General features: G+C 29.7%; 4 protein-coding genes and 2 pseudogenes across 4 annotated transcripts; 2 read left to right on the top strand and 4 right to left on the bottom strand.

Annotated features, from left to right (window-relative positions):
* Nucleotides 1–8,180: 8,180 nt before the first annotated feature.
* On the top strand, nt 8,181–8,957 carry LOC124935986 (secoisolariciresinol dehydrogenase-like; the record flags this gene model as incomplete). The annotated part of the gene is made up of 1 exon (XM_047476436.1): nt 8,181–8,957. A coding segment is annotated over one exon (777 nt), but the record flags the coding sequence as incomplete, so codon positions are not given.
* Nucleotides 8,958–13,443: 4,486 nt separating this feature from the next.
* Nucleotides 13,444–14,425, bottom strand: LOC124935976 (annotated as a pseudogene).
* Nucleotides 14,426–24,853: 10,428 nt separating this feature from the next.
* LOC124935967 (secoisolariciresinol dehydrogenase-like) lies at nt 24,854–25,778 on the bottom strand. The gene is made up of 2 exons (XM_047476415.1): nt 25,750–25,778; nt 24,854–25,697 (listed from the first exon to the last, which is right to left on the bottom strand). The coding sequence occupies exons 1-2, from the start codon at nt 25,776–25,778 to the stop codon at nt 24,869–24,871; spliced, it is 858 nt and encodes a 285-aa protein (XP_047332371.1). The 3' UTR covers nt 24,854–24,868.
* Nucleotides 25,779–41,095: 15,317 nt separating this feature from the next.
* On the top strand, nt 41,096–41,872 carry LOC124935957 (secoisolariciresinol dehydrogenase-like; the record flags this gene model as incomplete). Its single annotated transcript, XM_047476404.1, has 1 exon — nt 41,096–41,872. A coding segment is annotated over one exon (777 nt), but the record flags the coding sequence as incomplete, so codon positions are not given.
* A 4,543-nt stretch (nt 41,873–46,415) lies between these two features.
* Nucleotides 46,416–47,398, bottom strand: LOC124935947 (annotated as a pseudogene).
* Nucleotides 47,399–57,752: 10,354 nt separating this feature from the next.
* Nucleotides 57,753–58,677, bottom strand: LOC124935936 (secoisolariciresinol dehydrogenase-like). The gene is made up of 2 exons (XM_047476383.1): nt 58,649–58,677; nt 57,753–58,596 (listed from the first exon to the last, which is right to left on the bottom strand). Exons 1-2 carry the CDS (start codon nt 58,675–58,677, stop codon nt 57,768–57,770), a joined length of 858 nt encoding a protein of 285 aa, XP_047332339.1. The 3' UTR covers nt 57,753–57,767.
* Between the last annotated feature and the right edge of the window lie 13,412 nt (nt 58,678–72,089).

Genomic DNA, 72,089 nt, shown 5'->3' with positions numbered 1-72,089 from the left:
TAAACCCACCATTCTTTTTCTCTGATTCACTTAATCAATCAGATAATTCACATTTCTAAAATTGAGATAAGTAAATGATATCCTGATAATGCATTCTTGTTGATAATATAAACCCTAATCAATCAGATAGATTCATCTTTTTAAAACAGAACAATAATCTAGAAATATAGGAAGAGAAAAGAGAACAAACTCTAAAGAGATAAGGAAACATATAAGAAGAGAACAAGAACAATAATCCTTTGAAGAACAATAATCCTTTGAAGAACAATAATCGGAGAAAAAGAATGGTGGGTTTAGTTAATTAGGGCAAGAGAAGGAAATTATTAATGATTTTGTAATTTTTTTATTATTTAGAATTTTAAATAAATAAAGATATATATATATATATAATATTAATTAAAAAAAACTATGACATGTCAATGTATTAATTAAAAAAGATGACATGTTAATTTAACTTGTCGTCTCATTTAACAGAAACTTAACGGGGTTAAAAGTTTGGTGGAGTAGTGACATAAATGAATATTAATCTCAACTTCAGTGGTATGAGCGAACAAAAATTAGTTCAGTGATATAAGTGAATATTTCATTACAATTCAGTGATAAAATTGACATTCTTCCCTATATTTTAAACTATTATTTATCATTTTATCATTACGTATCAATACCTTTTAAATAATTTTATAAAAACATATTCTCACCTTCTTAAAATCATAATCAATCATTATTCATTTTCTCTTTTTAGGTTATTATAAAAATTTCAATCCAAACAAAGCATAATATATTATTTAATTAAAATATTAAGATATTTAATAATAAAAATAATAACTCTAATTTTATTAATAATATAAAACTGAATAAAGTTTCATATTTTATCTTGTCATGTCCTATTTGCCTCTAGTTACTTAGTAGGTGTACAAGTAAGAGTAGTTACCTAGTAACTCGAGATAATTACACATTTACACTGGGTAGTTGAATCGTGCTTTGCTTTAGTTGTTCAATAATGTCCGTCCAATAGGTCATAAAAAGCATACATCTGAGCCAGCACCTCCGCCATTCCCTCCCTCCCTCCTCGACGCAGATCTAGACGTCCGTGGCCTCCGATAATGAATCCTCCCCCCCTACTGCAGAAGAGTTAGCTCAATTGGAGCGAGAGAGAGTACGTAGAGCGTTCAGGCATCCGTCCATGATTGCTGCACTGAAAGCGGATGCCAACTATACCGCTCGTATGGCGACCCGAGCACATGAGTTCGAGACTCGAGACGTCGTCGTCATGCAGGAGGAGCTAGATACGAACGCATTCACAATGTCGGATGCATATTCGCTGATGAATTTGGGGATCAACGGCAACCGCGTGATGCCTGAAACAAGCATACAGGTTGAATATTTGCGCAGTGATCAGAGGCTTCTGATTCCCGCCGCTCTCGGGATGTCTACTCTAACTACAGAAGTGGGTTTTGTAGCCGCCAATCGCACTTTACTCTCTCGGTACTGGAAGCTGACCTCCTTCAGCTATACCGAACTACGCGATATGGTGGAACCTGCGCTGCAGCATGATGACGTGATTGTAGATCTAATAGAGGCGTCTCCAGCAGTTCAGGGAGCGGTTAAGCATACTGGTTGGGATGACCCAATCTTCTACGCTGGATTTCCTGCAGACCAACCTAACTTCTCCGACGCTGTGTTCGGACATATCAGCTCTGCACTTCAGTTCAACTGTGATGTACGAGACATGGGCTTTCTGCTGCAACCGTATGGAACAACTGCTGATGATGCCTGGAAGACTTTCGAAGCCACTGAGCTAGATCGTATGAAGAATCACCTTCGGCCAAATACCATCCAAACTTTGGCTGCTCTCAATCTGGCTATGGTAAAACAGGAGGCTTTAGCGGCGTTTGTGCGTGCGTATGGAGTCGGATATGGCATACTTCCTAATCGAGAGTCAGTATCGAAACGAGAGTATGATTTCACAATGCGCTTTCCACTGGAAGCTCACATGACAATCGTGAGGGATTATGCAAAGACAATCAAGACACCGCTATCACCGATATGCGCTCACTTAATCTCAATGTTCGGCTTGATGAATCTTGCAAAGGATCATACTTTCCGCACGAACGACGCTAATATGAGCAGGATAGGAAAATCATATCTGAAGACTCTACGTACCAACAGGGTACTGAATAAACTTGTTGATGGTATGGTTTATAATCTAGAGATTTATGTGCGAACTGCCCAGCATCCTTTTGGCTTAGGTCAGACTTATTGGTTCGCTCGTGCAATGGGATATCATTGGAGGGTTCCAGAAGAGCTGAGATGTAAGCTCACAGTCACTCCACCACCAGTACAAAGGCTTATGATCGTTAATGCTGCACGTCTTGAATGGTCGTCTTTATCTGCAGGTCTGCACGTGAATAAGCTCTTTGGACATCACTACCCAGCTCTAGAAGCTGCAATAGCGGAGGTTACGACACGAGCTCCAGAGTATTCATCCCTACACCTGCAGTATGGTGTGCCTACGCAGAAGAAGCTACCTGTAGAGGTTGAACATATAGTGACTATGATGGCGCCAGCAACTTATGGATTTGCACAAGCGTACCATCGCTTTGATGGTATAGGACTAGCGCAGAGTCTGAGAAATATTGCTAAGGAGAATCGCTTGACCTCATCCAACTGGACCATCGTATGGAAGAAGACTGTAGAGGATGAAAAGAAGGCGGGTGTATCCCGACGTTTGGAGGGTCGATCTCGGAAGTAGAGATTCGACGGTTGTATGATTAGATGTTGTCTGTGATCACAACGTTCTTGAATTAATCATACGATTCTGGTCCCCGTAACGTGTGTTTTGAATTTAACTAGGTATTGGTTACTAACTAGTCATGCTTTTGGTTTTAAGTAGTTCTTTTGTGTAGATTCCGAGGGCTTTATTGACCTGATGGGAGGTGCCTTGTGTCGCTAGGAGAACCCTAGTGTAGATAGTTCGTTGCATCGAAGGAATCTACTAGTAAGGTATATGGAGTAGTTGACTGTCTATGCCATTCACTCTATAATGGAATAGCGAGATTTCAAGTCAATGTCTGTAGGAGGAAGCAAATCTATGTACTCACTAGACTTCATTTGATTTTTTTGTTGTTAACTTAACTAGTACTTACTCCCTGCATTTGCACGAGTAAACCGTGAAAAAAATTACGGATAACATTTTTAATTTTATTTTTAACCGTTTTAAGTTTATAGGTGGGTCAACACATAATCCGACCCAAGTATCCATTTACTCAACATCATTATATATTAGTTAGTTAAAAAGTTGAACTTATATTAATGTTAAAACGTCTCGCGTTTATCAAATTTGGTTTTAAATTTAAAATATAAAGTCTTTGTAGCATAGTTGGTTAAAGAGTTGTACTTGTTTTGTTAGGTTGCAAGTCAAAACATACCTCTAGCATTTTTTATTTTATTTTTAACCGTTTTAAATTTAAAAACGGGTAAACCCACAATCCGACCCAAGTATCCAAATTAACCACAACTCTCGACCCGGCAATCCGGACATTTTAAAAATTAAGCATCATTATATATATATATATAGATTAATTAGTTAAAAAGTTGAACTTATATTAATGTTAAAACATCCCGCGTTTATCAAATTTGGTGTTGAATTTAAAATATAAAGTCTTTGTAGCCTAGTTGGTTAAAGAGTTGTACTTGTTTTGTTAGGTTGCAAGTTCGAAACATACCTCTAGCATTTTTAATTTTATTTTTAACCATTTTAAATTTAAAAACGGGTCAACCCACAATCCGACCCATGTATCCAAATTAACCACAGCTCTCGACCCGGCAATCCGGACACTTTAAAAATTAAGCATCATTATATATATAGAGCCGTTTTAAATTTAAAAACGGGTAAACCCACAATCCGACCCAAGTATCCAAATTAACCACAGCTCTCGACCCGGCAATCCGGACATTTTAAAAATTAAGCATCATTATATATATATATATATTAATTAGTTAAAAAGTTGAACTTATATTAATGTTAAAACATCCCGCGTTTATCAAATTTGGTGTTGAATTTAAAATATAAAGTCTTTGTAGCCTAGTTGGTTAAAGAGTTGTACTTGTTTTGTTAGGTTGCAAGTTCGAAACATACCTCTAGCATTTTTAATTTTATTTTTAACCGTTTTAAATTTAAAAACGGGTCAACCCACAATCCGACCCAAGTATCCAAATTAACCACAGCTCTCGACCCGGCAATCCGGACACTTTAAAAATTAAGCATCATTATATATATAGAGATTAGTTAGTTAAAAAGTTGAACTTATATTAATGTTAAAACATCCCGCGTTTATCAAATTTGGTGTTGAATTTAAAATATAAAGTCTTTGTAGCCTAGTTGGTTAAAGAGTTGTACTTGTTTTGTTAGGTTGCAAGTTCGAAACATACCTCTAGCATTTTTAATTTTATTTTTAACCGTTTTAAATTTAAAAGCGGGTAAACCCACAATCCGACCCAAGTATCCAAATTAACCACAGCTCTCGACCCGGCAATCCGGACACTTTAAAAATTAAGCATCATTATATATATATATATAGATTTTTATCTCAAAACTCAATGTCACAAATCTAATCTAATGATCATTTTATTAATTAAAATATTAAAATTATTATTTACTTAAATATTTTATTTTTACAAAAATTAATATTAATATATATAATAATTTATTAGGTCAAATTATTTTAATTAAAATAAACTACAGAATAAACTTATTTTATGATGATTTTATTTAAAGCTAAGTTGTCTATTTGTTTTGTACAATTGCATATATAAGACTATGCTATTTTAGACGTGGTCTAAAACAGACTATCTTGGACGTCAAACGTAGTTAGACGAGGTAGTCTAACTCCTTTACACACTATCTAAAAGGAAACATAGTTAGATGAGGTAGTCTAACTCATTTAAATGCTGTCTAAAAGAAAACGTAGTTAGACGATGTCTAAAGGGAAACGTAGTTAGACGAGGTCGTCTAACTCCTTTAGACGTTGTCTAAAGGGAAACATAATTAGACGAGGTCGTCTAACACCTTTAAACGTTGTCTAAAGGGAAACATAGTTAGACGAGGTCGTCTAACTCCTTTAGACGTTGTCTAGAGGGATGCATAGTTAGACGAGGTCGTCTAACTCCTTTAAATGAGGTCGTCTAACTCCTTTAGACGTTGTCTAAAGGGATGCGTAGTTAGACGAGGTCGTCTAACTCTTTTAGACTCTGTCTAAAGGGATGCGTAGTTAGACGAGGTAGGGAAACTTAGTTAGACGAGGTAGTATAACTCCTTTAGACGCTATCTAAAGGGATGCGTAGTTAGACGAGGTAGTCTAACTCCTTTAGACGCGGTCTATAGGGAAGCGTAGTTAGACGAGGATGTCTAACTTTTTTAGACGAGGTCTAAAGGAGCAAGTCTAATGTCTTGTTTTAGCAGCCGTCTGAAGAAAGCATACGTCTAACCACGATCAACTAGTTGTCTGTTACTTTTGCTTCACTCACTTCTGTGCAGTATGACAAGCCAGCTAATTGTATCAAATGAACGAACGTCACGTACACAAATATCCTTCCAATTGCATGTCCAGTATAAGATAATATCAGAGGATATTCGGCGCACTACTAATTCGGTACGACCACGATCAATTTGCTTAGAGTTTGTTGTATCTAGAACTATGGACGGCCCTCCAACGGACACATGCCACGTGTCCACAAAGAAGTTTCGACCGTTGGTGTTCTTCTACTACAAATAGATGTTTAAGGACAACAGACGAATTTCTTGGTTACCTAATTCACAATCTTGCTCTTGCTCTTACTGACTTCTTACATTCTTCAAGATCAAGAGAGAAATTCAATTACTGTCTAGCTGTGAGAATATTGTAAGTTGAACAGAGACTGTCCTGTTCAACAGAGAATTAACTAGCTCAGTAAGTTGTACTCGATTCAAAATATTTAGTGGATATCCTTCCGATTGTAGAAGAAGGGGTGACGTAGGAGTTTTATCTCCGAACATCAATAAAACTTACTGTGTTCTTTTACTTTCTGCCATTACCTTCGTTTGTTCAAAGCTTTAAATCCGACGAACATTTCTGCACTTGAATCTGTTTCAAGAGTTTGGAGGATTTTTGAAAAATATAAACAGATACTAATCTCTCACAGGATTACTATTAAAGAATTTATCGTTAGTTGCTAATAATAATCCGACCATAGTCTCTGTTGGTAGCACTGATCCAAACATATTTATTTTATTACATTATAAATTAAATTTATAAGAAATTATTCCATTTAAAAAAATTATATTAAATAAAAATAAATTTCAATATAAATAAAACTATAACTTATTATATTATCTCGTATTCAAATTAATTTGTATTTCTTTATTAATAAAAGTTGATAATAGTATAGGTATAGTTTTTGAATATTTATTTTATTGTATTTTAAAATTTATTTTAGTATAAATTAAATTATTTTTTTAAAAAAAATATTGTTAATTATATATATAGAGAGGGTATACTAGTAATAAAAATTAAAAAATCTGTTTTTTTTTTTTTAAATTATGTCAAACAAAGAATTTTTGGAAAACCCAAGATAAATTCAAAATAACATTTTCTTCAAATGAGCTATAAGAGACAATAGATTGCGATCACGCTCCAAGATAATAAAATTAATTTCATATTTTAATTTATTATATCTATGACGTCTTATTATTTTTACTTTCCTATATTGATAATATGACGTAATTTTATCAAAATAATTTGATTTATAATAATCAACACTAAACATGATTATATGAAAATAATTAATTAGTAATTAACCCTGTATGCCTAAATGTTCATAAAATAGTCCTAGGATTTGGAAGTAGATCATGCTTAACCAATATTCCAATTATAATTAAAAATTAAAAAATATGTATAATTTAGTTACAACATATGGTTATACTTAATAAATTAATATTTTTTTAAAAATAATAGTAAATTTTTTTCGATTAAACTAATATTTTCATCAGCTAAACCGAAAAGAATAAATTAACCGAAATCGACCTTTTAAAATTAACGATTAAATTGTAAAATTTGAGCAGAAATGTTATAGCAACACACATTTAGTACTATTGTATCTTCACAATTGTTTACATTTTTTTTTGACGAGATAATTATTTAATTTATTAACAATATATTTATATATATTGTTAATAACTTAAGATAATTTCTTCACTAAAATTGTTTTGGATTGAAATAGGTTATTTTAATAATTTAGAGGATGAAAAATAATGACGGTTAATAATTTTGAGAAGGTTATAATTATTTTTGGTAAAAGACGTAATATATATAATAAATAATAATATTTTAAAATAAAGAATATTTTAGTATTTTGATTAATAAATTAAGTAAGATAATTAATGAGAAATAAGTAAAATAATATTTAATTTTGTTTGTTTATTATAATAGTAAATTTTTTTCGATTAAACTAATATTTTCATCAGCTAAACCGAAAAGAATAAATTAACCGAAATCGACCCTTTAAAATTAACGATTAAATTGTAAAATTTGAACAGAAATGTTATAGCAACACACATTTAGTACTATTGTATCTTCACAATTGTTTACATTTTTTTTGACGAGATAATTATTTAATTTATTAACAATATATTTATATATATTGTTAATAACTTAAGATAATTTCTTCACTAAAATTGTTTTGGATTGAAATAGGTTATTTTAATAATTTAGAGGGAAAAATAATGACGGTTAATAATTTTGAGAAGGTTATAATTATTTTTGATAAAAGTCGTAATATATATAATAAATAATAATATTTTAAAATAAAGAATATTTTAGTATTTTGATTAATAAATTAAGTAAGATAATTAATGAGAAATAAGTAAAATAATATTTAATTTTGTTTGTTTATTATAATCACCCAACCCAACCCAACCCAATCCAGGCTAATATTAGGCACTTGCCTAACAGGTTTGGACAGGGTGCCCTTAACTTTAAGAATCTATATATTTGATCACCCAACTTTCATATTCATATCTCTATCCTAAACAAACCGCAAATGACAACATCATTACTCTCTGGATTTGGGAGAAGGTAATAATTATCATGTTTTCTTAAATTCTAATAATAACATCTTAACTAATACAAATTTTATCTATAAAAAATGTTTTCTTCAGACTTGAAGGAAAGGTGGCTCTAATAACTGGAGGAGCTAGTGGTATCGGTGAATACACGGCAAAGCTCTTCGCCGAACACGGGGCGAAAATTGTCATTGCAGACATACAAGACGATTTGGGACAATCATTGCGTGAGAAAATAGGCGCAAAAGATTGCACCTATGTTCATTGCAACGTGACGAACGAGGACCATATTAAAACCGCAGTGGATAAGACAGTTGAGACCTTTGGAAAACTCGACATAATGTTCAACAACGCTGGCATAATCGATCCAATCAAACAAGGGATCATTGAAAACGAGAAGTCATATTTTGAGAAAGTTCTAGCCGTCAACGTGACGGGTGTTTTCCTAGGCATGAAACATGCAGCTCGTGTCATGGTCCCGGCTAAGTCAGGCTCCATCATTTCAAGTGCAAGTATAGCCTCGATATTAGGTGGAACAGGTACTCATGCCTATTGTTGTTCGAAACATGCGGTATTGGGGCTAACTAGGAATTTGGCGGTCGAGTTAGGCCAGTTTGGAATAAGGGTCAACTGCATTTCGCCCTACACTGCGGCAACGCCCTTGGCTAGGGATTACCTTGAATTGGATAGGGAAGGGCTTGAATTAATATCGAATGCCAAAGCTAATCTAAAAGGAGTGACATTGAAAGAAGATGATATTGCTAAGGCTGCCCTTTATTTGGCTAGTGATGATGCTAAGTATGTGAGTGGGCTCAATTTGGTGGTTGATGGGGGATTTAGCATACACAATGCAAATTAAAATTTTTTTTATTACTGATTAAATTCTTAGTTACAAGTTTGACACTGATTTGTAATAAGAAGGTGTGTAACAAGACTCAATGTATTGCACTAGCAAATAAATGTACACAAAATAAATAAAAGCATAAATATTTGATTTGAAGAATAAGAAATTATTGAAGATAACAAAGATAATAATATATAACTTTCTTAATAATTTATTTAAATGCACAAACTAATAGCAAAAATTATTCTAATTTTTTAAAACTAGGTGTGTAATAGTTAGGAAGATGTTGTCCTCTAAAGCCCAATAACCTAATTTCAATTATCAATCATATCATTTATATATTATTATTATTACTATATATTTTTTATATTCATGGTAAAAAGTCGGTTTAATCGGTGGGAGCTTATTACCCTCAAGATATATGTTTTTTCCAATAATTTGACAGTTAACATGTTATTTTCTTTTAATTTTCATATTTTGCAGCATTATTATTTTATTTTAGTGTTATATTTTTGTTTTTGTGTTTAAATGTCATTAATAATTTTTAACTATTTCTTTAAGTAAATAATATTAAATTATTCTTATTTCATGTTTTATATTAAATTTTAATATTAAATATTAAATGTGATTTACTCCATTGTTACTTAATTTATTATTATTATTTTTAAGGATGTTAAGTTTTTATTTTTCCTTTAAAGTACGACTATTCCCCGCGGGTTTAACATTTAGCCCGCAAACACATTTAACTATATATATATAATAATGCTTAATTTTTAAAGTTTTCGGATTACCGGTTCGAGAACTGTAGTTAATTTGGATATATGTGAGAGTAAATAGATACTTGGGTCGGATTGTAGGTTAACCCGCCCATAAACTTAAAACGGTTAAAAATAAAATTAAAAATGCTATAGGTATGGTTCAAACTTGTAACATAACAAAACAAATACAACCTTTTAACCAACTAGGCTAATAACACTTTATATTTTAAATTCAACTTAAACTTTTTAACTAACTAATCTATATATATATATATATATAATGATGCTTAATTTTTAAAAATTTGATAAACGCGTGACATTTTAACAATATAAGTTGAACTTTTTAACTAACTAATATATATATAATGATGCTTAATTTTTAAAGTGTTCGGATTGCCGGGTCGAAAGCTTTGGTTAATTTGGATATATGTGATTGTAAATGGATACTTGATTCGGATTAAGGGTTGACCCGCCCATAAAAATTTTACCATAATATTTTTTTCACGGTTTTTTATATTATTAGTGCAAATGGAATACATGCTAGTAGAATAAATTTTAGTTCATTTGGTAAAAAAACATGTATTGAAATTGAGATGGTGTGTTTGTACTAAATATTTGTTTAAGATTTGAAATGGAGTTGACCAATTAAGGAGGCAATTATTAATTAGGTCTACCAAATCAATTATTAGCCTATTGACCATCCATATGATTGATATTCAAATCATAACAAAAGAGGGATTATACACTTTACCATTCACATTAAAAAAAAATTACTAGTTTAATTAAGGCAATATTTGACCAGCTCGAATTCAGGTCGAATTCAGGACCTAAGAGAAGAGAAGTTGAATATATATTTTCTTTTTAATAAAATTTAAATTTGTCCTATAAGATTGATTTATCAACCTATGTTAATTGGTAACATTCTTTACAACTCTTATATATATATATATATATATATATTAGAATAATATTTCCTAATTACTATAATATTAATATGATATATTTAAAAATAATAATATTTAATTAAGATATTACTAAATTAAGTTAAGATCATTATATCCTATAAATAAACACACTATGCATTCGGAAAAACGCATAAAAAATAAATCTATATTTTTGCAAAGATCGCCAAATTGTGATAGAAAGGAACTCAACAAAACAATGACATTCTAAGAAAAACCTGTTTTATCATGAGTTTCAATTAAGAAAAAACTCAAAAAACAGCCAACTATGCCAAATCAATTCAACATATATATGACATTCAAGCATAAGTGCTTATTAAAGACTACTCCAGTGGAAACAACTATCAGTCCTATTCTCACGACCATCATCACGCATTGACCGATTCAGACGCAAAAGGGATCTGGATGGTGCGGCAACAACACCTCAAGCATCAAAACGAATGTCTTCAGGCTTTGTCAACGACCAACGGTCTGGGGTTGGTCTGGGAATCCGATGACAATGCAATTTCACCGAATCAAATTAATTACACTTTTAATCTAAAAAAGCATATATGATCTAAAAAAGAATCCCTCCACGACAATCTCAAAAGACAAATAAAAAATAATAAATCTACTAAACTTTTGTGCCGTGAAGAGACAGATCTTGACAAGAGGACAAGTTGTCTCTCCGACGAACATCATAAAAATCCATTAATTTATTATAAGTTGTGACATACTTTATCATAATTATTAAGATAAAACAAGGTTAAAATTTCACAAACATTTATAATCATAGTCTATTTAGTATCTATATATATATATAATGATGCGTAATTTTTAAAGTGTACGGATTGCCAAGTCGAGAGTTGTGATTAATTTGGATATATATGTGAGAGTAAATTGATACTTGGGTCGGATTGTGGGTTGCCCGTCCATATATACTTAAAACGGTTAAAAATAAAATTTAAAATGCTATATATGTGTTTCGAACTTGTAACATAACAAAACAAGTACAACTTTATAACCAATTCGACTAATAACACTTTATATTTTAAATTTAACACCAAATTTGATGAATGTGAGACATTTTAACAATATAAGTTCAACTTTTTAACTAACTAATTTATATATATATATATATATATATAATGATGCTTAATTTTTAAAGTGTCCGGATTGTCGGGTCGAGAGTTTTGGTTAATTTAGATATATATGTGAGAGTAAATTATTACTTGAGTCGAATTGTGGATTGACCCGCCCATATATACTTAAAACGATTAAAAATAAATTTTAAAATGTTATATGTGTGTTTTTGGTTAATTTGGATATATATGTGAGAATAAATTGATACTTGAGTCGGATTGTGGGTTGACCCGTTCATATATACTTAAAACGGTTAAAAATAAAATTTAAAATGCTATATATGTGTTTCGAACTTGCAACATAACAAAACAAGTATAACCTTTTAATCAACTAGACTAACAACATTTTATATTTTAAATTCAACACCAAATTTGATAAACGCGGGACATTTTAACAATATAAGTTAACTTTTTAACTAAATAATATATATATATATATATATATATATATATATATATATTGATGCTTAATTTTTAAAGTGTTCGGATTGCCGGGTCGAGAGCTGTGATTAATTTAGATATATATGTGAGAGTAAATTGATACTTGGTCGGACTGTGGGTTGACCCGTCTATATATATTTAAAACGGTTAAAAATAAAATTCAAAATGTTATATGTGTGTTTCGAACTTACAACCTAACAAAACAAGTACTATCTTTTAACTAACTAAGCTAATAACACTTTATATTTTAAATTCAACACCAAATTTGATGAATGCAGGACATTTTAACAATATAAGTTCAACTTTTTAACTAATTAATATATAATATTAATCCAATATTTGATTGACTAAAGTGAAAATGTAAGGTTAAGAGATAAGAGGTCCATTAAAAAAAATATGTGATAAGATATGTGAGAAGATAAGTTGTTTTACCGATATAAATAAAATGTAGAATGGAAGTGTCCTATTTTTATTCGTGATTTATTATAAATTTTTAACATTAAATATATATTATTATTATTTATTATTAAATTTATTTTTATTATATTTTTATTCGTATCCATAACACGAAATTTTTTCTAATTTTTTTAACAACAGTTAGAAAATTTGTATCTCTATTTTCATTCTTTTCAATTTTTCAATGATTTTAATTAGTTACTTGAAATGTTTTTTTCAAAAGTAATTTTATTTTGAATAAGAAAGACATAAAATTGTCCATAACAAATAAAAAACATCAAAATCTACATAAATATCTAAATGTACTTGATATTTCTGTTGTAATATCATGATTTAAACAAGATGAGATGAAAAAGGGAAAGACAAGAGTGTAGAACCTATTTTATTTTTTATATTAGGTTTCAAATCAAATCCACTCATCTTTTACATGAGTAAGTAATCATAATATAATATATTTCAGGACTAAATTCATTTAAGATCAACTAGTTTAGAAAAGTATTAATCTTAAAATTAATTTATCTTTACCAATTAATCAAATAAAAACAATTTCAATGAGAATCACCAAACTCAATATTGATAGATCCCCTCAATTTCTAAACCCTCGTGCTTATATTTCAAATCATCATTTTTCACTCTTCCATGAAAGCATATTATTGATCAAATATATTAAATTATAGCAACAATTTTTTTCTCTTATTAAACAGACAACTTACAACATTCAAATAATTATTCTTTTAATAATGTTTTCATAACAACCTTAATTCTAATTAGTTGTATCATTAGACATAATCTTCTTAAAAGCATCACCTAATGTTGGATTAGTTGTGCTATAGCCTCCATCCACTACAAGGTTCAACCCGTTAACATACCTAGACAAGTCGCTCCCCAAAAAAGTGCCGATTCTGCCACATCCTTGTCTTCCAAAATCACACCATTAAGGTTTCTTGTCTCCGAAATTCATTTCTCCGCCTTTTCCTTCGACAATTGCATTGACAAGGCAACCAACGGAGTTTTACACTCCGTGAGGAGAAATGCAATTCACTCTGATCCCGTTTCCACCAAGTTCGACGCACAACCCTTTCGTCAGACCCACCAAAGCATGCTTCGACGCCTTATAAGCATGGCTACCAAAGGCAGTCACAACCGATACGGAACTAGCCATGAAAATAATGCTCCCGCTCTTCGCTGGAACCATTGCTCTAGCCGCATGTTTGGCGCACATGAATGCGCCAAACACGTTCACATCAAACAGACTCTTTATACCTTGGAGATCCGTGTCCATGATGGTGGGACCGACATCCCCTAAGATCCCAGCATTGCTAAACATTATGTCGAGCTTTCCGTACTTGTCCATGACGGAATCTACCGCATTTTTCACTTGAGCTTCATTTGTTACGTCGCAGTGCACAAATGATATGGTCTCGTTTGGGCTGGTTTGATCGGAAAGGGAAGGGAAGTGTTTGTCTTGGATATCGGCCACGACAACTCTAGCACCGTGGTTTGCGAAAAGTTGTGCCGTTGCCCTCCCTATGCCGCTTGTACCACCGGTGATTAGGGCCACCTTTCCTTGGAGCCTGTAAAAATGTATAGAAGAAATAAATGAGTAAGGAAGGTTTAATTTTATTAATGTTTGTTGCGCAATTCGATTAAGAGCGAATAGGCTGAATCAACGAGGGCTTATCTAAACCATATACATACATGTGATACCTTTTGGCAGCGGAAACTAAAAGTGTTGAAGCTGCCATCTTTGAAAATGTTTAGTTTCTCTTAAAGAATATATACAGATTGTTATGGTTTACTATTAATTTCACTTGATTGAATAGTATATATATATACATGGATAAGATATACACTTGACGAATATAAATTAATATGATTAAATATAATAACAAAAATTTATTTATTAAAAGTTATTAAAAAGGTAAAAAGTTGACTTAAAATAATACTAATCTCAACTTTTTAAAAAATATTTTAAGAATAAAAAATAACTTATTTATAATATAATAAATCTTTTTCACATCTCTATCCATAATCCGCGCGTTGACTGTTCAAACAATTATAATGTATCCCTGCATATATGATTCACACAATTTATTATAAATTCACACAAAATTTATTATAAATTCACATAATCCTAGAGAATATATACATCTAAAAATTAATTATACTTATCATCAAAATTATATTATACAGTGCTTAAAATCAGTGCCGTTCCTTAGATTTTTTAGGCCTGAGTCGAAAGCACGAAATTGGGGACCTACGCATAAACTCCACTTGTGTTTCACCGTTGATCTTCAATAACATTCCAATATCTACAAAGATGCAACATAAATTGTCAACGAAAGTGACTTCTTCTTGCATTTTTAGATGCAAAATCATTGATAATTGTATTGTAATCAATATATTCCAAAAAATCTTTTTCAATAGATAAAATAGCAAGTCCATTCAATCTATCTTGAGACATCGAAGATCTTAGATAATTTTTCAATAATTTTAACTTAGAAAAACTTATTTCAGCAGAAGCTATCATAACAGGCAATGTTAGTAAAATTCGATATACAATAGAGACATTAGGATAACAATCTATTGATATTACAAAATCAAGAATTTCAGCAGCGGGCATATCCAAACTAGGTAAAGCAACTTGTAGTATTTTTAGTTCAGAAAACAAATCACTCAAATTAACATCACACGTACGTTCATGAGAAAATACATTACAAAATGTGCTACACTTTTCTTTCAATTTGCTTTCATTCAATGCCTTCAACATTCTAGAATTAATTCATAAGGAAACCGAACAAAAACATTATTAATTTATAAACTTAATTGTTTTTATTAATTAAACCAATTCACATCACTTAACTAATATTAATATATATATATATATATATATATATATATATATATATATATATATATATATATATATATATATATATATATATATATATATATATATATATATATATATATATATATATATAACTGCCATATAATTATAAAATTAATTGTCTTGCCACTAGCACCAAATCATGATATGTGGACATAATCTATTCATTTCATGAGGAGGGGTGAATGAGACACAAACTAAAAAGTGTTTTATATATATATAAAAGAATAAATGGAAATTGAGCCGGGTCAAGAGTTGATTTGTTAATAAAGTATAAACAGTTAGAATAAAAAAAATTAAAAATATTATATATAAATTTCGAACTTGTAACCTAACAAATAAATATAAAATTTTAATTATATAATAATTTTTAATTCTAAATTTTTTATTTTTCGGGTCGAAATTTGTTGTTAATTTATATATATATATATGAGAGTAAATAAATATTTGGGTCGAGTCACGAGTTAATGTACTCATAAATTTAAAACGATTAAATTAAAAAAAATAATATTAAAAATATTACATATAAATTTCGAACTTGCAACTTAATAAATTTTAACCAACTAAGTTTTTAAAACTTTATTTTAAATTTAACATAATGATAAACAGACACACTGCGGTTTAAAATTTAAATTTTTTTATTATGTATTATGAATTATATAACACATTATTTAATTTTATAATAATAAACTTAATATATATATAATTAATGATACTTAACTATTTAAAACTTAATTTACAATATATTTAAATAAAAATAATTTAATCTTGTTTATTATTTGTCTCTTTTATATTGACACTTTATATTGACATGAAAGGTTAAATAATATTCTTACTGAAAAATTAATTTTAGCATATAAATAAAAATAATTTTTTAATATTTTTTAATTAAAGTAAACAAAATATTAATATTTTTTAGTTTATAAAAAATATATATTTATACACAAAATTATAAATAAATCTCAACAATCACAATTGATATAATATTGATATAATGGTTAAAGTGATCACATTTCACATTCGAGATTAGAGTTAAAAAGTTATATGTATGGTGGTGGTGTGATATTAGTATATGGGTGTAAATTTGAAGTAATTATATGTGTTTGAGGGATAGTATGGTGGAGGTGATCTACATGAGTGCAAATTTGAATAAGTTAGATGTGTTTAAATGGATAGTGAGATAGTAATATATGTGAGTGCAAATTTAAATGAATCATATGAGTTTGAGGGGATAAAATTAAATGATGGTAGTATATGTGAGTACAAATTTGAATGAATTATATGAGTTTGAGGAGATAGAATGATGGTGGTATATAAGGTGTGGAGCAAATTTGATGATGTTATTTGAGAAATTATAATAATTTTATAAAAAAAATCAAAATTTTGATATTTATTATGTTACAAAATATATATATGCATACACAAAATTATAAATAAAACTCATCATCCCAGTGCTCTAATGATTAAAGTGATCATCTTCCACACTCGAGACTAGAGTTCGAATATGCAAATATAAATTTGAGTGAATTATATGTGTTCAGGGGATAATTGGTGATATATGTGAGTGCAAATTTGAATGAATTATATGTATTTGAAGGGATAGTGTGATGGTAGTATATATGAGTGAATTATATAGGTTTGACGGATAGTCTAATGGTGATACATGTGGAAATATGAAAGAATTATGGGTTTGAAGAAACAGTGTTATGGAATTATATGTAGGGTGTGGTACAAATTTGACAGTGTCATTTGAGAAATTATAAAATATTTAAATTACTTAAATTGATAGTGATGTTGGTGCAAATTTGAATGAATTATACGTAACATTTTAAAACAATTCAAAATCTTGATATTTATTATGTTGCAAATTATATATGCATACAATTTTTTTTTTTGAAAAACGGTTAAAACTATTTCGAAATTGTACATATGTGCATGTATATTTTAGAGCTTGAACCATATATGTGTAGTTTCTTTTGACTTACTCAATATGTTCAAGTCTGCAAACCATTTTTCGAACTTCATATAGTTGATTACTAACAATAGTGACACATCAAGATTTAACGCTCGAATAACTTGAAGTGAAAATAGCCTTTCTACATGGAGAGTTAGAGGAAGAAATATACATGACTCAGCCAGAAGGTTTCCTAGTTCCAGGAAAGAAAAAATATGTTTGCAAGTTGAAGAAGTCTTTATACGGACTTAAATAGTTTCCAAGGCAGTTGTATAAGAAGTTTGACAACTTTATGATGTCTCTTAACTACAAGAGGAGTGCATATGACTGTTGTGTGTACTACAACAAGTTGAAGGATGACTCATTAATCTACCTAGTCCTGTATGTAGATGACATGTTGGTAGCAGCAAAGAGCAAAACAGATGTTCAGAAGCTAAAAGATCTTCTAAATGCTGAGTTGAGATGAAAGATCTAGGAGCAGCTCGAAAAATTATAGGAATGGAGATTCTTAGAGATAGAGGCCAGAAGAAACTTTTCTTATCACAAAAAAGTTACATTGAGAAGGTGTTGTCAAGGTTTAGGATGTCATCAGCTAAACCTATAGATACACATTGTGCTGCTAATATTCATCTTACTACATTGTTTGCTCCTCATATAGATGAAGAAAAAAAGTATATGACTCGAGTTCCTTATTCTAGTGCAGTAGGGAGTTTGATGTATGCTATGGTTTATACAAGACCAAATCTGGCACAGGCAGTGACTATTGTGAGCAGATTTATGGTACAACCAGGGAAGGAGCATTGACAAGCTATGAAGAGGATATTCAGGTATTTACGGGGAAATTTTGATGTTGGTCTCATATATAGAGTTGATACACAATGTCTGATTACTGGGTATTCAGATTCTGATTATGCTAGAGACGTTGATAGTAGGAGATCTATGACTGGTTATATATTTACTCTTGGGGGCTCAGTTGTTAGTTGGAAAGCGACTCTATAACCTACTATGACTCTGTCTACAACAGAATCAGAGTACATGGCATTAACAGATGCTGCTAAAGAGGGAATATGGCTGAAAGGACTAATTAGTGATCTAGGCCAACATCAGGATCAAACAACTGTCTTCTGTGACAGTCTGAGTGTTATATGCTTAGCCAAAGATCAAGTTCATCATGAACGGACTAAGAATATTGACGTGCAATATCATTTCCTAAGGACTGAGAAGAGGATAAAGGTGAAAAAGGTAGGAACCGCTGACAATCCTGCTGATATGTTCACCAAGCCAGTTCCTCATAGCAAGTTCCAACATTGTTTGGAGTTGATTAACGTTAGAAACTGTTAGTTGCCCTAAGGGCAACTTTAGAAGAGAGAGATAGAGAAGATTGAACATTTGGGCCATCTAGGCATTGACTAATGCATCTGGGCCATCTGGGCATTGACTAATGCATTTGGATCATCTAGGCATTGACTAATGTATCTGGGCATTGACTAATGAATCTGGGCCATCTGGTATTGACAAATGCATCTGGGTCATCTAGTATTGACTAATACATTTGGGCCATCTAGCACTAGCGAGTGCATCCGGGCCATCTGGCACCAACGAGTGCATCTGGGTCATCCGGCACCAGCGAGTGCATCTAGGCCATCCGACACCGACGAGTGCATCTGGGCCATCTGACATTGACGAATGTATTTGGGAGATCTGGGCATTGACTAATGCACCTGGGACATCTGAGAGAATTCAAGTCAAGGTGGAGATTTGTTAAATAGACTTAAATAGTTGAGCCTTCTTAATGGGCCGACTCAATTCTCTATTTGTTAGGGTTTCTATATTAGGGTTTTAGGGGACCGAGTGTTATATATAAACTCGTGTTATAACCCTAATTTGTCACATCATCTCTGTAAACAATCTTCTCAATAATCTCTCTCTTCTGGGTGGACGTAGCCAAGTTCTATCTTGGTGAATCACGTTAAATCTCTGTCCTTTTTATTGTTTACGTCATTCTCACGCATTCCGTTCTAATAATTATTATATTATATTATTATATTAGTTTTCTTATAAGATCAATGTAATGTCTATATAATAGACATACCCTATATAATTCAAGATAACATTCAATACAATTTTCCTTTATTCTAACATGGTATGAAAGCGAAAGTTTTGTTTTTGAACTACAAAATCTAGTTTTTTGTTGCCTCAATCAATGACTACTTTAGCCATTGATGGAGAGCTATTAATAATGCTTTATTAATTATTAATATATTTTAATAATATTTTTTCTTTTCAAATAATTATGTTGATATTCCTACTTTGTTCGATAATCATGTTCTCTGAGTTTTGTTTTCAGTTGTTGTTTTATCTCATTATTAATGCTCATATTTTTATTGGTTTTAATCCAATCATATGTGTTTCTTTACTGGTTATTTAGTCAACACACTACCATTATTTTGTTATGATGAGTTTTTAAGTGTTGTTTCACCCCAACATTCTATACCCATAGGATTCTACCTTCTTCGTTGGTTTCTTTTATTGCAACACATTGTCATCTCGTTACTGAATGGATCTCGAGACTCATGAGTAACTTTGGAGTTCATTCGGTTGTTGTTTCACCCCAGCATTTAATGTCTAAGGGATTACATTATTACAAATCTTTTGGTTCTAATTCATCCTATGTGCAATTGTATGTTTCATTTGAAAAATAAATATATAACGACATAATTTAATGTCTTTTATTTATCTTTTTAAATATTTGTTAATTGACTTTTCCTAAATAAAACATACAAGGGCACATGAAGGAAACAGTTGATCCCCTCCCGCCATACACTCCATTTTTAGCTTATTGTTCTGTCTTGTAATTTCAAATATTTATACTGCTTTTGCATAAAAAAAAGAAATTCAAATATTATCCATATAAGAATATTTAAGATTTCAAAATTAATTTAATAGTTAGAAAAGTATTTTTGCTTTTCAAAAGGACATTAGCTGTTAATTTATTTAAATTGTATTCTATTACTATTAAATTTGATTAAATTTCATAATTATAGTCCATAATTGTTTATCTAGAAGCATAATAGTTCATTAGAAATAATCTTAATATAATATTTATTCACCTAACCAACCTAATAAAAATGTGCATTCTTCGTAGGTGTAGCTAGTGATTTAATACCTCATTATAACTATATAAGAAACTTAATAACATATATTAAGAGCAACATTTTTTTTTATCAAAAAGAGACTAAAGATGATAAGTCATAGTTGTATGGAGTCGTGCATAAATTTAAATATTACATAATTTCTATAACATTTTGAAATTTAGGAAGATTATCAAAAGAATAAGATTAAGGCCTGAGATTTGATCTGCAAATTTTGGAAATTGTGATTTCTTGTGATGTCTTTGGATTGCTAGAAACAAAACATATATAGCTTATTAAGAAAACTCATAAATCTTGACAATTGATCTATCTTTTAAATTCAAAATAAAACCTACAAAATCATGCAACTAATTAGATAGTTTGTTAATCTTGGGCCTACCAGCACTATTTGGCCCTAATCGACCCGACAAGTGGCATACACATATATGCTTCTTTTTCTTTTTCAATTCATTTGTTTTTATTTTTATAAAAAATAATTCTCACTCAATCAACTATAAAATTATATATATACAGTATACTAATTTGTAAATAATAAAAAATAATATTTAAAAAAATTTAAATGAACTAAATAAAGTTTTAGATCTTAAATAACAAAATTAAAAAAAAAATTAAAGCTTTAATTAAAATATCTACCAATCAATCAAATTTTACAGAGTAACTAGAAAAAACTCATTTGAATTTATAATAAGATAATAAAATAGAACAATCAAACATCAGAATTAGAAAAATCTCTACATAAAACATATTAAAAGAATTTTTACCCAAAATTCCAGTCAAATTTATATTTTATTTAGGGTTTGTAAGCAATGCTAAAAAAATGTACTGTCAAATGATAATTGATGATCATGTAACAATATGGTCACAATATGGTCAGAATAGTAAGAAACTCATAAAATCATTAAAAGATACATTTTTGTTTGAATATAAATTGCTAGCATGAACCCCTAGTCATGACACATACTTCATCTTAAGGCGTTATAAGTGTGAATTGAACCCGTAATATTTAGTCTCTTATAAATCATTAAAAAAATACATATAAAAAAGGATCTCGAGATTAAAGATAAATTTCAAAAACTATTTACTAAAAAAATAAAAGAATTTTAGATCCGACATCATCATCTCCATTGCTGTAAAGAATTAGACGAATACCAGACTTGAGAAATTAGCACAAACACGATTAAAATGTACGAACAACATACGATCTACAAAAATTAAAAATATTATTTAGATTAAAAAATTCGAAATAAAAATCTGATTGAATAGTATGTTAATATTGTAAGAGTAAAACACCGCACTAAATAAAATTTAAATAATGAATAAAAAAAATAAGATATCATTTTATGCTAAGAAAGTCACCAAGATCATGAGCAAAAATGACTTCAAATTTTATTTTAATGAGTAAAGATAGGGATGCTAAAGATTTATAGTGAATGGAGAGGCTGATTAGACTTGTTAACTAATTAAATATTTATTTTTCTCTTTTATCTTCATTAATAATTTTCTCTTTTTTCTTATTAATTTACATTTTCTCCCTCTATCTTAAATAAACACATTTAATAAAATAAAATCAATTTTTTTTATTAAAAAACATTTAATAATTTATCTCTTTAATTTTTATTATTATAAATATTTTTTTAAAATTATTGTACATGCCATTATAAATATTTTAATTATTTCTCTTTCTTAACAATTTATTTTCTTTTATTTATTGAAAATATTAAAATTTAGTTTCAATAATAAAAATGACTCAAATTAAAATAAATAATAATTAATTATGATATATTTATTTAAAAACATTTACTTAGGTTAATTACTATTTTATATTAATAGATTGCACCATCTAATTAAAAAGTATCAATAATAAACTTACCAAAAAAAAATATAGTCTAAAATGTATTATAACATCTACTTTTACAAAATCAAACAACATAATATAATTAATAAATTGTCTTTAATCATCACTCAATAATAGTTTTCACGAGAGTCTTCTATCGTCAACATATTGACATCGAAAACTTCCTATATACATGACAAATTAAAAATAATATATAATTTAGAATAAAAATAATATAATTTAATACTAAACATAATTGTCTAAAACTTAATAAATCAAACCTTTTTTCGAGCTTTTGTAATCGATTTTTCTTCACAATTTGTTCAATAACCGATTTTTTTTTTTGTGGATGGACGACCTCGCGCTCGTACTTTTAGTGGAGAGTGTATTATTTTACACTAGATATTTTCACTATCGTTAGTAATTGATATCACACTAGATATTGTTTTTTCATCATCGTTAGTATTGTTTTTACACTAGATATTGTTTTTTCGAGCCTTTGTAATTGATTTCATCACTATATTTTTTTTTGGTAAGTTTATTATTGATACTTTTTAATTAGATTATGCAATTTATTAATATAAAATAATAATTAACCCAAGTAAATGTTTTTAATTAAATATAACATAATTAATTATTATTTATTTTAATTTGAGTCATTTTTATTATTTAAACTAAATTTTAATATTTTCAATAAATAAATAAAAAATTGTTGAGAGAGAGAAATAATTAAAATGCGACATGTATAATAATTAAAAAAATATTTATAATAATAAAAAGTAAAGAGATAAAATATAAAATATTTTTTAATAAAAAAAATGATTTTATTTTATTGAATGTGTCTTATTTAAGATAGAGGAAAAAAATGTAAATTAATGAGAAAGAGAGATAAAATTATTAATAAAGAGAAAAGAGAAAAATAAATATTTACTTACTCCACGTCTTTCGTTGCCCCATTCGCTACAAATTTTTTGCTCCCCTTATCATTACTATATTTTAATATTTTGTTTTTTTTTTTGAAAAATTATAGATTGGATTTATAACAAATAAAATGTTAAAATAAATATTTTTGTTACATCAAACATCCTTATTTTAAAATTATTTGACATGGTGTTTGTAGCTCTTTTATATTTTTTCAATATTTCTTTTTATCCATTTTCCTGCTTATACTTTGTTTGAATTTAAGGTAGTTCTTCATTAATAAACCACATTTCATGATAATTATTTTTTTTTATGTATTTTGATTTTAAATAAATATATATGGTACTCATTTCATTATTTATCCGTATTCTAGCTAGCTGGACAGTTGACATTAAATATTTTCTCAAAGAACACATTAATTATATAGTAGCTGAAATTGTTTTAAAGTCATGAATGAGCTGGTTGAGTAGTTGACAACAAATCAACTATATTGCAATATTTTGAAAATAGTTTTAATTATAAAGGTCATCATTAACAATATAAAATAAAAATATTCTGATTAGCAAAAAAGAAGATTTTTATATAGTTAAAAGTCCCAAAGAGTTCCAGTGGTGTTAACAGAACTTTTACTGTTCCGGTTTTATTTTATTAGAAGCAAGTATGGATCTAAATTATTAGGCCAGAGAAGATGTGATCTAAATTAGAAGCAAGATCATCTAAATTAGTCTGAAAGATTAACTAAATGACAAATCGTTTATTTGCAACATTTGGGGAAGTTGTCCGAGGCGTTTAAAGATTTTTCAGGACCAATATTTATTTATAATCAGGAAATACAATAATTTAACGCGTTTCGAGTTTTAGCGGAAAACTAGTTTATGTATAAAAAAAAGTCCTAAAAATAAATTTTGTCACTCTTATTTATTTTTCTTATTGTTTATGTTTTTGGTTATTTCAATACCTCTCTTTCATTCTTGATTGTGTGTTTAATTATCATTTAATTTTTATATACTAACATGTCCATTACAAAAATATATTTTTATTTGTGTTTTTAATTTGATTCAATATATGAAGTGGATATTTGTTTTCAGATACCAAGTCACATGGAAGAAATTGTATTTTCAAAATGTGGATATTGATGGTGCATTAACCGGTTTAGTGAAAAAAATTCATATATTAATTAGAATATTTTATCAGAAATAATATGTTTCTCAATAGACAAGCACCAACACTGTTTAAATAGGACAACTTATTCAAATGAACAAGTAACAAAGGCTAATAATTTTCACAAACAATTTTATTATAAGTGAACTATTACCAAATAAATGTATAATAACATAGTACATTATCAAACAACATAATTTGACTTATTTTAAGTAATAGAATAGGGGGAATTGAACACATTAGTATAATTGAAATTGACTTAGATTATAAAATTAATTACGGTGAATGAATTAATGCCTTGGCCAAAGCATCCCCAAGTGATGAATTTGTGGTTGTGTAGCCTCCATCTATCAACAAATTGACCCCGCTAACATATTTCGACTCATCGCTTCCTAAGAAAACTGCCATCTCCCCAACATCATTCGCTTCAAGTGTCACCCCTTTCAAAACGGCCGTATCCATCACCAAACGAGCCGCGATATCTTTTTCCAAAGGAATCGCTGAATTGTACATCGTTGTGGGGACTGCATGAGGTGATATGCAGTTGACCCTAATCCCGTGTTGCCCTAACTCCACACATAGGTTCTTGGTCAGCCCGACCACTGCATGTTTGGTTGAAGTATAAGTGTGAGATGCCAAACCGGCTACCTTTGAAACACAACTTGCGGTGAATATGATGCTTCCTCTTTTAGCGGGAATCATAACCCGGGCTGCGTGTTTAGCACAGAAGAATGCACCAAACACATTGACCCCGAATATATTACTCAAGTCCTCAGCATCCGCGGTTAGGATACTAGGGCTAAGGTTACCTAGTATGCCTGCATTGCTAAACATTATGTCGAGCTTTCCATGTTCAGAGATAACCGTATCGACCAGGTTCTTCACATCATCGTCTTTGGTCACGTCACAATGTATGAACGAGATGGTTTGGTTCGATGTCACGGCTTCATCCACGAGGGAATGACCAAGATCGTCTTGGACATCGGCAGCTATGACTTTTGCACCATATCGTGCGAATATCTTCGCAGTGGCTCTACCGAGGCCACTAGCACCGCCGGTAATGATTGCTACCTTACCTTCTAGTCTGCAAGTAATTAAATTAATGCTTCATATTGTTCTAGCTTAAAATGAGAGGATAAACAAAGAGAACTAATTACCTTCTAGCACTCAAAGAAGATGCTTCCATGGTTATGCCAGAGAAGATGTGATCTTTCACATCAGTTTAAGAACTTCAAATTGATTAATTTAAAATGAAATTAAGATTTTTGTTTAATATTATTTTGTATAGATTCAATTGATATGATCTACATGTAGCTTATATTATTTAATTCTAATGTACTTAATTAGTTTGAAAAATTGGAGATAAGCCAACAAGAGTTGACTCAATAAATTAATTAATATTGAAATCACATGAAAATGTCTCTTCCCAAAGTCCAGTTCAATTTAATTTAAACAATGGAAATATTACAATCTTCATGTATAAGAATTACAGATAAATTAATATTAAATTATAACTTTATTATTAATATAAGTAATAGTCAAATAAGTTTTTGCATGCCACTTAATTATCTGGGGATGGATAGATGAATTAACAATCATTATTATTGGACCTCAACAAATTACTTGGCAGAATGACGTACGCAATGATGCAATGATCCATTTTTTATTTGAATTTTTTTTATTTATATTTCTTTTGGGATAAACAAAAATTTAAAGTCATTCAATATATCACTAGTAGAAAAAGAGTAGAAAAAGAGGTATTAGTAAGGGCGAAAACCGTTACTGAAACATAATTATAACGGCAAATAAAACCGTTAACAATCGTTACTAAAAATTACGTTACAGAAACTTCACAGGTATCAGTAACGGCGTTCGAAAATCGTTACTGATAGTTAAGGAACAACAGTAACGGTTCTAGCCGTCTTAAAACCGTCACAGAAACAACATAGGTATCAGTAACAGTTTTCGAAAACCGTTACTGTTATTAAAGGAACAAAAGTAACGGTTCTAGCCGGCTTAAAACCGTTACTGAAAGGCAGTAGTATCTGTAACGGTTTTCGAAAACCGTTACTAATACCTATGTTGTTTCTGTGACGGTTTTTTATTTGTTAAACCGTTACAGTCAGGTTTATAGTAACGGTTTACTAATACCTATGTTGTTTCTGTGACGGTTTTTTATTTGTTAAACCGTTACAGTCAAGTTTATAGTAACGGTTTTTTAATTTATTTAACCGTTACTAAACCATAATCGTTTTTTTTCCTCCAAATTTTTACCTATATTAAACCACAATTATCAAAAACCAAAAAGCACAATCATCAATAACCAAAAACCCAAAACCACAATCATTAATTCAAAACAATAATCATCCACAAACTACAATCCATCCACAAATTACAATCCATCCACAAACTACAATCATATCAGAAACTACAATCATATCACAAATCCACAAAAACCATTAATTAAAGTACTTCAAATAACATTTCAACTAACCAGAATTCAAGTGGGAAAGCGACGATCAAGTGGAAGGGGCATCATCTCTAGTGGAAGGGGCAGGTGGACGTTGAGCACCGGGAATCATGGATAATAAGAAGTTCATCGTCGATCTCATCTCAAGCATCTCATCCCGCATTCTATCACGCTCTACCAATGATTGTTGTCTCTCCCTTCGAGCTTCTTCACGTCCCTCTTAACGCTGCATTTGTAATTCTTCGCGCTCCATTTCACGCTGCCTTTGTGCTTCCTCACGCTCCATCTGACGCTCGAGTAAGGCTTCTTCGCGCTCTCTCCGTGACTGATGCTTCTCCGCTTCACGCTCCTCTCGCATCCTCTGCATCTCCTCAAGTAAAATTCGATTTTCTTCACGGAAATGTTGCGTGTCACTGCGCAGTGTGCTAGAACCACCACGAGCATGAGCTCTAAATGATCTAGGTGTGACACCGGAGCCCAAACCCACAACTCGCCCATGTCCTTGAGACCCGAATGCGCACTCAGCCAACTGCAATTCATTTCTATCCGGGTCTTCTTCTATAGGCAGTTCGCAAGGCAGTCTACAAACACAAATTAAATTTGAATATTACACAAATTAAATTTGAATATTATATTTTATTATATTTTTTATTTTTAGATAATGCTGAGCCAATAAATTATTTATTTTATATATATATATATTTGTTATATGAGATTAAAATAAATATTTATTAAATTAAATATAGATAATTTTAAATAAAATTAAATAGTTAAAATAAATAAATCAATAATAAATGAAATAATAAACATAATAATAATTATTATTCTTAAAAAATGTTATTATTATTAAAAAAAATATATATATTTAAAAAAATATATTATTATTGTTTTTATTTAAAATAATAATAAAATCATACAAATTTATTTATTTTTGTAGTTACAGCCCAAAGAACTCCGACAAACATTTTTAATTGTTGAATGTAGAAGAAAAGAAATTAGATGACGAATTTAATAAATTAGTATATCAATTCCAAACTTAATTCACTTAATTAAATATATAATATTATTAATATATATATTTATTTTCTTATATTCTATAAGAGTTTTAAGTTTATTTATTTATAATTATATTTATTTTGAATATATTATATATATTATTTTATTATTAAAAAATAAAAATATTGTAAAAACATTTCCGAGATTCTTTTCAAAGTGTGCAGAAAAAAAAAGCGGGATGATTTTAGAACGATTCTGTTTTGGGGAGTGAAATTAGGGTTTCCTAAGCTTTAACTTCTAAAAAGAAATCTACATATCAAGGTATCGAACAATTTACCGTTTGTAATAGTAATTCTATAAATATATCTAGTATTGGTAACTTTACTATTAATAGTGTAGTCTATTCTTTACATCTATGTAATATTTTACACGTTCCACATATGGAAGGAGATCAAATTTGAATTCCCAGCAATGGATACTTTGTAATCCAGTAATTAACGTTCGTTCTCTTAATTGAATTGCAATTAAATTCGGCCCAATCTTTTACTAAAAGGATTGAGCCGAATACAAAAATTCTATTGGATCTTTTTTGAATAGATGCATACTTATCTAGATATACAAGATTCAAAAAAAAAAAAGTAGAAAACTAAACAACTCAAAAGTTTCTATTGTTATGTTGGGTCCACAATGAATTCTATGGATCCTAGATTTACTGCTAATAATAATATTTTCTTTGAATTTCATCTTTTCTATTGTTTGATATAAGATCAAACTATAAATATAGAAATTCTTCGAGACAAACTTAAAGAATGTATTGTAATGTATTTCTTAAACAAGCTCTTACTACTTCATGAGTTTCGACATCTACGTGGTATAATCGTATTGGTCACCCATATGATGCCTACACATCGTATGTTATCTCTCATTTTCAATTACCTATGTTGGTGAACACAAATTTTAGTTTTTGTGAAGCCTGACAAATTGGAAAATACCATAAGTTTCCATTACTTGTATCTATGTTAAAAACTCTTGCTCCGCTTTATTTAATTCACTATAATGTGTGGGGACCAACTCTTATATGTCTAACTTATGGATTTTGATACATGGTTATCTTTGTTGATGATTTTAGTCGATATACGCAGTTATACCAACATTCTAAGAAATTTGATGTACTGCCAACATTCACCATGTTCAAAACACTTGTTGAAAAACAATTTAATCGAGAAATACAGATGCTTGAAACTAATTGGGGTGGAGAGATCCGAAGTCTTGCATCATTTTCCAAATTTCACGGCATTCAAAATCATTTATCATGCCCTTATATAAATGAACAAAATGGCGTTGATAAACAAAACACTCCGGTCACCTCACTGAAATTAGTCTTACTTTAAGGGAACATTCCTCAGTACCTACTCTATACTAGGATGATTCTTTTCTCATTGTGACGTATCTTATTGATCGACATCCTACACCAACCATTGATCAACGTTCTTTGTATGAAGTTTTGTTACAATGTTTATCGTACTATTATGAATACTTTTGGATGCACCTGTTATCCTTTAACCCGACTATACAACCAACACAAAATGGACATTCGATCCGTTTAGTACGCCTTCCTCGACTTCAATTTGCGTCATAAAGGATACAAGTGCCTCCATATTCTAATTTATCGTGTATATATATACACATGTGTATGTATACGCCTTTATTTTCTCGACTATACAACCATATATTTCTACACTCAACTCATTCACATTACCTCTTAGTTTATCATACATCCCAGTATCAGCGTCAACATCAACCCCCCCTCCATCAACTAAACCTACACTTATTTATCCTCATCCACACACTTGTACTTCTCCTATCCGAGCTTCAACATGTTTCATACACCTTATGAACACTCGAGTCAAATTTGTTCGCAACAACCTACCATCAATCTTACTTCTAATACTACTACTCAACTTACTTGTGTCTCATCGGTCAATAAAAATTAATATTGGTGGGTAGCTATGACTTTTTAGTTTAATGTCTTACTCCAACATGTTCCATACACCCACTAACCTATGCTCAAAATGTGATTGGATGCAAATATGTATATAAGCTTAAACATGAGGCTACTAGTACGACTAAACGTCATAAGGCCCGACTTAATGCGAAATGGTTTCATCAACAATCTGGCATTGATTATGAAGAAATCTTTAGCCTGGTAGCCAAACCCACTACTATACGAATAATTATCTCCCTTTTAGTTACACGTCAATGGCTCATCCATCAACTTGATGTCAACAACACCTTCTTTCATGGAACATTACTTGAGGAGGTTTATATGACTCAATCACTAGGATTTATGTATCCTAACTTCTTTTTTTACAAAAAAAAAATCATATATGGCCTGAAACAAGTCCCTACGACCTATCACTTCACATTGTGCACTACCTTATTATCGTTTGGCTTTGTTGAGTCCAAGTCTAATATGTCTTTTTTAAGAGAGATGTCTCGACGTACTTATTAGTCTATGTTGACGATATCATATTTACAGCTAGCTCTTTGACTAATATTAGCTCCACTAATTCTTAAGTATGTGACACGTTTCCTCTCAAAGACATATGAGATATTCACTACTTTCTCGGGTGGAATCTACTCGAACAACTAAATGGCTATTTCTTATTCAAGCTAACTATATTTTCACAAATTTGGAGAGGGCTAATATTCTTGATATCAAACCTCTTCAATCTCCAGTAGTCTCTAGTTCTCTTTCTAAAAATGATGGTGAACCTCTTAGTGATCCATTATATTATTGCAACATTGTTAGAGCTTTACAATACCTTACTCTCACTCGTCCTAAACTTACATTTGATGTTAATCGGACATACCAGTTCATGCACTCCCCTACTACCACCCACTGGTCAATTATTAAACGTATTCTCTAGTACCTTCGACATGGCCCATACCAAGGACTTCTCATTCGACCCTCCTCGTCACTCTCTTCAGATACTAAATGGGTGGGATGTGTGGATGATCATCAGTCAATCATTTACTATTGTATCTTTCTCGGAGATAACCTCATATCATGGAATTCCAAATATCACCAAGTTGTTGTCTGGTGAAGCAATAAGTCTAAATACCGTGTTCTTGCTCATGCCACTATTAAAATTTGTTGATTCACTACAAAAATCTACCGATTTGCAACAGACGGTCTACAATAACATTTCCTTTAAAACTGGTCATTAGCCATTATCTTAGCATTATTTAGGAGGCTCTCAACTAAAACCACAATTATGCCAAATATATTGCAAATCGACTAATTGTAAATTTGCATTATCGAGTACAATACTAGTTCCCATAAATTTTGCACTAAAACCCAAAATGCTGCAAAAAATCTATTATTCTGTAAAACTGTAACTAACCATGGTTAAAAATGTTTTGCAATAATATTTATATATTTATGTTAAAACTTATATTAAAAGTCCCAGTATTTTTGCAATAATTACTTAAATATCTTCGCATATATATTTTTACAAGAATCACTTCAAGTAGAATTAGTAGTAGCAAACTGTCCAAGTAACAAAGTTGCTTCCCTTTGGCTCTCTGTGCAGCAAAAACTGCAAATCATAGGTAGTAAATTAGCATAATTTTTTTTGCAGTATTCATGCTTCAAATAGATTTGCTAAAAAAATGATCATTGAAATCAACTCAATGGACTAAAACCTCAATAATTCTTTGACTAGTTGTAACGCTCTAGCAAGTAGAACTTTTTTCTTTATTGTAGGTATGGAATGCACCAAATTTCCAATGACACCAACCTAATGAAAATAGTCAAATGTCAGTGTGGAACATAACAAGAAAACAAAACGTAAGAAGGCAGGATAATCGCTTCATAGTGTACACTAAGATCCTCGGTTCAAAGTATTAGAATAAGAGTTGGCAGAGCATTACACTCCACTATATGCAATGTACCAATAATAAATTGTCATCAACATGGTGAAAATAATTCCCTAAATAGATATAGTCTCAGATAACACCAATCAACTTAATTTTTGTTCTCATCATTTTTTAAGGCGAGAGTGTGTAGTGCCCTAGCAACTACTCTCTTAACCTTTGAATCAACAAACTCTAGCAATTTGACAAGGGAAGGGATCCCAACATCCATTTTATATTAACATTGAGAATGTTACAAGACATTTCTATAAAGGTCAATGTTGGAGAGCAAGAAGCGTTACAAACCTAACACGAGTTTTAAATTGCACCAGAATTAATGACCTAGCATAAAGTAATTTACACTTCAGCAAAATCTACACTTCGACTAGAGAAGGGTTTTGGCTGAAGGATTAGGGTTTCGATTGGAGGAGGATTTCGGCTGGAGAATTAGGGTTTCTATCGGAGGAGGGTTTCAGAAGGAGGATTGGGGATTCGATTGGAGGAGGGTTTCGGCTTAAGGATTAGGGATTCGATTAGAGGAGGGTTTCAGATGGAGGATTAGGGATTCGATCGGAGGAGGGTTCGTATCGAGGATTATTGAATTAGGGTAGTGGCTGGAGACTTAGGTGGTAGAGAATGTGCTTTGTGAAATGACATTAGGTTGGGGGACTTAGGAGGTAAAGGTATCGACTTAGGAAGAAAATAAAAATTAAACTACGGGTTAACAAATTTGGAGTAAAGGGACTTACAACAAATTTAGGTGTAACATGACTTCAGTGCCATCTTGCTAGATTTTTGTAAATTGGAATTGCAACTAATTTAGGAGTAAGCGGACTTTAGTGCCAATCTGCGCTACTCCTTGCAATATTTACATTTTAACATCAGTGTAAATGTTAATGCAAATCCAATGGCATTTAAACATCTGCGTTAAGTCTTGCAATACTCTCATTTAACCATAAGCCGATAAAAAAGATTCCAAAATCGATGTGGTTTTTGAAGCTAAAGTTGAAGATAAAGAAGACAAGAATAAAAAAATTCAAGTTAAAGATAACAAATGTAAAAGCCCTGAAATTCTCAGAAACAATTTTTTTATCAAATCAGAATGAGCTCGTACAAAGAGAGAATTCAAAATGAGAAACAAAAATACTCATCATCCTCTTCAATACAATATTATTTTATCGTTAGAGGAAAAGGAAAAAGACATCTCAATGAATATAGATGACATGCAAAAATCCTAGGCTGGGATGGTTAAGTTTTAATGTAGTCTTTTCTGTTTGTAATCTCTATTTTTTTAGAATGTATGAATGTTACTAATTAGTTTTTATGGTCTTTTGATTATCATCCTTAATCATAGCTAGGGTTTGTCTAGCTTTGATTTCCGACCCTCCCACTTTTGGATTTTAATGAAATAGTTTTAACAGTTTTCTAAAAAAAGAAATTCCAATATTCATTAAGTCTTGCAATACTAGCTTTTCAATGTCAGTGTCGAATGTAGTGCTAGATCTATTTTGCATTAAAATTAACCATAATTTACACTCAAATTCACCATAATATTCACTAAAATATACCATAACATGTACAAAAATAAACAATAATATAAACCATAATATCTAATTAAATATACCATAATATGTTATTAAATAAACCATATAAACCATAATATAAACCATTTTACTAACATTTCATCTCCGGATTGTTCTTCCCCTAATATAGGTTCAACATCTCCATTTGTACTTTAATCTAAATCACTTAATACATCTGTAGTTTTTCCCCGAACCACTCTCATGCGATTCAAGTGCATCCGATTCATCTAACTCAACATTCAAAATATTTGGATCACTCAAATCATTGACATTGTACAATAGTATGTCAAGGGGAATATACAATTCAATGATTGGATAATCCTGTTGATACTTCACCTCCATCTCATTTTCCATGTTTTCTCAATCTTTCCTATTTCTTTTGTTTTACAAACGACCAATCATTCAAAAATAGGGTCATTCATTGGGGTTAAATAGTACGAAAAATAAAGTTGTATGTCTTGTTGTGCAAGAACAAATGGATCGTATTTCTTCAATCTATGTTTCATGTTAATGTCAATCAATTTATAGGTTGGATTAACTCTAGTACCTCTTGTTGGATCAAATCATATGCATCGAAATAGAATAACATGTAAACATGGACTAGAGTATTGTAAATCAATAATCTCCTCCAAAAGTCCATAGTAATCTGCATTGTTGACATGAACGCAAATACCATTATTCATCATTGATCTATTAGAACCGTAATCACCTGCCCTCCAGACATAACTGTTGATGAAGTAAGTTGAATATGTGGTTCAGACATTTTAGGACCAAATGAGATGAAATAAGGTAGATCATTTTTCGGAATCCACCGATTATCTTGTACGACCTGGAAAACAAATTTAATGAACACATCACTAACCATGTGTTGAACAAAAAATATCAATTTTGAATCAAAGTTAAATCATAAGTCATTAATTTTGATCTGAATCATGACGAGAATTGACAATCTATTTCATCCGGATTTAATCCGATATTCATATCATAAAAGGCCCTACAATCATGATATAAATTTTAGGCAATTAAAAATTTTAATTTAAATTTAATAACTTGTTACCTATAATATTGATCCAGCTCTTGACAATTCAATAGGACATAATTGTGAATCGTTAAAGTTTTTTGACAACTCAATGTTCGGCTTGATGAATCTTGCAAAGGATCATACTTTCCGCACGAACGACGCTAATATGAGCAGGATAGGAAAATCATATCTGAAGACTCTACGTACCAACAGGGTACTGAATAAACTTGTTGATGGTATGGTTTATAATCTAGAGATTTATGTGCGAACTGCCCAGCATCCTTTTGGCTTAGGTCAGACTTATTGGTTCGCTCGTGCAATGGGATATCATTGGAGGGTTCCAGAAGAGCTGAGATGTAAGCTCACAGTCACTCCACCACCAGTACAAAGGCTTATGATCGTTAATGCTGCACGTCTTGAATGGTCGTCTTTATCTGCAGGTCTGCACGTGAATAAGCTCTTTGGACATCACTACCCAGCTCTAGAAGCTGCAATAGCGGAGGTTACGACACGAGCTCCAGAGTATTCATCCCTACACCTGCAGTATGGTGTGCCTACGCAGAAGAAGCTACCTGTAGAGGTTGAACATATAGTGACTATGATGGCGCCAGCAACTTATGGATTTGCACAAGCGTACCATCGCTTTGATGGTATAGGACTAGCGCAGAGTCTGAGAAATATTGCTAAGGAGAATCGCTTGACCTCATCCAACTGGACCATCGTATGGAAGAAGACTGTAGAGGATGAAAAGAAGGCGGGTGTATCCCGACGTTTGGAGGGTCGATCTCGGAAGTAGAGATTCGACGGTTGTATGATTAGATGTTGTCTGTGATCACAACGTTCTTGAATTAATCATACGATTCTGGTCCCCGTAACGTGTGTTTTGAATTTAACTAGGTATTGGTTACTAACTAGTCATGCTTTTGGTTTTAAGTAGTTCTTTTGTGTAGATTCCGAGGGCTTTATTGACCTGATGGGAGGTGCCTTGTGTCGCTAGGAGAACCCTAGTGTAGATAGTTCGTTGCATCGAAGGAATCTACTAGTAAGGTATATGGAGTAGTTGACTGTCTATGCCATTCACTCTATAATGGAATAGCGAGATTTCAAGTCAATGTCTGTAGGAGGAAGCAAATCTATGTACTCACTAGACTTCATTTGATTTTTTTGTTGTTAACTTAACTAGTACTTACTCCCTGCATTTGCACGAGTAAACCGTGAAAAAAATTACGGATAACATTTTTAATTTTATTTTTAACCGTTTTAAGTTTATAGGTGGGTCAACACATAATCCGACCCAAGTATCCATTTACTCAACATCATTATATATTAGTTAGTTAAAAAGTTGAACTTATATTAATGTTAAAACGTCTCGCGTTTATCAAATTTGGTTTTAAATTTAAAATATAAAGTCTTTGTAGCATAGTTGGTTAAAGAGTTGTACTTGTTTTGTTAGGTTGCAAGTCAAAACATACCTCTAGCATTTTTTATTTTATTTTTAACCGTTTTAAATTTAAAAACGGGTAAACCCACAATCCGACCCAAGTATCCAAATTAACCACAGCTCTCGACCCGGCAATCCGGACATTTTAAAAATTAAGCATCATTATATATATATATATAGATTAATTAGTTAAAAAGTTGAACTTATATTAATGTTAAAACATCCCGCGTTTATCAAATTTGGTGTTGAATTTAAAATATAAAGTCTTTGTAGCCTAGTTGGTTAAAGAGTTGTACTTGTTTTGTTAGGTTGCAAGTTCGAAACATACCTCTAGCATTTTTAATTTTATTTTTAACCGTTTTAAATTTAAAAACGGGTCAACCCACAATCCGACCCAAGTATCCAAATTAACCACAGCTCTCGACCCGGCAATCCGGACACTTTAAAAATTAAGCATCATTATATATATAGAGCCGTTTTAAATTTAAAAACGGGTAAACCCACAATCCGACCCAAGTATCCAAATTAACCACAGCTCTCGACCCGGCAATCCGGACATTTTAAAAATTAAGCATCATTATATATATATATATATTAATTAGTTAAAAAGTTGAACTTATATTAATGTTAAAACATCCCGCGTTTATCAAATTTGGTGTTGAATTTAAAATATAAAGTCTTTGTAGCCTAGTTGGTTAAAGAGTTGTACTTGTTTTGTTAGGTTGCAAGTTCGAAACATACCTCTAGCATTTTTAATTTTATTTTTAACCGTTTTAAATTTAAAAACGGGTCAACCCACAATCCGACCCAAGTATCCAAATTAACCACAGCTCTCGACCCGGCAATCCGGACACTTTAAAAATTAAGCATCATTATATATATAGAGATTAGTTAGTTAAAAAGTTGAACTTATATTAATGTTAAAACATCCCGCGTTTATCAAATTTGGTGTTGAATTTAAAATATAAAGTCTTTGTAGCCTAGTTGGTTAAAGAGTTGTACTTGTTTTGTTAGGTTGCAAGTTCGAAACATACCTCTAGCATTTTTAATTTTATTTTTAACCGTTTTAAATTTAAAAACGGGTCAACCCACAATCCGACCCAAGTATCCAAATTAACCACAGCTCTCGACCCGGCAATCCGGACACTTTAAAAATTAAGCATCATTATATATATAGAGATTAGTTAGTTAAAAAGTTGAACTTATATTAATGTTAAAACATCCCGCGTTTATCAAATTTGGTGTTGAATTTAAAATATAAAGTCTTTGTAGCCTAGTTGGTTAAAGAGTTGTACTTGTTTTGTTAGGTTGCAAGTTCGAAACATACCTCTAGCATTTTTAATTTTATTTTTAACCGTTTTAAATTTAAAAGCGGGTAAACCCACAATCCGACCCAAGTATCCAAATTAACCACAGCTCTCGACCCGACAATCCGGACACTTTAAAAATTAAGCATCATTATATATATATAGATTTTTATCTCAAAACTCAATGTCACAAATCTAATCTAATGATCATTTTATTAATTAAAATATTAAAATTATTATTTACTTAAATATTTTATTTTTACAAAAATTAATATTAATATATATAATAATTTATTAGGTCAAATTATTTTAATTAAAATAAACTACAGAATAAACTTATTTTATGATGATTTTATTTAAAGCTAAGTTGTCTATTTGTTTTGTACAATTGCATATATAAGACTATGCTATTTTAGACGTGGTCTAAAACAGACTATCTTGGACGTCAAACGTAGTTAGACGAGGTAGTCTAACTCCTTTACACACTATCTAAAAGGAAACATAGTTAGATGAGGTAGTCTAACTCATTTAAATGCTGTCTAAAAGAAAACGTAGTTAGACGATGTCTAAAGGGAAACGTAGTTAGACGAGGTCGTCTAACTCCTTTAGACGCTGTCTAAAGGGAAACATAATTAGACGAGGTCGTCTAACACCTTTAAACGTTGTCTAAAGGGAAACATAGTTAGACGAGGTCGTCTAACTCCTTTAGACGTTGTCTAGAGGGATGCATAGTTAGACGAGGTCGTCTAACTCCTTTAAATGAGGTCGTCTAACTCCTTTAGACGTTGTCTAAAGGGATGCGTAGTTAGACGAGGTCGTCTAACTCTTTTAGACTCTGTCTAAAGGGATGCATAGTTAGACGAGGTAGGGAAACTTAGTTAGACGAGGTAGTATAACTCCTTTAGACGCTATCTAAAGGGATGCGTAGTTAGACGAGGTAGTCTAACTCCTTTAGACGCGGTCTATAGGGAAGCGTAGTTAGACGAGGATGTCTAACTTTTTTAGACGAGGTCTAAAGGAGCAAGTCTAATGTCTTGTTTTAGCAGCCGTCTGAAGAAAGCATACGTCTAACCACGATCAACTAGTTGTCTGTTACTTTTGCTTCACTCACTTCTGTGCAGTATGACAAGCCAGCTAATTGTATCAAATGAACGAACGTCACGTACACAAATATCCTTCCAATTGCATGTCCAGTATAAGATAATATCAGAGGATATTCGGCGCACTACTAATTCGGTACGACCACGATCAATTTGCTTAGAGTTTGTTGTATCTAGAACTATGGACGGCCCTCCAACGGACACATGCCACGTGTCCACAAAGAAGTTTCGACCGTTGGTGTTCTTCTACTACAAATAGATGTTTAAGGACAACAGACGAATTTCTTGGTTACCTAATTCACAATCTTGCTCTTGCTCTTACTGACTTCTTACATTCTTCAAGATCAAGAGAGAAATTCAATTACTGTCTAGCTGTGAGAATATTGTAAGTTGAACAGAGACTGTCCTGTTCAACAGAGAATTAACTAGCTCAGTAAGTTGTACTCGATTCAAAATATTTAGTGGATATCCTTCCGATTGTAGAAGAAGGGGTGACGTAGGAGTTTTATCTCCGAACATCAATAAAACTCACTGTGTTCTTTTACTTTCTGCCATTACCTTCGTTAGTTCAAAGCTTTAAATCCGACGAACATTTCTGCACTTGAATCTGTTTCAAGAGTTTGGAGGATTTTTGAAAAATATAAACAGATACTAATCTCTCACAGGATTACTATTAAAGAATTTATCGTTAGTTGCTAATAATAATCCGACCATAGTCTCTGTTGGTAGCACTGATCCAAACATATTTATTTTATTACATTATAAATTAAATTTATAAGAAATTATTCCATTTAAAAAAATTATATTAAATAAAAATAAATTTCAATATAAATAAAACTATAACTTATTATATTATCTCGTATTCAAATTAATTTGTATTTCTTTATTAATAAAAGTTGATAATAGTATAGGTATAGTTTTTGAATATTTATTTTATTGTATTTTAAAATTTATTTTAGTATAAATTAAATTATTTTTTTTTAAAAAATATTGTTAATTATATATATAGAGAGGGTATACTAGTAATAAAAATTAAAAAATCTGTTTTTTTTTTTTTTAAATTATGTCAAACAAAGAATTTTTGGAAAACCCAAGATAAATTCAAAATAACATTTTCTTCAAATGAGCTATAAGAGACAATAGATTGCGATCACGCTCCAAGATAATAAAATTAATTTCATATTTTAATTTATTATATCTATGACGTCTTATTATTTTTACTTTCCTATATTGATAATATGACGTAATTTTATCAAAATAATTTGATTTATAATAATCAACACTAAACATGATTATATGAAAATAATTAATTAGTAATTAACCCTGTATGCCTAAATGTTCATAAAATAGTCCTAGGATTTGGAAGTAGATCATGCTTAACCAATATTCCAATTATAATTAAAAATTAAAAAATATGTATAATTTAGTTACAACATATGGTTATACTTAATAAATTAATATTTTTTTAAAAATAATAGTAAATTTTTTTCGATTAAACTAATATTTTCATCAGCTAAACCGAAAAGAATAAATTAACTGAAATCGACCTTTTAAAATTAACGATTAAATTGTAAAATTTGAGCAGAAATGTTATAGCAACACACATTTAGTACTATTGTATCTTCACAATTGTTTACATTTTTTTTTGACGAGATAATTATTTAATTTATTAACAATATATTTATATATATTGTTAATAACTTAAGATAATTTCTTCACTAAAATTGTTTTGGATTGAAATAGGTTATTTTAATAATTTAGAGGATGAAAAATAATGACGGTTAATAATTTTGAGAAGGTTATAATTATTTTTGGTAAAAGACGTAATATATATAATAAATAATAATATTTTAAAATAAAGAATATTTTAGTATTTTGATTAATAAATTAAGTAAGATAATTAATGAGAAATAAGTAAAATAATATTTAATTTTGTTTGTTTATTATAATAGTAAATTTTTTTCGATTAAACTAATATTTTCATCAGCTAAACCGAAAAGAATAAATTAACCGAAATCGACCCTTTAAAATTAACGATTAAATTGTAAAATTTGAACAGAAATGTTATAGCAACACACATTTAGTACTATTGTATCTTCACAATTGTTTACATTTCTTTTTGACGAGATAATTATTTAATTTATTAACAATATATTTATATATATTGTTAATAACTTAAGATAATTTCTTCACTAAAATTGTTTTGGATTGAAATAGGTTATTTTAATAATTTAGAGGGAAAAATAATGACGGTTAATAATTTTGAGAAGGTTATAATTATTTTTGATAAAAGTCGTAATATATATAATAAATAATAATATTTTAAAATAAAGAATATTTTAGTATTTTGATTAATAAATTAAGTAAGATAATTAATGAGAAATAAGTAAAATAATATTTAATTTTGTTTGTTTATTATAATCACCCAACCCAACCCAACCCAATCCAGGCTAATATTAGGCACTTGCCTAACAGGTTTGGACAGGGTGCCCTTAACTTTAAGAATCTATATATTTGATCACCCAACTTTCATATTCATATCTCTATCCTAAACAAACCGCAAATGACAACATCATTACTCTCTGGATTTGGGAGAAGGTAATAATTATCATGTTTTCTTAAATTCTAATAATAACATCTTAACTAATACAAATTTTATCTATAAAAAATGTTTTCTTCAGACTTGAAGGAAAGGTGGCTCTAATAACTGGAGGAGCTAGTGGTATCGGTGAATACACGGCAAAGCTCTTCGCCGAACACGGGGCGAAAATTGTCATTGCAGACATACAAGACGATTTGGGACAATCATTGCGTGAGAAAATAGGCGCAAAAGATTGCACCTATGTTCATTGCAACGTGACGAACGAGGACCATATTAAAACCGCAGTGGATAAGACAGTTGAGACCTTTGGAAAACTCGACATAATGTTCAACAACGCTGGCATAATCGATCCAATCAAACAAGGGATCATTGAAAACGAGAAGTCATATTTTGAGAAAGTTCTAGCCGTCAACGTGACGGGTGTTTTCCTAGGCATGAAACATGCAGCTCGTGTCATGGTCCCGGCTAAGTCAGGCTCCATCATTTCAAGTGCAAGTATAGCCTCGATATTAGGTGGAACAGGTACTCATGCCTATTGTTGTTCGAAACATGCGGTATTGGGGCTAACTAGGAATTTGGCGGTCGAGTTAGGCCAGTTTGGAATAAGGGTCAACTGCATTTCGCCCTACACTGCGGCAACGCCCTTGGCTAGGGATTACCTTGAATTGGATAGGGAAGGGCTTGAATTAATATCGAATGCCAAAGCTAATCTAAAAGGAGTGACATTGAAAGAAGATGATATTGCTAAGGCTGCCCTTTATTTGGCTAGTGATGATGCTAAGTATGTGAGTGGGCTCAATTTGGTGGTTGATGGGGGATTTAGCATACACAATGCAAATTAAAATTTTTTTTATTACTGATTAAATTCTTAGTTACAAGTTTGACACTGATTTGTAATAAGAAGGTGTGTAACAAGACTCAATGTATTGCACTAGCAAATAAATGTACACAAAATAAATAAAAGCATAAATATTTGATTTGAAGAATAAGAAATTATTGAAGATAACAAAGATAATAATATATAACTTTCTTAATAATTTATTTAAATGCACAAACTAATAGCAAAAATTATTCTAATTTTTTAAAACTAGGTGTGTAATAGTTAGGAAGATGTTGTCCTCTAAAGCCCAATAACCTAATTTCAATTATCAATCATATCATTTATATATTATTATTATTATTATATATTTTTTATATTCATGGTAAAAAGTCGGTTTAATCGGTGGGAGCTTATTACCCTCAAGATATATGTTTTTTCCAATAATTTGACAGTTAACATGTTATTTTCTTTTAATTTTCATATTTTGCAGCATTATTATTTTATTTTAGTGTTATATTTTTGTTTTTGTGTTTAAATGTCATTAATAATTTTTAACTATTTCTTTAAGTAAATAATATTAAATTATTCTTATTTCATGTTTTATATTAAATTTTAATATTAAATATTAAATGTGATTTACTCCATTGTTACTTAATTTATTATTATTATTTTTTAAGGATGTTAAGTTTTTATTTTTCCTTTAAAGTACGACTATTCCCCGCGGGTTTAACATTTAGCCCGCAAACACATTTAACTATATATATATATAATAATGCTTAATTTTTAAAGTTTTCGGATTACCGGTTCGAGAACTGTAGTTAATTTGGATATATGTGAGAGTAAATAGATACTTGGGTCGGATTGTAGGTTAACCCGCCCATAAACTTAAAACGGTTAAAAATAAAATTAAAAATGCTATAGGTATGGTTCAAACTTGTAACATAACAAAACAAATACAACCTTTTAACCAACTAGGCTAATAACACTTTATATTTTAAATTCAACTTAAACTTTTTAACTAACTAATCTATATATATATATATAATGATGCTTAATTTTTAAAAATTTGATAAACGCGTGACATTTTAACAATATAAGTTGAACTTTTTAACTAACTAATATATATATATAATGATGCTTAATTTTTAAAGTGTTCGGATTGCCGGGTCGAAAGCTTTGGTTAATTTGGATATATGTGATTGTAAATGGATACTTGATTCGGATTAAGGGTTGACCCGCCCATAAAAATTTTACCATAATATTTTTTTCACGGTTTTTTATATTATTAGTGCAAATGGAATACATGCTAGTAGAATAAATTTTAGTTCATTTGGTAAAAAAACATGTATTGAAATTGAGATGGTGTGTTTGTACTAAATATTTGTTTAAGATTTGAAATGGAGTTGACCAATTAAGGAGGCAATTATTAATTAGGTCTACCAAATCAATTATTAGCCTATTGACCATCCATATGATTGATATTCAAATCATAACAAAAGAGGGATTATACACTTTACCATTCACATTAAAAAAAAATTACTAGTTTAATTAAGGCAATATTTGACCAGCTCGAATTCAGGTCGAATTCAGGACCTAAGAGAAGAGAAGTTGAATATATATTTTCTTTTTAATAAAATTTAAATTTGTCCTATAAGATTGATTTATCAACCTATGTTAATTGGTAACATTCTTTACAACTCTTATATATATATATATATATATATATTAGAATAATATTTCCTAATTACTATAATATTAATATGATATATTTAAAAATAATAATATTTAATTAAGATATTACTAAATTAAGTTAAGATCATTATATCCTATAAATAAACACACTATGCATTCGGAAAAACGCATAAAAAATAAATCTATATTTTTGCAAAGATCGCCAAATTGTGATAGAAAGGAACTCAACAAAACAATGACATTCTAAGAAAAACCTGTTTTATCATGAGTTTCAATTAAGAAAAAACTCAAAAAACAGCCAACTATGCCAAATCAATTCAACATATATATGACATTCAAGCATAAGTGCTTATTAAAGACTACTCCAGTGGAAACAACTATCAGTCCTATTCTCACGACCATCATCACGCATTGACCGATTCAGACGCAAAAGGGATCTGGATGGTGCGGCAACAACACCTCAAGCATCAAAACGAATGTCTTCAGGCTTTGTCAACGACCAACGGTCTGGGGTTGGTCTGGGAATCCGATGACAATGCAATTTCACCGAATCAAATTAATTACACTTTTAATCTAAAAAAGCATATATGATCTAAAAAAGAATCCCTCCACGACAATCTCAAAAGACAAATAAAAAATAATAAATCTACTAAACTTTTGTGCCGTGAAGAGACAGATCTTGACAAGAGGACAAGTTGTCTCTCCGACGAACATCATAAAAATCCATTAATTTATTATAAGTTGTGACATACTTTATCATAATTATTAAGATAAAACAAGGTTAAAATTTCACAAACATTTATAATCATAGTCTATTTAGTATCTATATATATATAATGATGCGTAATTTTTAAAGTGTACGGATTGCCAAGTCGAGAGTTGTGATTAATTTGGATATATATGTGAGAGTAAATTGATACTTGGGTCGGATTGTGGGTTGCCCGTCCATATATACTTAAAACGGTTAAAAATAAAGTTTAAAATGCTATATATGTGTTTCGAACTTGTAACATAACAAAACAAGTACAACTTTATAACCAATTCGACTAATAACACTTTATATTTTAAATTTAACACCAAATTTGATGAATGTGAGACATTTTAACAATATAAGTTCAACTTTTTAACTAACTAATTTATATATATATATATATATATATATATATATATATATATATATATATATATATATATATATATATATATATATATATATATAATGATGCTTAATTTTTAAAGTGTCCGGATTGTCGGGTCGAGAGTTTTGGTTAATTTAGATATATATGTGAGAGTAAATTATTACTTGAGTCGAATTGTGGATTGACCCGCCCATATATACTTAAAACGATTAAAAATAAATTTTAAAATGTTATATGTGTGTTTTTGGTTAATTTGGATATATATGTGAGAATAAATTGATACTTGAGTCGGATTGTGGGTTGACCCGTTCATATATACTTAAAACGGTTAAAAATAAAATTTAAAATGCTATATATGTGTTTCGAACTTGCAACATAACAAAACAAGTATAACCTTTTAATCAACTAGACTAACAACATTTTATATTTTAAATTCAACACCAAATTTGATAAACGCGGGACATTTTAACAATATAAGTTAACTTTTTAACTAAATAATATATATATATATATATATATATATATATATATATAATGATGCTTAATTTTTAAAGTGTTCGGATTGCCGGGTCGAGAGCTGTGATTAATTTAGATATATATGTGAGAGTAAATTGATACTTGGTCGGACTGTGGGTTGACCCGTCTATATATATTTAAAACGGTTAAAAATAAAATTCAAAATGTTATATGTGTGTTTCGAACTTACAACCTAACAAAACAAGTACTATCTTTTAACTAACTAGGCTAATAACACTTTATATTTTAAATTCAACACCAAATTTGATGAATGCAGGACATTTTAACAATATAAGTTCAACTTTTTAACTAATTAATATATAATATTAATCCAATATTTGATTGACTAAAGTGAAAATGTAAGGTTAAGAGATAAGAGGTCCATTAAAAAAAATATGTGATAAGATATGTGAGAAGATAAGTTGTTTTACCGATATAAATAAAATGTAGAATGGAAGTGTCCTATTTTTATTCGTGATTTATTATAAATTTTTAACATTAAATATATATTATTATTATTTATTATTAAATTTATTTTAATTATATTTTTATTCGTATCCATAACACGAAATTTTTTCTAATTTTTTTAACAACAGTTAGAAAATTTGTATCTCTATTTTCATTCTTTTCAATTTTTCAATGATTTTAATTAGTTACTTGAAATGTTTTTTTCAAAAGTAATTTTATTTTGAATAAGAAAGACATAAAATTGTCCATAACAAATAAAAAACATCAAAATCTACATAAATATCTAAATGTACTTGATATTTCTGTTGTAATATCATGATTTAAACAAGATGAGATGAAAAAGGGAAAGACAAGAGTGTAGAACCTATTTTATTTTTTATATTAGGTTTCAAATCAAATCCACTCATCTTTTACATGAGTAAGTAATCATAATATAATATATTTCAGGACTAAATTCATTTAAGATCAACTAGTTTAGAAAAGTATTAATCTTAAAATTAATTTATCTTTACCAATTAATCAAATAAAAACAATTTCAATGAGAATCACCAAACTCAATATTGATAGATCCCCTCAATTTCTAAACCCTCGTGCTTATATTTCAAATCATCATTTTTCACTCTTCCATGAAAGCATATTATTGATCAAATATATTAAATTATAGCAACAATTTTTTTCTCTTATTAAACAGACAACTTACAACATTCAAATAATTATTCTTTTAATAATGTTTTCATAACAACCTTAATTCTAATTAGTTGTATCATTAGACATAATCTTCTTAAAAGCATCACCTAATGTTGGATTAGTTGTGCTATAGCCTCCATCCACTACAAGGTTCAACCCGTTAACATACCTAGACAAGTCGCTCCCCAAAAAAAGTGCCGATTCTGCCACATCCTTGTCTTCCAAAATCACACCATTAAGGTTTCTTGTCTCCGAAATTCATTTCTCCGCCTTTTCCTTCGACAATTGCATTGACAAGGCAACCAACGGAGTTTTACACTCCGTGAGGAGAAATGCAATTCACTCTGATCCCGTTTCCACCAAGTTCGACGCACAACCCTTTCGTCAGACCCACCAAAGCATGCTTCGACGCCTTATAAGCATGGCTACCAAAGGCAGTCACAACCGATACGGAACTAGCCATGAAAATAATGCTCCCGCTCTTCGCTGGAACCATTGCTCTAGCCGCATGTTTGGCGCACATGAATGCGCCAAACACGTTCACATCAAACAGACTCTTTATACCTTGGAGATCCGTGTCCATGATGGTGGGACCGACATCCCCTAAGATCCCAGCATTGCTAAACATTATGTCGAGCTTTCCGTACTTGTCCATGACGGAATCTACCGCATTTTTCACTTGAGCTTCATTTGTTACGTCGCAGTGCACAAATGATATGGTCTCGTTTGGGCTGGTTTGATCGGAAAGGGAAGGGAAGTGTTTGTCTTGGATATCGGCCACGACAACTCTAGCACCGTGGTTTGCGAAAAGTTGTGCCGTTGCCCTCCCTATGCCGCTTGTACCACCGGTGATTAGGGCCACCTTTCCTTGGAGCCTGTAAAAATGTATAGAAGAAATAAATGAGTAAGGAAGGTTTAATTTTATTAATGTTTGTTGCGCAATTCGATTAAGAGCGAATAGGCTGAATCAACGAGGGCTTATCTAAACCATATACATACATGTGATACCTTTTGGCAGCGGAAACTAAAAGTGTTGAAGCTGCCATCTTTGAAAATGTTTAGTTTCTCTTAAAGAATATATACAGATTGTTATGGTTTACTATTAATTTCACTTGATTGAATAGTATATATATATACATGGATAAGATATACACTTGACGAATATAAATTAATATGATTAAATATAATAACAAAAATTTATTTATTAAAAGTTATTAAAAAGGTAAAAAGTTGACTTAAAATAATACTAATCTCAACTTTTTAAAAAATATTTTAAGAATAAAAAATAACTTATTTATAATATAATAAATCTTTTTCACATCTCTATCCATAATCCGCGCGTTGACTGTTCAAACAATTATAATGTATCCCTGCATATATGATTCACACAATTTATTATAAATTCACACAAAATTTATTATAAATTCACATAATCCTAGAGAATATATACATCTAAAAATTAATTATACTTATCATCAAAATTATATTATACAGTGCTTAAAATCAGTGCCGTTCCTTAGATTTTTTAGGCCTGAGTCGAAAGCACGAAATTGGGGACCTACGCATAAACTCCACTTGTGTTTCACCGTTGATCTTCAATAACATTCCAATATCTACAAAGATGCAACATAAATTGTCAACGAAAGTGACTTCTTCTTGCATTTTTAGATGCAAAATCATTGATAATTGTATTGTAATCAATATATTCCAAAAAATCTTTTTCAATAGATAAAATAGCAAGTCCATTCAATCTATCTTGAGACATCGAAGATCTTAGATAATTTTTCAATAATTTTAACTTAGAAAAACTTATTTCAGCAGAAGCTATCATAACAGGCAATGTTAGTAAAATTCGATATACAATAGAGACATTAGGATAACAATCTATTGATATTACAAAATCAAGAATTTCAGCAGCGGGCATATCCAAACTAGGTAAAGCAACTTGTAGTATTTTTAGTTCAGAAAACAAATCACTCAAATTAACATCACACGTACGTTCATGAGAAAATACATTACAAAATGTGCTACACTTTTCTTTCAATTTGCTTTCATTCAATGCCTTCAACATTCTAGAATTAATTCATAAGGAAACCGAACAAAAACATTATTAATTTATAAACTTAATTGTTTTTATTAATTAAACCAATTCACATCACTTAACTAATATTAATATATATATATATATATATATATATATATATATATAACTGCCATATAATTATAAAATTAATTGTCTTGCCACTAGCACCAAATCATGATATGTGGACATAATCTATTCATTTCATGAGGAGGGGTGAATGAGACACAAACTAAAAAGTGTTTTATATATATATAAAAGAATAAATGGAAATTGAGCCGGGTCAAGAGTTGATTTGTTAATAAAGTATAAACAGTTAGAATAAAAAAAATTAAAAATATTATATATAAATTTCGAACTTGTAACCTAACAAATAAATATAAAATTTTAATTATATAATAATTTTTAATTCTAAATTTTTTATTTTTCGGGTCGAAATTTGTTGTTAATTTATATATATATATATGAGAGTAAATAAATATTTGGGTCGAGTCACGAGTTAATGTACTCATAAATTTAAAACGATTAAATTAAAAAAAATAATATTAAAAATATTACATATAAATTTCGAACTTGCAACTTAATAAATTTTAACCAACTAAGTTTTTAAAACTTTATTTTAAATTTAACATAATGATAAACAGACACACTGCGGTTTAAAATTTAAATTTTTTTATTATGTATTATGAATTATATAACACATTATTTTAATTTTATAATAATAAACTTAATATATATATAATTAATGATACTTAACTATTTAAAACTTAATTTACAATATATTTAAATAAAAATAATTTAATCTTGTTTATTATTTGTCTCTTTTATATTGACACTTTATATTGACATGAAAGGTTAAATAATATTCTTACTGAAAAATTAATTTTAGCATATAAATAAAAATAATTTTTTAATATTTTTTAATTAAAGTAAACAAAATATTAATATTTTTTAGTTTATAAAAAAATATATATTTATACACAAAATTATAAATAAATCTCAACAATCACAATTGATATAATATTGATATAATGGTTAAAGTGATCACATTTCACATTCGAGATTAGAGTTAAAAAGTTATATGTATGGTGGTGGTGTGATATTAGTATATGGGTGTAAATTTGAAGTAATTATATGTGTTTGAGGGATAGTATGGTGGAGGTGATCTACATGAGTGCAAATTTGAATAAGTTAGATGTGTTTAAATGGATAGTGAGATAGTAATATATGTGAGTGCAAATTTAAATGAATCATATGAGTTTGAGGGGATAAAATTAAATGATGGTAGTATATGTGAGTACAAATTTGAATGAATTATATGAGTTTGAGGAGATAGAATGATGGTGGTATATAAGGTGTGGAGCAAATTTGATGATGTTATTTGAGAAATTATAATAATTTTATAAAAAAAATCAAAATTTTGATATTTATTATGTTACAAAATATATATATGCATACACAAAATTATAAATAAAACTCATCATCCCAGTGCTCTAATGATTAAAGTGATCATCTTCCACACTCGAGACTAGAGTTCGAATATGCAAATATAAATTTGAGTGAATTATATGTGTTCAGGGGATAATTGGTGATATATGTGAGTGCAAATTTGAATGAATTATATGTATTTGAAGGGATAGTGTGATGGTAGTATATATGAGTGAATTATATAGGTTTGACGGATAGTCTAATGGTGATACATGTGGAAATATGAAAGAATTATGGGTTTGAAGAAACAGTGTTATGGAATTATATGTAGGGTGTGGTACAAATTTGACAGTGTCATTTGAGAAATTATAAAATATTTAAATTACTTAAATTGATAGTGATGTTGGTGCAAATTTGAATGAATTATACGTAACATTTTAAAACAATTCAAAATCTTGATATTTATTATGTTGCAAATTATATATGCATACAATTTTTTTTTTTGAAAAACGGTTAAAACTATTTCGAAATTGTACATATGTGCATGTATATTTTAGAGCTTGAACCATATATGTGTAGTTTCTTTTGACTTACTCAATATGTTCAAGTCTGCAAACCATTTTTCGAACTTCATATAGTTGATTACTAACAATAGTGACACATCAAGATTTAACGCTCGAATAACTTGAAGTGAAAATAGCCTTTCTACATGGAGAGTTAGAGGAAGAAATATACATGACTCAGCCAGAAGGTTTCCTAGTTCCAGGAAAGAAAAAATATGTTTGCAAGTTGAAGAAGTCTTTATACGGACTTAAATAGTTTCCAAGGCAGTTGTATAAGAAGTTTGACAACTTTATGATGTCTCTTAACTACAAGAGGAGTGCATATGACTGTTGTGTGTACTACAACAAGTTGAAGGATGACTCATTAATCTACCTAGTCCTGTATGTAGATGACATGTTGGTAGCAGCAAAGAGCAAAACAGATGTTCAGAAGCTAAAAGATCTTCTAAATGCTGAGTTGAGATGAAAGATCTAGGAGCAGCTCGAAAAATTATAGGAATGGAGATTCTTAGAGATAGAGGCCAGAAGAAACTTTTCTTATCACAAAAAAGTTACATTGAGAAGGTGTTGTCAAGGTTTAGGATGTCATCAGCTAAACCTATAGATACACATTGTGCTGCTAATATTCATCTTACTACATTGTTTGCTCCTCATATAGATGAAGAAAAAAAGTATATGACTCGAGTTCCTTATTCTAGTGCAGTAGGGAGTTTGATGTATGCTATGGTTTATACAAGACCAAATCTGGCACAGGCAGTGACTATTGTGAGCAGATTTATGGTACAACCAGGGAAGGAGCATTGACAAGCTATGAAGAGGATATTCAGGTATTTACGGGGAAATTTTGATGTTGGTCTCATATATAGAGTTGATACACAATGTCTGATTACTGGGTATTCAGATTCTGATTATGCTAGAGACGTTGATAGTAGGAGATCTATGACTGGTTATATATTTACTCTTGGGGGCTCAGTTGTTAGTTGGAAAGCGACTCTATAACCTACTATGACTCTGTCTACAACAGAATCAGAGTACATGGCATTAACAGATGCTGCTAAAGAGGGAATATGGCTGAAAGGACTAATTAGTGATCTAGGCCAACATCAGGATCAAACAACTGTCTTCTGTGACAGTCTGAGTGTTATATGCTTAGCCAAAGATCAAGTTCATCATGAACGGACTAAGAATATTGACGTGCAATATCATTTCCTAAGGACTGAGAAGAGGATAAAGGTGAAAAAGGTAGGAACCGCTGACAATCCTGCTGATATGTTCACCAAGCCAGTTCCTCATAGCAAGTTCCAACATTGTTTGGAGTTGATTAACGTTAGAAACTGTTAGTTGCCCTAAGGGCAACTTTAGAAGAGAGAGATAGAGAAGATTGAACATTTGGGCCATCTAGGCATTGACTAATGCATCTGGGCCATCTGGGCATTGACTAATGCATTTGGATCATCTAGGCATTGACTAATGTATCTGGGCATTGACTAATGAATCTGGGCCATCTGGTATTGACAAATGCATCTGGGTCATCTAGTATTGACTAATACATTTGGGCCATCTAGCACTAGCGAGTGCATCCGGGCCATCTGGCACCAACGAGTGCATCTGGGTCATCCGGCACCAGCGAGTGCATCTAGGCCATCCGACACCGACGAGTGCATCTGGGCCATCTGACATTGACGAATGTATTTGGGAGATCTGGGCATTGACTAATGCACCTGGGACATCTGAGAGAATTCAAGTCAAGGTGGAGATTTGTTAAATAGACTTAAATAGTTGAGCCTTCTTAATGGGCCGACTCAATTCTCTATTTGTTAGGGTTTCTATATTAGGGTTTTAGGGGACCGAGTGTTATATATAAACTCGTGTTATAACCCTAATTTGTCACATCATCTCTGTAAACAATCTTCTCAATAATCTCTCTCTTCTGGGTGGACGTAGCCAAGTTCTATCTTGGTGAATCACGTTAAATCTCTGTCCTTTTTATTGTTTACGTCATTCTCACGCATTCCGTTCTAATAATTATTATATTATATTATTATATTAGTTTTCTTATAAGATCAATGTAATGTCTATATAATAGACATACCCTATATAATTCAAGATAACATTCAATACAATTTTCCTTTATTCTAACATGGTATGAAAGCGAAAGTTTTGTTTTTGAACTACAAAATCTAGTTTTTTGTTGCCTCAATCAATGACTACTTTAGCCATTGATGGAGAGCTATTAATAATGCTTTATTAATTATTAATATATTTTAATAATATTTTTTCTTTTCAAATAATTATGTTGATATTCCTACTTTGTTCGATAATCATGTTCTCTGAGTTTTGTTTTCAGTTGTTGTTTTATCTCATTATTAATGCTCATATTTTTATTGGTTTTAATCCAATCATATGTGTTTCTTTACTGGTTATTTAGTCAACACACTACCATTATTTTGTTATGATGAGTTTTTAAGTGTTGTTTCACCCCAACATTCTATACCCATAGGATTCTACCTTCTTCGTTGGTTTCTTTTATTGCAACACATTGTCATCTCGTTACTGAATGGATCTCGAGACTCATGAGTAACTTTGGAGTTCATTCGGTTGTTGTTTCACCCCAGCATTTAATGTCTAAGGGATTACATTATTACAAATCTTTTGGTTCTAATTCATCCTATGTGCAATTGTATGTTTCATTTGAAAAATAAATATATAACGACATAATTTAATGTCTTTTATTTATCTTTTTAAATATTTGTTAATTGACTTTTCCTAAATAAAACATACAAGGGCACATGAAGGAAACAGTTGATCCCCTCCCGCCATACACTCCATTTTTAGCTTATTGTTCTGTCTTGTAATTTCAAATATTTATACTGCTTTTGCATAAAAAAAAGAAATTCAAATATTATCCATATAAGAATATTTAAGATTTCAAAATTAATTTAATAGTTAGAAAAGTATTTTTGCTTTTCAAAAGGACATTAGCTGTTAATTTATTTAAATTGTATTCTATTACTATTAAATTTGATTAAATTTCATAATTATAGTCCATAATTGTTTATCTAGAAGCATAATAGTTCATTAGAAATAATCTTAATATAATATTTATTCACCTAACCAACCTAATAAAAAATGTGCATTCTTCGTAGGTGTAGCTAGTGATTTAATACCTCATTATAACTATATAAGAAACTTAATAACATATATTAAGAGCAACATTTTTTTTTATCAAAAAGAGACTAAAGATGATAAGTCATAGTTGTATGGAGTCGTGCATAAATTTAAATATTACATAATTTCTATAACATTTTGAAATTTAGGAAGATTATCAAAAGAATAAGATTAAGGCCTGAGATTTGATCTGCAAATTTTGGAAATTGTGATTTCTTGTGATGTCTTTGGATTGCTAGAAACAAAACATATATAGCTTATTAAGAAAACTCATAAATCTTGACAATTGATCTATCTTTTAAATTCAAAATAAAACCTACAAAATCATGCAACTAATTAGATAGTTTGTTAATCTTGGGCCTACCAGCACTATTTGGCCCTAATCGACCCGACAAGTGGCATACACATATATGCTTCTTTTTCTTTTTCAATTCATTTGTTTTTATTTTTATAAAAAATAATTCTCACTCAATCAACTATAAAATTATATATACAGTATACTAATTTGTAAATAATAAAAAATAATATTTAAAAAAATTTAAATGAACTAAATAAAGTTTTAGATCTTAAATAACAAAATTAAAAAAAAAATTAAAGCTTTAATTAAAATATCTACCAATCAATCAAATTTTACAGAGTAACTAGAAAAAACTCATTTGAATTTATAATAAGATAATAAAATAGAACAATCAAACATCAGAATTAGAAAAATCTCTACATAAAACATATTAAAAGAATTTTTACCCAAAATTCCAGTCAAATTTATATTTTATTTAGGGTTTGTAAGCAATGCTAAAAAAATGTACTGTCAAATGATAATTGATGATCATGTAACAATATGGTCACAATATGGTCAGAATAGTAAGAAACTCATAAAATCATTAAAAGATACATTTTTGTTTGAATATAAATTGCTAGCATGAACCCCTAGTCATGACACATACTTCATCTTAAGGCGTTATAAGTGTGAATTGAACCCGTAATATTTAGTCTCTTATAAATCATTAAAAAAATACATATAAAAAAGGATCTCGAGATTAAAGATAAATTTCAAAAACTATTTACTAAAAAAATAAAAGAATTTTAGATCCGACATCATCATCTCCATTGCTGTAAAGAATTAGACGAATACCAGACTTGAGAAATTAGCACAAACACGATTAAAATGTACGAACAACATACGATCTACAAAAATTAAAAATATTATTTAGATTAAAAAATTCGAAATAAAAATCTGATTGAATAGTATGTTAAATATTGTAAGAGTAAAACACCGCACTAAATAAAATTTAAATAATGAATAAAAAAAATAAGATATCATTTTATGCTAAGAAAGTCACCAAGATCATGAGCAAAAATGACTTCAAATTTTATTTTAATGAGTAAAGATAGGGATGCTAAAGATTTATAGTGAATGGAGAGGCTGATTAGACTTGTTAACTAATTAAATATTTATTTTTCTCTTTTATCTTCATTAATAATTTTCTCTTTTTTCTTATTAATTTACATTTTCTCCCTCTATCTTAAATAAACACATTTAATAAAATAAAATCAATTTTTTTTATTAAAAAACATTTAATAATTTATCTCTTTAATTTTTATTATTATAAATATTTTTTTAAAATTATTGTACATGCCATTATAAATATTTTAATTATTTCTCTTTCTTAACAATTTATTTTCTTTTATTTATTGAAAATATTAAAATTTAGTTTCAATAATAAAAATGACTCAAATTAAAATAAATAATAATTAATTATGATATATTTATTTAAAAACATTTACTTAGGTTAATTACTATTTTATATTAATAGATTGCACCATCTAATTAAAAAGTATCAATAATAAACTTACCAAAAAAAAATATAGTCTAAAATGTATTATAACATCTACTTTTACAAAATCAAACAACATAATATAATTAATAAATTGTCTTTAATCATCACTCAATAATAGTTTTCACGAGAGTCTTCTATCGTCAACATATTGACATCGAAAACTTCCTATATACATGACAAATTAAAAATAATATATAATTTAGAATAAAAATAATATAATTTAATACTAAACATAATTGTCTAAAACTTAATAAATCAAACCTTTTTTCGAGCTTTTGTAATCGATTTTTCTTCACAATTTGTTCAATAACCGATTTTTTTTTTTTTGTGGATGGACGACCTCGCGCTCGTACTTTTAGTGGAGAGTGTATTATTTTACACTAGATATTTTCACTATCGTTAGTAATTGATATCACACTAGATATTGTTTTTTCATCATCGTTAGTATTGTTTTTACACTAGATATTGTTTTTTCGAGCCTTTGTAATTGATTTCATCACTATATTTTTTTTTGGTAAGTTTATTATTGATACTTTTTAATTAGATTATGCAATTTATTAATATAAAATAATAATTAACCCAAGTAAATGTTTTTAATTAAATATAACATAATTAATTATTATTTATTTTAATTTGAGTCATTTTTATTATTTAAACTAAATTTTAATATTTTCAATAAATAAATAAAAAATTGTTGAGAGAGAGAAATAATTAAAATGCGACATGTATAATAATTAAAAAAATATTTATAATAATAAAAAGTAAAGAGATAAAATATAAAATATTTTTTAATAAAAAAAATGATTTTATTTTATTGAATGTGTCTTATTTAAGATAGAGGAAAAAAATGTAAATTAATGAGAAAGAGAGATAAAATTATTAATAAAGAGAAAAGAGAAAAATAAATATTTACTTACTCCACGTCTTTCGTTGCCCCATTCGCTACAAATTTTTGCTCCCCTTATCATTACTATATTTTAATATTTTGTTTTTTTTTTTGAAAAATTATAGATTGGATTTATAACAAATAAAATGTTAAAATAAATATTTTTGTTACATCAAACATCCTTATTTTAAAATTATTTGACATGGTGTTTGTAGCTCTTTTATATTTTTTCAATATTTCTTTTTATCCATTTTCCTGCTTATACTTTGTTTGAATTTAAGGTAGTTCTTCATTAATAAACCACATTTCATGATAATTATTTTTTTTATGTATTTTGATTTTAAATAAATATATATGGTACTCATTTCATTATTTATCCGTATTCTAGCTAGCTGGACAGTTGACATTAAATATTTTCTCAAAGAACACATTAATTATATAGTAGCTGAAATTGTTTTAAAGTCATGAATGAGCTGGTTGAGTAGTTGACAACAAATCAACTATATTGCAATATTTTGAAAATAGTTTTAATTATAAAGGTCATCATTAACAATATAAAATAAAAATATTCTGATTAGCAAAAAAGAAGATTTTTATATAGTTAAAAGTCCCAAAGAGTTCCAGTGGTGTTAACAGAACTTTTACTGTTCCGGTTTTATTTTATTAGAAGCAAGTATGGATCTAAATTATTAGGCCAGAGAAGATGTGATCTAAATTAGAAGCAAGATCATCTAAATTAGTCTGAAAGATTAACTAAATGACAAATCGTTTATTTGCAACATTTGGGGAAGTTGTCCGAGGCGTTTAAAGATTTTTCAGGACCAATATTTATTATAATCAGGAAATACAATAATTTAACGCGTTTCGAGTTTTAGCGGAAAAACTAGTTTATGTATAAAAAAAAGTCCTAAAAATAAATTTTGTCACTCTTATTTATTTTTCTTATTGTTTATGTTTTTGGTTATTTCAATACCTCTCTTTCATTCTTGATTGTGTGTTTAATTATCATTTAATTTTTATATACTAACATGTCCATTACAAAAATATATTTTTATTTGTGTTTTTAATTTGATTCAATATATGAAGTGGATATTTGTTTTCAGATACCAAGTCACATGGAAGAAATTGTATTTTCAAAATGTGGATATTGATGGTGCATTAACCGGTTTAGTGAAAAAAATTCATATATTAATTAGAATATTTTATCAGAAATAATATGTTTCTCAATAGACAAGCACCAACACTGTTTAAATAGGACAACTTATTCAAATGAACAAGTAACAAAGGCTAATAATTTTCACAAACAATTTTATTATAAGTGAACTATTACCAAATAAATGTATAATAACATAGTACATTATCAAACAACATAATTTGACTTATTTTAAGTAATAGAATAGGGGGAATTGAACACATTAGTATAATTGAAATTGACTTAGATTATAAAATTAATTACGGTGAATGAATTAATGCCTTGGCCAAAGCATCCCCAAGTGATGAATTTGTGGTTGTGTAGCCTCCATCTATCAACAAATTGACCCCGCTAACATATTTCGACTCATCGCTTCCTAAGAAAACTGCCATCTCCCCAACATCATTCGCTTCAAGTGTCACCCCTTTCAAAACGGCCGTATCCATCACCAAACGAGCCGCGATATCTTTTTCCAAAGGAATCGCTGAATTGTACATCGTTGTGGGGACTGCATGAGGTGATATGCAGTTGACCCTAATCCCGTGTTGCCCTAACTCCACACATAGGTTCTTGGTCAGCCCGACCACTGCATGTTTGGTTGAAGTATAAGTGTGAGATGCCAAACCGGCTACCTTTGAAACACAACTTGCGGTGAATATGATGCTTCCTCTTTTAGCGGGAATCATAACCCGGGCTGCGTGTTTAGCACAGAAGAATGCACCAAACACATTGACCCCGAATATATTACTCAAGTCCTCAGCATCCGCGGTTAGGATACTAGGGCTAAGGTTACCTAGTATGCCTGCATTGCTAAACATTATGTCGAGCTTTCCATGTTCAGAGATAACCGTATCGACCAGGTTCTTCACATCATCGTCTTTGGTCACGTCACAATGTATGAACGAGATGGTTTGGTTCGATGTCACGGCTTCATCCACGAGGGAATGACCAAGATCGTCTTGGACATCGGCAGCTATGACTTTTGCACCATATCGTGCGAATATCTTCGCAGTGGCTCTACCGAGGCCACTAGCACCGCCGGTAATGATTGCTACCTTACCTTCTAGTCTGCAAGTAATTAAATTAATGCTTCATATTGTTCTAGCTTAAAATGAGAGGATAAACAAAGAGAACTAATTACCTTCTAGCACTCAAAGAAGATGCTTCCATGGTTATGCCAGAGAAGATGTGATCTTTCACATCAGTTTAAGAACTTCAAATTGATTAATTTAAAATGAAATTAAGATTTTTGTTTAATATTATTTTGTATAGATTCAATTGATATGATCTACATGTAGCTTATATTATTTAATTCTAATGTACTTAATTAGTTTGAAAAATTGGAGATAAGCCAACAAGAGTTGACTCAATAAATTAATTAATATTGAAATCACATGAAAATGTCTCTTCCCAAAGTCCAGTTCAATTTAATTTAAACAATGGAAATATTACAATCTTCATGTATAAGAATTACAGATAAATTAATATTAAATTATAACTTTATTATTAATATAAGTAATAGTCAAATAAGTTTTTGCATGCCACTTAATTATCTGGGGATGGATAGATGAATTAACAATCATTATTATAATCATTATTATTGGACCTCAACAAATTACTTGGCAGAATGACGTACGCAATGATGCAATGATCCATTTTTTATTTGAATTTTTTTTATTTATATTTCTTTTGGGATAAATAAAAATTTAAAGTCATTCAATATATCACTAGTAGAAAAAGAGTAGAAAAAGAGGTATTAGTAAGGGCGAAAACCGTTACTGAAACATAATTATAACGGCAAATAAAACCGTTAACAATCGTTACTAAAAATTACGTTACAGAAACTTCACAGGTATCAGTAACGGCGTTCGAAAATCGTTACTGATAGTTAAGGAACAACAGTAACGGTTCTAGCCGTCTTAAAACCGTCACAGAAACAACATAGGTATCAGTAACAGTTTTCGAAAACCGTTACTGTTATTAAAGGAACAAAAGTAACGGTTCTAGCCGGCTTAAAACCGTTACTGAAAGGCAGTAGTATCTGTAACGGTTTTCGAAAACCGTTACTAATACCTATGTTGTTTCTGTGACGGTTTTTTATTTGTTAAACCGTTACAGTCAGGTTTATAGTAACGGTTTACTAATACCTATGTTGTTTCTGTGACGGTTTTTTATTTGTTAAACCGTTACAGTCAAGTTTATAGTAACGGTTTTTTAATTTATTTAACCGTTACTAAACCATAATCGTTTTTTTTCCTCCAAATTTTTACCTATATAAAACCACAATTATCAAAAACCAAAAAGCACAATCATCAATAACCAAAAACCCAAAACCACAATCATTAATTCAAAACAATAATCATCCACAAACTACAATCCATCCACAAATTACAATCCATCCACAAACTACAATCATATCAGAAACTACAATCATATCACAAATCCACAAAAACCATTAATTAAAGTACTTCAAATAACATTTCAACTAACCAGAATTCAAGTGGGAAAGCGACGATCAAGTGGAAGGGGCATCATCTCTAGTGGAAGGGGCAGGTGGACGTTGAGCACCGGGAATCATGGATAATAAGAAGTTCATCGTCGATCTCATCTCAAGCATCTCATCCCGCATTCTATCACGCTCTACCAATGATTGTTGTCTCTCCCTTCGAGCTTCTTCACGTCCCTCTTAACGCTGCATTTGTAATTCTTCGCGCTCTATTTCACGCTGCCTTTGTGCTTCCTCACGCTCCATCTGACGCTCGAGTAAGGCTTCTTCGCGCTCTCTCCGTGACTGATGCTTCTCCGCTTCACGCTCCTCTCGCATCCTCTGCATCTCCTCAAGTAAAATTCGATTTTCTTCACGGAAATGTTGCGTGTCACTGCGCAGTGTGCTAGAACCACCACGAGCATGAGCTCTAAATGATCTAGGTGTGACACCGGAGCCCAAACCCACAACTCGCCCATGTCCTTGAGACCCGAATGCGCACTCAGCCAACTGCAATTCATTTCTATCCGGGTCTTCTTCTATAGGCAGTTCGCAAGGCAGTCTACAAACACAAATTAAATTTGAATATTACACAAATTAAATTTGAATATTATATTTTATTATATTTTTTATTTTTAGATAATGCTGAGCCAATAAATTATTTATTATATATATATATATTTGTTATATGAGATTAAAATAAATATTTATTAAATTAAATATAGATAATTTTAAATAAAATTAAATAGTTAAAATAAATAAATCAATAATAAATGAAATAATAAACATAATAATAATTATTATTCTTAAAAAATGTTATTATTATTAAAAAAAATATATATATTTAAAAAAATATATTATTATTGTTTTTATTTAAAATAATAATAAAATCATACAAATTTATTTATTTTTGTAGTTACAGCCCAAAGAACTCCGACAAACATTTTTAATTGTTGAATGTAGAAGAAAAGAAATTAGATGACGAATTTAATAAATTAGTATATCAATTCCAAACTTAATTCACTTAATTAAATATATAATATTATTAATATATATATTTATTTTCTTATATTCTATAAGAGTTTTAAGTTTATTTATTTATAATTATATTTATTTTGAATATATTATATATATTATTTTATTATTAAAAAATAAAAATATTGTAAAAACATTTCCGAGATTCTTTTCAAAGTGTGCAGAAAAAAAAAGCGGGATGATTTTAGAACGATTCTGTTTTGGGGAGTGAAATTAGGGTTTCCTAAGCTTTAACTTCTAAAAAGAAATCTACATATCAAGGTATCGAACAATTTACCGTTTGTAATAGTAATTCTATAAATATATCTAGTATTGGTAACTTTACTATTAATAGTGTAGTCTATTCTTTACATCTATGTAATATTTTACACGTTCCACATATGGAAGGAGATCAAATTTGAATTCCCAGCAATGGATACTTTGTAATCCAGTAATTAACGTTCGTTCTCTTAATTGAATTGCAATTAAATTCGGCCCAATCTTTTACTAAAAGGATTGAGCCGAATACAAAAATTCTATTGGATCTTTTTTGAATAGATGCATACTTATCTAGATATACAAGATTCAAAAAAAAAAAAGTAGAAAACTAAACAACTCAAAAGTTTCTATTGTTATGTTGGGTCCACAATGAATTCTATGGATCCTTAGGTTTACTGCTAATAATAATATTTTCTTTGAATTTCATCTTTTCTATTGTTTGATATAAGATCAAACTATAAATATAGAAATTCTTCGAGACAAACTTAAAGAATGTATTGTAATGTATTTCTTAAACAAGCTCTTACTACTTCATGAGTTTCGACATCTACGTGGTATAATCGTATTGGTCACCCATATGATGCCTACACATCGTATGTTATCTCTCATTTTCAATTACCTATGTTGGTGAACACAAATTTTAGTTTTTGTGAAGCCTGACAAATTGGAAAATACCATAAGTTTCCATTACTTGTATCTATGTTAAAAACTCTTGCTCCGCTTTATTTAATTCACTATAATGTGTGGGGACCAACTCTTATATGTCTAACTTATGGATTTTGATACATGGTTATCTTTGTTGATGATTTTAGTCGATATACGCAGTTATACCAACATTCTAAGAAATTTGATGTACTGCCAACATTCACCATGTTCAAAACACTTGTTGAAAAACAATTTAATCGAGAAATACAGATGCTTGAAACTAATTGGGGTGGAGAGATCCGAAGTCTTGCATCATTTTCCAAATTTCACGGCATTCAAAATCATTTATCATGCCCTTATATAAATGAACAAAATGGCGTTGATAAACAAAACACTCCGGTCACCTCACTGAAATTAGTCTTACTTTAAGGGAACATTCCTCAGTACCTACTCTATACTAGGATGATTCTTTTCTCATTGTGACGTATCTTATTGATCGACATCCTACACCAACCATTGATCAACGTTCTTTGTATGAAGTTTTGTTACAATGTTTATCGTACTATTATGAATACTTTTGGATGCACCTGTTATCCTTTAACCCGACTATACAACCAACACAAAATGGACATTCGATCCGTTTAGTACGCCTTCCTCGACTTCAATTTGCGTCATAAAGGATACAAGTGCCTCCATATTCTAATTTATCGTGTATATATATACACATGTGTATGTATACGCCTTTATTTTCTCGACTATACAACCATATATTTCTACACTCAACTCATTCACATTACCTCTTAGTTTATCATACATCCCAGTATCAGCGTCAACATCAACCCCCCCTCCATCAACTAAACCTACACTTATTTATCCTCATCCACACACTTGTACTTCTCCTATCCGAGCTTCAACATGTTTCATACACCTTATGAACACTCGAGTCAAATTTGTTCGCAACAACCTACCATCAATCTTACTTCTAATACTACTACTCAACTTACTTGTGTCTCATCGGTCAATAAAAATTAATATTGGTGGGTAGCTATGACTTTTTAGTTTAATGTCTTACTCCAACATGTTCCATACACCCACTAACCTATGCTCAAAATGTGATTGGATGCAAATATGTATATAAGCTTAAACATGAGGCTACTAGTACGACTAAACGTCATAAGGCCCGACTTAATGCGAAATGGTTTCATCAACAATCTGGCATTGATTATGAAGAAATCTTTAGCCTGGTAGCCAAACCCACTACTATACGAATAATTATCTCCCTTTTAGTTACACGTCAATGGCTCATCCATCAACTTGATGTCAACAACACCTTCTTTCATGGAACATTACTTGAGGAGGTTTATATGACTCAATCACTAGGATTTATGTATCCTAACTTCTTTTTTTACAAAAAAAAAAATCATATATGGCCTGAAACAAGTCCCTACGACCTATCACTTCACATTGTGCACTACCTTATTATCGTTTGGCTTTGTTGAGTCCAAGTCTAATATGTCTTTTTTTAAGAGAGATGTCTCGACGTACTTATTAGTCTATGTTGACGATATCATATTTACAGCTAGCTCTTTGACTAATATTAGCTCCACTAATTCTTAAGTATGTGACACGTTTCCTCTCAAAGACATATGAGATATTCACTACTTTCTCGGGTGGAATCTACTCGAACAACTAAATGGCTATTTCTTATTCAAGCTAACTATATTTTCACAAATTTGGAGAGGGCTAATATTCTTGATATCAAACCTCTTCAATCTCCAGTAGTCTCTAGTTCTCTTTCTAAAAATGATGGTGAACCTCTTAGTGATCCATTATATTATTGCAACATTGTTAGAGCTTTACAATACCTTACTCTCACTCGTCCTAAACTTACATTTGATGTTAATCGGACATACCAGTTCATGCACTCCCCTACTACCACCCACTGGTCAATTATTAAACGTATTCTCTAGTACCTTCGACATGGCCCATACCAAGGACTTCTCATTCGACCCTCCTCGTCACTCTCTTCAGATACTAAATGGGTGGGATGTGTGGATGATCATCAGTCAATCATTTACTATTGTATCTTTCTCGGAGATAACCTCATATCATGGAATTCCAAATATCACCAAGTTGTTGTCTGGTGAAGCAATAAGTCTAAATACCGTGTTCTTGCTCATGCCACTATTAAAATTTGTTGATTCACTACAAAAATCTACCGATTTGCAACAGACGGTCTACAATAACATTTCCTTTAAAACTGGTCATTAGCCATTATCTTAGCATTATTTAGGAGGCTCTCAACTAAAACCACAATTATGCCAAATATATTGCAAATCGACTAATTGTAAATTTGCATTATCGAGTACAATACTGGTTCTCATAAGTTTTGCACTAAAACCCAAAATACTGTAAAAAAATCTCTTATTCTGTAAAATTATAACTAACAATGGTTTAAAAAGTTTTGCAATAATATTTACGTTAATAAGTCCTAGTATTTTTGCAATAATTACTTCAATATCTTCGCATATATATTTTTACAAGAATCACTTCAAGTAGAATTAGTAGTAGCAAACTGTCCAAGTAACAAAGTTGCTTCCCTTTGGCTCTCTGTGCAGCAAAAACTGCAAATCATAGGTAGTAAATTAGCATAATTTTTTTTGCAGTATTCATGCTTCAAATAGATTTGCTAAAAAAATGATCATTGAAATCAACTCAATGGACTAAAACCTCAATAATTCTTTGACTAGTTGTAACGCTCTAGCAAGTAGAACTTTTTTCTTTATTGTAGGTATGGAATGCACCAAATTTCCAATGACACCAACCTAATGAAAATAGTCAAATGTCAGTGTGGAACATAACAAGAAAACAAAACGTAAGAAGGCAGGATAATCGCTTCATAGTGTACACTAAGATCCTCGGTTCAAAGTATTAGAATAAGAGTTGGCAGAGCATTACACTCCACTATATGCAATGTACCAATAATAAATTGTCATCAACATGGTGAAAATAATTCCCTAAATAGATATAGCCTCAGATAACACCAATCAACTTAATTTTTGTTCTCATCATTTTTTAAGGCGAGAGTGTGTAGTGCCCTAGCAACTACTCTCTTAACCTTTGAATCAACAAACTCTAGCAATTTGACAAGGGAAGGGATCCCAACATCCATTTTATATTAACATTGAGAATGTTACAAGACATTTCTATAAAGGTCAATGTTGGAGAGCAAGAAGCGTTACAAACCTAACACGAGTTTTAAATTGCACCAGAATTAATGACCTAGCATAAAGTAATTTACACTTCAGCAAAATCTACACTTCGACTAGAGAAGGGTTTTGGCTGAAGGATTAGGGTTTCGATTGGAGGAGGATTTCGGCTGGAGAATTAGGGTTTCTATCGGAGGAGGGTTTCAGAAGGAGGATTGGGGATTCGATTGGAGGAGGGTTTCGGCTTAAGGATTAGGGATTCGATTAGAGGAGGGTTTCAGATGGAGGATTAGGGATTCGATCGGAGGAGGGTTCGTATCGAGGATTATTGAATTAGGGTAGTGGCTGGAGACTTAGGTGGTAGAGAATGTGCTTTTGTGAAATGACATTAGGTTGGGGGACTTAGGAGGTAAAGGTATCGACTTAGGAAGAAAATAAAAATTAAACTACGGGTTAACAAATTTGGAGTAAAGGGACTTACAACAAATTTAGGTGTAACATGACTTCAGTGCCATCTTGCTAGATTTTTGTAAATTGGAATTGCAACTAATTTAGGAGTAAGCGGACTTTAGTGCCAATCTGCGCTACTCCTTGCAATATTTACATTTTAACATCAGTGTAAATGTTAATGCAAATCCAATGGCATTTAAACATCTGCGTTAAGTCTTGCAATACTCTCATTTAACCATAAGCCGATAAAAAAGATTCCAAAATCGATGTGGTTTTTGAAGCTAAAGTTGAAGATAAAGAAGACAAGAATAAAAAAAATTCAAGTTAAAGATAACAAATGTAAAAGCCCTGAAATTCTCAGAAACAATTTTTTTATCAAATCAGAATGAGCTCGTACAAAGAGAGAATTCAAAATGAGAAACAAAATACTCATCATCCTCTTCAATACAATATTATTTTATCGTTAGAGGAAAAGGAAAAAGACATCTCAATGAATATAGATGACATGCAAAAATCCTAGGCTGGGATGGTTAAGTTTTAATGTAGTCTTTTCTGTTTGTAATCTCTATTTTTTTAGAATGTATGAATGTTACTAATTAGTTTTTATGGTCTTTTGATTATCATCCTTAATCATAGCTAGGGTTTGTCTAGCTTTGATTTCCGACCCTCCCACTTTTGGATTTTAATGAAATAGTTTTAACAGTTTTCTAAAAAAAGAAATTCCAATATTCATTAAGTCTTGCAATACTAGCTTTTCAATGTCAGTGTCGAATGTAGTGCTAGATCTATTTTGCATTAAAATTAACCATAATTTACACTCAAATTCACCATAATATTCACTAAAATATACCATAACATGTACAAAAATAAACAATAATATAAACCATAATATCTAATTAAATATACCATAATATGTTATTAAATAAACCATATAAACCATAATATAAACCATTTTACTAACATTTCATCTCCGGATTGTTCTTCCCCTAATATAGGTTCAACATCTCCATTTGTACTTTAATCTAAATCACTTAATACATCTGTAGTTTTTCCCCGAACCACTCTCATGCGATTCAAGTGCATCCGATTCATCTAACTCAACATTCAAAATATTTGGATCACTCAAATCATTGACATTGTACAATAGTATGTCAAGGGGAATATACAATTCAATGATTGGATAATCCTGTTGATACTTCACCTCCATCTCATTTTCCATGTTTTCTCAATCTTTCCTATTTCTTTTGTTTTACAAACGACCAATCATTCAAAAATAGGGTCATTCATTGGGGTTAAATAGTACGAAAAATAAAGTTGTATGTCTTGTTGTGCAAGAACAAATGGATCGTATTTCTTCAATCTATGTTTCATGTTAATGTCAATCAATTTATAGGTTGGATTAACTCTAGTACCTCTTGTTGGATCAAATCATATGCATCGAAATAGAATAACATGTAAACATGGACTAGAGTATTGTAAATCAATAATCTCCTCCAAAAGTCCATAGTAATCTGCATTGTTGACATGAACGCAAATACCATTATTCATCATTGATCTATTAGAACCGTAATCACCTGCCCTCCAGACATAACTGTTGATGAAGTAAGTTGAATATGTGGTTCAGACATTTTAGGACCAAATGAGATGAAATAAGGTAGATCATTTTTCGGAATCCACCGATTATCTTGTACGACCTGGAAAACAAATTTAATGAACACATCACTAACCATGTGTTGAACAAAAAATATCAATTTTGAATCAAAGTTAAATCATAAGTCATTAATTTTGATCTGAATCATGACGAGAATTGACAATCTATTTCATCCGGATTTAATCCGATATTCATATCATAAAAGGCCCTACAATCATGATATAAATTTTAGGCAATTAAAAATTTTAATTTTAATTTAATAACTTGTTACCTATAATATTGATCCAGCTCTTGACAATTCAATAGGACATAATTGTGAATCGTTAAAGTTTTTTGACTAGACATAAATCTTTTTGATGAACCACCACTTCCACATCCAAGGTAATTCAAAATTGAAATCGGTGATTCTGATATGGTTATCTATTATTATGGATTAAAAGATCTTCATTCACTAAATTAATATATTTATATCTAAGTAAATAAATGTATATATCTATAAACATAATTAGTCAATGAATGAATGAATATATATATATATATATATATATATATATATATATATAAGAATAGATAAAGTAAGTGATGAAGTTTATAGATATAAAGTATAAATGTAAACATACTTACCTTGAAATTGTGATTAACCATAAATGCAAAATAAATATATTGATATTCTTGATTTTGGTGACCAATATATATAGATCCTATCAAAGGTGGTGATAAAAGATGGAGTTTTGAAAAAGAAAATGATAGATGAATGATGTAAAATGAAGAAAAAAGTAAGAAAAATATAGAGAAAATATGGAGATGGGATAAAGGAAAATGAAGAAGAAGAATTGAATAAGGTTAGTAAAGAAGTACATAGGTAGATGGGGTTGGTGAAAATAATTAATAAATAGTTAACGCTAAAATTGTTACTAATTAGATGTATAATATATTTGACATTCGATATGCACTAGTTCTTGCAATACATATCTTATGGGTTAGTGCAAACGCTAATGCGGTATAATTTTCTAAATCGGTTATTTTAAATGTTAGTGCACACTAATACTTGGGATTTATACCCGAGAGTTTAAAAATAATTACAATATATGTCATTCAATCTGCACTAATTCTCTTAATACACATTTTATTTGTTAGTGGAAACGCTAATCCATTATAATTTTGTAAATGGGTTAATGCAAATACTAGTGCACACTAATAAAAAAGATTTATACCCGTGAGTTCAAAAATAATTACAACATATGTCATTCAATCTGCACTAATTCACGTAATACACATCCTATTTGTTAGTGCAAACTCTAATTTAGTATAATTTTCTAAATGAGTTAGTGCAAAAATTAGTGTACAATAATACAGGGGATTTGTACCCGAGAGTTCAAAAATAGTTACAATATATGTTATTTAATCTGCACTAATTCTCGCAATACACATCCTATTTGTTAGTGCAAACGCTAATGCAATATAATTTTTTAAATGGGTTAGTGAAAATATTAGTGCACACTAATAAGGGGATTTGTACCCGAGAGTTTAAAAATAATTACAATATATGTCATTCGATTTCACTAGTTCTTGCAATACACATCATATTTGTTAGTGGAAACGTTAATTCAATATAATTTTCTAAATGAGTTGGTGCAAATATTAGTGCACACTAATATAAAAGATTTGTACCTAAGAGTTCAAAAATAATTACAATATATGTCATTCGATACTAATTTTCGCAATACACATCTTATTTGTTAGTGCACACGCTAATACAATATAATTTTTTAAATGGGTTAGTGCAAAAAATTGTTGCACACTAATGTATGTGATTTGTATCCAAGAGTTCAAAAATAATTACAAATATATGTCATTCGATCCGCACTAGTTCTCGCAATACACATCATATTTTTTATTGGCCTAACAACTACGTTTGCACTGATCGACATCCAAAATTTTGAAAATATATTTAAGTATAAATTTATAAAACTTACTGGAAATGTTATGGCGAGAAGTTTATGAACGATTATATTTAATAGGGCTAGCAACTAAGTTTGCAATGATGAGTTTGAAATTTTTAAAAAATATATTCTAAGTATAAATTTAAATAAACTTACTGCAAATTTTATTGCGAACAAATTATTTTTAATAGGAATAAACTACGTTTGCATTGATGAGTTTGAAAATAACTAACAAGTAAAAATGTAAATAAATTACTATAAACCGAATATTCGACCGAATAAATTAGGGGTGTTCAATATTTGGTCTGAACCGAATATTCGACGGAATTCGAATAAACCAAATTCGAATTTCATTTTCGGTTTTCGAATCGAATTTTAAACCAATTCGAATTCAAATACGGTTTTCGAATTAGTTTTTGAGTTTGAGTTTCAATTCAAAAACTAAACTAAAAACCGAATTCATTTTTTATTATTCATTTTTCCAAACTTAGTTTAAGAAAAAGTTCAAAATAATCAAATTAGAATACTTTAAATTTGAGCTTTAATAATAAAGATAAAGAAAACAAAAGAACTAGTGGTGTAGTGGTATAATAGTACTCTTCCATGGTACAGACTCGGGTTCAATTCTTGGCTAGTTTAATTTATTTTCAGAAAAAAAAAAACGAATTCGGTTTGAATTCGAATTATTAGAAATTCGAACCGAATTCGGTTCGGTTTAATTAAAATTTATTCGAATTCGGTTTTGTTTTCGAATTGGTTAAAAAAATAAAAATCCGAATAAACCGAACCGATGAACTCAAATAACCCGAAAACCGAACCGATGAACACCCCTAGTACAAATATAATAATTTGCAAACATTGAAGCTTAATTTTTTTGCAAGAATATTTGCATAGTTCTTTGTTTTCGTATTTATTATATTAGTTGCAGCCATATATTTATAAAACTTTCAAAAAAGAATATATTTTTTCAATTTTAGTGATATAATTTACAATATATATTTTTAGCATTTTATCTTATGTAAAAATATATCGTTATTGTAATAATTGATGTAAATTATTTCGTTGCAAGGTTAAATGCAGTTTTTAAAAACTAGCACTAATAAATTATATGTTACTGGAAAATGTTGCATTTGGATAAAAAAAAATAAAATTATAGTGATTACAATCTATCCTAAAAATTCATCCTAATACTATGATGTATACTCCTAATCTTTGTTGTGATAATCTTGATACTGACTTCTTAGCAACCAACTTTGTTTTTCATGCATGTACAAACACATTAAGAATGATTTTCACATTGTGAATGAACGAGTTGCTCAAAAAAACATTATTATTAAGTATATCCCTACACATGACTAGATAGTTGATATACTTATTAAATGTCTCTCCTCTAATCAATTTGATTTATTTCGTGATAAGCTTATGGTGTCTGCAACCCGTTTCACTTGCGGAAAAATTTAAACAAAAAAACTCTTCAGTTTCTCCTCATGATTTGAACACCCAGAGATATAACTAATTAACTATTTGGCTTATTTTCTTGATTATTCAAACTTTACACCATAACCTATGTTATTATTTCTTTAACATTTCTTATAAATGTCTATATAATGTAAACATTATCAGGATAGAGATTAATTATAAAAGTTACCTAAATTCTAAATTTGTTTTAATTATATATTCGTAAAAGTCAATTTGAATCACAAAATGATTTTTTCATTTCAATTTTACCCATGTCAATTTGATGCACAAAATTGAATAGTGTTAAATTTGTTTATTAACCTATATTTTATTTATATATATAAACCTGACAAAAAGATGTCAAATTTATCAATTTAGAATATAATATTTTTTTTAAGATAATAATTTTACTTTAAAATCTTTTAAGATTAATCATTTTAATTTATATAAAATAAAAAACATTTTAAATTAAGATTATATAAATATTTAAATTAAATATATTATTAAAAAATTAACTTTAAATTAATATTTTTAAATAATAAACAATCATAAATATTAAATTAGTTAATTAAGAATGTACTTATTTATTAAATATATGTTTAAATATTAATTTAGATTAAACTAATTGAAAGTGTATTTATAGATTAAATATTAGTTGAATTATAAATCTTTATAAAATTAAAATTGTATAAAATATTAATTTAGATCAATTTATAAAATAAAAATAATTTTTTAGTCAAGATTAAAACCCCAAGTTTTGAACACATAAATCAATAGACAATTTAAATATCTTATTTGGGTTTGTCAGATAATTTAACCCAAACTTAACCTAAATTTATTAATTGGTTTTCCTTATCTAAATACTAATATTTTGTAAAAAAAATTACACTATTTTGATATACATTTTTTCAACTAGAATATAATTTGAAAAAAATTGATGCGTACATATTATGTTCGTCAAAACACACACAATGATTTAGAAAATAATCCAAATTATGATGAAGAAAAATAACTATACTAAATTAAGTTAAAATTCATATGGTAATCTAGAATATGAAAATTATTTTTTTTACTTTTTAATTTTGGACCAGGATATTTTTTTTTTACTGAAGGCTAACACACAACAACTTAGAATTGTGTCACAAGGAGTATTTTGTGCTTTTATATATATATATATATATATATGAAAATAACATTACCACACTTCATGACGTGCCGTAAATCATAAAATTGATCTTGTTAAGCGTATATACAATTGTTTTTTTCTACAAAATTAAAAGTTTTAAATTTCGAGAATTTAAATATATATTTTTAAATAATAAATAATTATAAATATTAAATAACTTAATTAAGAATATACTTATTTATTAAATATTTGTTTACATTTTAATTTAGATAAAACTAATTTAAAAGTGTATTTATAGATAAAATATTAATTGAATTATAAA

The sequence above is a fragment of the Impatiens glandulifera genome, chromosome 1, assembly GCF_907164915.1.
Source record: "Impatiens glandulifera chromosome 1, dImpGla2.1, whole genome shotgun sequence".
Lineage (NCBI taxonomy): Eukaryota > Viridiplantae > Streptophyta > Magnoliopsida > Ericales > Balsaminaceae > Impatiens > Impatiens glandulifera.
The sequence above is the reverse complement of the archived record's forward strand: the minus strand, read 5'-3'. Positions and strand labels throughout refer to the sequence as shown.

Excerpts from the sequence above, each read along its gene's own strand:
- LOC124935936 (XM_047476383.1), bottom strand. The coding sequence starts at position 58,677 with ATGGAAGCATCTTCTTTGAGTGCTAGAAG. Across the intron at positions 58,597-58,648 it reads TCTTCTTTGAGTGCTAGAAG|CATTAATTTAATTACTTGCA; the intron begins GTAATTAGTTCT and ends AACAATATGAAG.
- LOC124935967 (XM_047476415.1), bottom strand. The coding sequence starts at position 25,778 with ATGGAAGCATCTTCTTTGAGTGCTAGAAG. Across the intron at positions 25,698-25,749 it reads TCTTCTTTGAGTGCTAGAAG|CATTAATTTAATTACTTGCA; the intron begins GTAATTAGTTCT and ends AACAATATGAAG.